This window comes from Phocoena phocoena, chromosome 9 (genome assembly GCF_963924675.1).
Source record: "Phocoena phocoena chromosome 9, mPhoPho1.1, whole genome shotgun sequence".
Lineage (NCBI taxonomy): Eukaryota > Metazoa > Chordata > Mammalia > Artiodactyla > Phocoenidae > Phocoena > Phocoena phocoena.
Genome location: NC_089227.1, coordinates 99,197,043 through 99,249,044, shown reverse-complemented (window position 1 = coordinate 99,249,044; position 52,002 = coordinate 99,197,043). Strand labels below are relative to the sequence as shown.

The 52,002-nt window shown below is 49.7% G+C and overlaps 2 protein-coding genes across 2 annotated transcripts; both read right to left on the bottom strand.

Moving 5' to 3' along the window:
• Positions 1–6,166: 6,166 nt before the first annotated feature.
• Positions 6,167–20,894, bottom strand: ZNF212 (zinc finger protein 212). The gene is made up of 5 exons (XM_065883612.1): positions 20,623–20,894; positions 9,415–9,841; positions 9,156–9,282; positions 7,840–7,929; positions 6,167–7,035 (listed from the first exon to the last, which is right to left on the bottom strand). Exons 1-5 carry the CDS (start codon positions 20,892–20,894, stop codon positions 6,167–6,169), a joined length of 1,785 nt encoding a protein of 594 aa, XP_065739684.1.
• Positions 20,895–28,760: 7,866 nt separating this feature from the next.
• On the bottom strand, positions 28,761–51,641 carry ZNF282 (zinc finger protein 282). Its single transcript, XM_065884054.1, has 8 exons — positions 51,357–51,641; positions 47,784–48,203; positions 40,663–40,789; positions 40,092–40,211; positions 38,225–38,344; positions 36,369–36,482; positions 35,172–35,285; positions 28,761–29,536 (listed from the first exon to the last, which is right to left on the bottom strand). The coding sequence occupies exons 1-8, from the start codon at positions 51,519–51,521 to the stop codon at positions 28,761–28,763; spliced, it is 1,956 nt and encodes a 651-aa protein (XP_065740126.1). The 5' UTR covers positions 51,522–51,641.
• Between the last annotated feature and the right edge of the window lie 361 nt (positions 51,642–52,002).

Below are 52,002 nucleotides of genomic sequence, written 5' to 3'. Positions count from 1 at the left end.
GCATCAGCCACCAGCTGGGGATCCTCTGCAGCAAGAGCAAATCCATCACTAATTCAGGCCCTGAGGCATCTTGAATAAACGACTCAATCTAGGACCTATTTTCCTCATCTGCAACCCACCGAGCCTTGCTCTGGAAAACCAGTTAATCACTGAATATTTAACTTTTATTTTCTATCTTTTCTGCATTTCCCAATCATCTCATTCTTTGTCCAGCAAGCCCGGAAATTCTTCCCACTAGAAATTACTCTGCAGTTTTGTTTCTTTGTGTGTATGCTTTGTTTTTGTTTCTTTTCTTAGTATTTTTCTCTTGGGAGGGAGGGAGAAAATGATTTGCCCATGTATTTGATCCAAGCAAAAGTGTGGTCAATCAATATAATAAGTAAACTGATACCTTCTCCAAGTAAGGTGCACCCGTAGAATTTGGGGCAAGGTTAGGAAGTGTTACTTTAAGGTAACGAGAAGTCAAATCAATATATGGCATTGTTTATTGTGGAAATCCTTGTTGAAGTAACCTGACCTTAAGACAGTTTGCAAGCTTGTGCTGAAGACAGGAAGCGCATCCCTTGGGTCTCAGCAGGGGTAAGACCAATATATTAAGGATTATAAATTTCTTATAAATTGATAAGTTGTGATCTCATAAAGTAAGAGTTAATGTCCAAGGCAAACAGAAAGAGTCTGGAAAATGGATTGGAGAGGAAGATGCTAGTATTAAGCTTTGTTCAGGGAAAAGTGCTCTAATTTTTGACAGCTGGTCCGAGTTTTTTAGAAGAGTTTCTGTAAGTCAGTATTCAAACTTCAGTGTGCATCATGCTCTCCTGGAGTGCTTGTTAAAATACGGACTGTTGGGCACCGGTCTCAGAGTTTCTAGGCCTGCGGCTGGAGTGGGTAGGAGTCCAGAATTTCATTTCTAACTAGTTGCCATGAAATGCTGATTCTACTGGTTGACCGATCACACTGCCCTGTGCATTAGCTCCCAGAGCTGCCTCTCATTCCCATGCTCTAACTTTATAAACATATTGAACAAAAAATACAGAAACCTGACACCATAATGTGGTTTCCACAGCAGACCAGCCTGCGTGTCAGGCCAGGTGTAGCTCTAATATAAATTAAAATTACTTGCATCCTTCGTTATTAATCTGTCTCCTGTGGATTTGCTCTTTTTTAGATCAGGCCTCCAGGGCCTGAACACCTCTGGGTGCGTTGACAACACTGGATTTCCAAAGTAGAGGCACAGACCCTGCAGGGACAGGGGTGACTCCACCCAGGAGCAGCCCACTCTGAGACAGTTGGCCATCGGCCTGTGCTGCAGAAGGTGGGCTGGTCAGGTGAGGGCCACTAAAACAACACCTTAGGGTCACGTAGGGTTGGGGGGTGGTCAAGATACTCAAGTGCTAGTGCCCTCAGCCAGGAGATGGGGCAGCTCAGAGAGAATTCCCGTGGCCCCCTCACCCTACCTTTAGATTAGAAAGTGGACCCACCCAGAATTGTAAAGCGGTAGGAGGGGAAGTATTAGCAGAGGGAGACCAGAAGTATAACCAAATCCCCCTTCCTCCACGAAGCCCTCCCTAGTTCAGACAGCACTGAGCTCCCTATCCTGTGAATTCCTGTTATACCTGTTCATTCAGTAAACGTGCGGTGACCATCTATGTGGGAAGCCCCCATGCTCAGAGCTGTGGAATCTGGATACAATTAAGACCTGGTCCCGGCCTTCAAAGAGCATCGCCTCCTGTTGACTCCACCTCGGTGATCTTGTCCATCACTCTCTTCACGCTGAAGCTGCACCCAGTCAGATCCTCACTGGCTCTTGCTGTTCTCACTCAAAAACCTTCTAACATATCCCCCACCCCGGCAACAACAAAAGCATGCTGTACCTCTTCTTAGGTTAATAGTCCCAAATCGCAACTAGATTCAGGTCACCCTTTTGCTCAAAACTCTCAGCTCCCCATTACCAACTCAATACAATCCAAACTCCTTAGTCTGACCCCAACCTCTCTTTCCAGCCACGTCCCCCTACTCCCCTCCTCCCACCCCACCCTCCAGCCAAGTCGAATGAATTGGTGTTTATTGGTACATGCCCCATAAGGTCTACTTTGGTCATGTCTCTCCTTTTTAGAATGTCCTTCATCTCATCCTTAAAGGTCCAGCTCAAATGTCATCTCTCATAAAGCCTTTCCCAATGTCCTGCAACTTGAATGTAATTGTTCTCTTACAGAATTTTAGCTTCATTTTCTATCTTCTATTAAAGTCCCTTGACAGCCTGTGAGCCCAAGAACAAAATCTGATTTAACCTTTTATCCCTCCCTCTGTAGACTCTGCACATGGAGGCTACTCAGATATTCACGAGTGAACAAAATCTAAGGCTATGCAAAGGTACAGTACAAGAAGGGAACAGATTTCCACCCCAGTGTTCACAGCAGTATTATTTACAATTGTCAAGATATGGAAGCAACCTAAGCGTCCATCAACAGATGAATGGATAAAGATGTGGTACATGTATACAATGGAATACTACTCAGTCATAAAAAAGAATGGAATTTTGTCATTTGCAACAACATGGATGGACGTGGAGAGTATTATGCAAGTGAAATAAGTCAGACAGAGAAAGACAAATACTGTATGATATCACTTATATGTGGAATCTAAAAATACAACAAACCAGTGAATATAACAAAAAAGAAACAGACTCACAGATATAGAGAACAAATTAGTGGTTACCAATGGGGACAGGGAAGGGGGCAGGGACAGCACAGGGGTAGGGGATTGAGAGGTACAAACTATTATGCATAAAATAAGCTACAAGGATATACTGTACAGCACAGGGAATATAGCCAGTACTTTATAACTATAAATGGAGTATAACCTTTAAAAACTGTGAATCACTATACTGTACACCTGTAACTTACATGTTGTACATCAACTATACTTCAATAAAAAGAAATTTTTTTTAAAGGAAATGTATTTTGATCGAATGTAAACTCAGCTAGGGCAAAGACTGTTTTTCTGTACACTGACATACCCCAAGTATTAAAAACAGTACCTAAATAACAGGTGCTCAACATATATTTGTTGAATAAAAGAAATGAACAAGGGAAGCTTTCACAAAAGGGGGCCTACGAACTGAGAAGTGAAAAATAAATAGTACTTGGTTCACAGAGAAGGGCATTCCCCGGAGAGGGAAAGCCTGAGCTGAATTCGGTCGTGGGAAAGCACGGCTTATTGACTAAGTGACGGGAATCCCACTGTGGCAGCAGCAGAGAGAATTTAGTGTGAAAAGCGAACAAACCCAGAGGAGGTTAGGTTGTCCAAGTCTTGAATCTACACTTAAAAGCTTGCTCTTCATCAGTGGCGTCAGTGCACTGCAAGGCTTTGAGGAAAGCCCATGTCCAATTTGTGTTCCGGGACAATAACCCTGGTAGCAAAAAAGACGTGATTAAGGGTAGGAGACCAGTTAGGTTACTGAGTGAAAACTAGGTGGGCGATGATTAGGCCCTTACCTGGTGGAACAGGAAGGAGAAGATTGGACAGATGAGTCTCTGATGTTTGGCGTTTCACTCTTCACTATATGCTGATTTAATCTAACGTGATCATCCCTGTCCTTCAGGCAGTTGCAGTCTGTTTCCTTCTCATCACCCAGCAGAGCAGACTTTCAATGAAGGACAGTTGAAGCCGGCCAAGCTTTTTTTGTATCACTTCAAACAGTGTATTGTGTGTGCAGAGCATGACCTGGAGATGCTGTTAAAATGCGGATCCTGATTCAGTGAGTCTCAGAGCCTGCCCTTCTACCAAGCTCCCAGGGGGTGCCAATGCTTCTGGTGCAGAGACCACACTTTGGGTAACAGGGACTTAGAATCCAACCCAGACACGAGGTCCTTAATCGTGGTCAGCCAGAAGCAACAGAGCCTGTGGTGGAGTGTGTGAGCACTGAAGCAAGATGGCCTGGTTCACAGCCACCTCTGCTTCTGCATCACCTTTCAGGTCTCTTCCCGCCTCTCACGTGGGAAATGGGGTAATAATCGTACCCACCACATAGGGTCTTGTGAGGATTAGGTTCGCTTTTATGTGAAGAACTTAGAACAGTGACTAGCACATGAGTGCTCAGTAAACATTAGCCATTATCACACTAGTCTGACGGATTAAGACAATCATTTCCCTGCCTCAAGAACCACCTAACTTTGCTGGAGAAATAGGAGCCTATCTTGTACTTTTTCTCCCCATGATGCGAGGCAAAGGCTGGTCACATTAAAGCACTCACTGGGAGGTAAGAATAGTCAAGGATGGGATAGGGGGTATCTCTAATGCAAAAACCCGCAGGCAGGAGACTGGAGAAGGGATTTAGGAGAGATGCTCCAGACGTTTTCCTCCATACAACGAGGCTGAGCACCTCTCACGGCGCTGCCCTACGACAGCTTCCCTCCACATTCCGTTTCTACACCAAGATAATCCCTTACCTTACAGCGACCAAGCTCATTTTTATCTACTTATTTAGTTTCTTCTCAACCCCATACCCCACTCACTCCTCCCATGGGCAACCATAATGCCTGTATGTAACTTTTCGCTTCTATGTGTTCTTACAAAGTGATTTGTTTTGTGTACATGTTTTTAATTTACAGAAATGGTATTGTGTTATAGATCTCATTCGACTTCTTACATTCGCCACTCAGCACCATGTTTAAGATGGACCCACACGGCCACATATGTAGCTAAGCCAATACCCCTAAGTGCTCCCCAGGACTCCTGCTGCACCCACCGTGTCTCACCTGCCCTCTCTACCTCCCAACGTTCAGATGCTCAGACTGCCTGCAGCCCTCGACCACCACAGGTGTTGGTGAGTATTCCCATACACGCCTCTTCTTATCTCCCTAGGTTTAAGGAAGGATGCAGGTCAGGCTATGCCATCAGGCCTCTGGCACTGCTCCAGGTCAGGCTCCGCCTCCATCTTGGCCCCGGGAGGGTATTCTTGACAAATGGAGAAAAACATCAAACAGGAGTTTTGTGGGTTTTTTTTTTTTTTTTTTTTGCTAGTAGTTAAGTTTTATTCTAGGCAACTGCAAACATCAAACGGGACATTCACATAGGACCCAGGAGCCCACTCTCATCTCCCCAAACAACAGTGGGGCAGGCATTCAACACTCCTGAGAGATGGGCATCTGTGTGCTTTTTTTCCACCATTTCAGGAATAGTCAATCCCAGAGCTACTGTGGAAAGCGTGTGATCTGAACAACCTCAAGCAACAGCTGGTATAAAAACCAACTCAAGTAACCACTGGCATCAGCTGAACGACCTTAAGTAAAAAGTAGTCTTCTGTGCGGGGAGGCTGCAGAACCACAGCGAGGATGGGAGGGAAGAGCGGAGAGAAACCCAAACTCAGAGAAGCAGGACCGTATCACAGCTCCTTTACAGGACCCTTCATTCCCAGCAGGGGTTCTGGGGTCTAACCCTACTACTCTCCTCCTCTCGGTCAGGTAGCCCTATTCCGGAGTGCCAAGCACCCGCACAAGAGGGAGCCCAGCACTACGGCCCTGACTAAATGCGGGCGGGCTAAAAGAGCCCCAGAAGTGATCCCCTCCCAGAGGGCAGGCCCAGTCCCCATGTTAGGAACAACTTCTACAACTCTGGAAATTTAAAAATTGTCAGACTTTTTTTTTAACCAACTAAAATCTAACTCCAAAAAAAAAGGGTCTTCAGAGCACGGTAAGCAGTTCATTTAAATTATTTCTTCTACTTGTTATTAACAAGGAGATGACAAAAGAAGAGCAGCTAGAGGGCTATGCTTCCACATGTCTGCTCGCTCCTTTGGCCTGACTCAACCCTCGGGAAGACCTGAATGCCGGGACGGGCCCTGGAACAGGCCACCAGCCCTGTGGGCTCAGAGAGCCAACCCCAGCCCACGACTATCAACTCGGATGGGAAAAGCAGAGACTTGACGGTGCCACAGAGATGGCAAACTCGGCAGCAGGGCGAAGACAGCGGGAGAGGCCTGGCCCCGACTCCTCCTCTTCCGTGGTTTTCAGGGCAGCCTTTGGGCTCGGCCTGGCGCCTGGTCAAGGGAAAGCAAATCAAAGTGACTCCCCTCAGAAAGAAGTCAGTCCCTGACGCTCCACTGTCTCTTCGGGGGGACAGTGCCAGCCCCCTCCGCCTCCCCCAGTCGGGCGAGGGGCCGGCACCCCTAAAGCAGGCCGTTGGGCCTTCCGGGCTCCAGGGCTGGCCCGCCCCGCTCCCGCTGGTGGATCTTCTGGTGCTGCAGGAGGTGCTGCTTCTGGACAAAGCTCTTCTCACACTCAGGGCAGCTGTAGGGCCGCTCGCCCGTGTGGATGCGCTGGTGCCGCACCAGGTCGGACGGGTGGCTGAAGCTCTTGCCGCAGTAACCACAGATGAGGGCGCTCCGGTTTTTCCTCCAAGGGATGTGGCCGGGCAGGGCGACCAGGCTGTTGGGTGAGAACCGCTCCTGGACCCGGCGGCCGGCACCGGGCCCCTCCTGCAGGTGGCAGCGCTGGTGGGTCAGCAGGCTCACCCTGCAGCTGAAGCTCCTTGTGCACACATCACACTGGTGCAGCTTCGCCTTCCGGGGCTGGGGCTTAAGCTGGGGCCGGGGCCGGGGCCGAAGGCTCTCCTCTGGCTCCGAGGCCGTGTAAGGCTCCCATCCTGAGTGGGTCCGCTGATGTGCGGCCAGCTGCTGCTTACAGCGGAAGATGGCCTCGCACTCGGAACATTCGTAGGGGCCAGCAGTGTCCCTTTTCAGCTTCAGGCCCTGCCCACGCTGCTGACCCAGCTTCAGCTGCCTGTTAGACTTCTGCTTCGGGGGGCAGCCCAGAGTTCTGCCACTGCTAGGGTCTCTACTGCCCTCAACGGGCTCCTCTGGATTAGTGTCCCCGGGACCTGATTCCAAGAGGACAGAACGTCCCTGACCATCCCAGAGCTCAGGCTGCTCCAGGCTCAGGAAAGCGTGCTCTTCGGCAATGCCCGAGAACTCTCCAGGAAGATCCGCGGAGCCGTCCTGCGTGTACTGTATCTCCTGCTTGATCATAACCCCTTCCACTGCCAAGACAAAGAAGAGCCACAAAAAAGATCACATTCTAGCACCTTTGGTTTTTTCAGAGCTGAACAAACATCTGTGAATTTCAGAAGGGCTCAAATCAAAGTACCCCAGGATCAAGGGAATCAGGATGATTTGGAAGAGGATGAGACAGACTGGGCTGCAAGACCTGAAAAAGTAACCTATACTCAGGTAGAGACATACTGATCAGAAATCCGAATATGTTATTCTTACAGAACAGTGTTATAAATTCTCTAAGCTTGTCCACAAATTTGTATTCAACTCTGTGGAAAATGGTAAAATATACATAGGTAACACCTAAGCTAATTTAAGTGTTACAGAGTGTTAAAATAATACATGTGAATAGTTAAAAAAAAAACCAAACAACTGAACCTATAGCTTAAAAATGCACGTATCCAGCTCTGTTCTTCCTGCATATTCTCCCCAAATTACCTAGTTTACAACGGTTTCTCCTGCCCCTTACCCAGTTAGCTTCACTCCTGAAGATCTGACCAACCCTATTCTCAATCTCCAGTGGGTTTTGACTGAGGCCTGTTAGACACTCTGCACTGTCTGCAGGGCATACAGAAGTATGGCACGGCCGTGAACCTTAGGGACTCCACACAGCAGTTAAGGAGGTAAGATACACATATCATAGGTGAGCTGATGATAATCATAAAGGACTTCAGAACAACTGAATGCCAGGTGAGGTTACTAACAATCAGCGTTTGGCAGTGTAGCAGTGGGGCAGCTCACTACAGGCTGCAGGGAGCGGGCATGGGGTGGAGTACTCTGGAGCCGCTCACCTGGGTGGACACCACGAGAGTCTTCCTCCTCCAGGTCACCCAGCATCTCTGTACCCAACTCCGCTTCTCCTTCTGGCCGGCCAAGCACCTCTGGGTTGGAAACGGCACAGTGTGAGCCCAGGAGACAGCACTGGTCATTTGCCGATGAACAAGGTGACCAATGTCAAGGAGCTGACGTTAAAACTTCAAAAGATTCAAAGTCACTTTCCCTTAGCAGTTTGGGACAATTAGAAAATTACGGCCAATTCGAGTGATCCGTTCAGCTAACTGCTGCCTTCAATGCCCCTTCTCAGCCGTCTGAGGCGCAGGTGGCCAGGCTTCAGAGCCCGCTGCTTTCCTTCCAACACCACCACTGCCACCCACAGACATGGGCTCCTCTCCGGGGATCTAACTTCATCTGGGCTACAGCACTGCAAGGTAAGGTCAGCACTGCTATCCCCCACTATGACAGACAAGGAAACAGCCACTAGCAGAACACGTGAGCCAGTCGAGGTCACACAGTCCCATCTCTGACCTATTTGCTACTTCCCTCCCCCTCCACTTCGCTCCAGGCACGCTGGCCTTCTTGACAAGCCTCCACGGACCTAGGTTCTAAAAGATTTTGTCAACCAAACAAAATGCATTTATTATGGAATAGCCTATATTTTACACATAAAGATGTACATCTAACAATCGGCACTTCTCATCAACACAAAATGAACACTGGGACCACAAGGACCATCTGTAATTCCAGGTAAACGCCAAGAAACAGTGTTTGGTGAGCCCATGCTGTCTGCCCATCCCAGGCAACAAAGGATTTCTCGTCAAGCAGTCCTAAGTATTAAATGCCGCATGAGGGACCCTAGCCATGTTAAACTCTAAGGCACATGATGACATCTTATCTATTAGTAAATATTATCAAGAACTGACTGGGGGCTTCCCTGGTGGCGCAGTGGTTGAGAGTCCGCCTGCCGCAGCAGGGGACACGGGTTCGTGCCCCGGTCCGGGAAGATCCCACATGCCGCGGAGCGGCTGGGCCCGTGAGCCATGGCCGCTGAGCCTGCGCGTCCGGAGCCTGTGCTCCGCAACGGGAGAGGCCACAGTGGTGAACCGACTACATAAGCACAGGGAAGAAATACAAAATGCAAAACACCAAGACCTTTCCGAAAGTCTTCATAAATTGAGGGCCTGGAGACTCCCATTTCTCAACCTGGCTGAGGCGAAGAGAGGATCCACAGCCCACTGGAATCACAGATGCAGCCTGGGTCACAAGCTACTTGGCCAAGAATTGTAGGATGCCTGAGAGCAAATTCTAGGGAGAAAACTCTGCTACTTACTTAGAGAGACCAGAGTCTCATAGCTGCTTTTCATCGCATTTGTGTACAGTTCCTTCTGCCAGCCCTCCAGGTTCTCCCACTCCTGCTCTGAAAAACAGACTCCATCATTTTCAAGTGACCTGGACACCTGAAATCACAAATGTCACATAGTGAGTGTCTCCTACCAAAGCCACAAAGGAAAAGCCAGCCACTGAGAATCTTCACTAACACAGGGCTGGGCCTATCCCCTCTGGTCTGACTCTCAACCCTCAAGGCTTACCTTGGGGGCCTCGCCCTTGCTGCCCGGGGGCAGCCGCAGGACCCAGAAGTTCCTGTTCCTCAGCAGGTTCTCCACGTTCTCCAGCCGCCTCTGCAGCAGCCCGTACTCCTGCAGCAGGGTCCCCAGCACCGCCCACTTGCCCTCCAGCTGGTTCCCCAACTCCACGGCCGTCTTCTCGCAGTCGGCCAGCTTCTTCTCGGCCGTCCCCGTCCGGCCCTCCAGGCTCTGCAGCCGGGCGGCCTGGGACTCCATCTTCTTCTCCACAGCTTGAATAGCGGCCACCACTGTCCAGAGTGAGATATCTGTGGTCTGCAAATAGGAGCTTTCCTCTGGTGCTTGTGGGGGCAGCGTGGAGGAAGTCAAAGGGGTGGAGCGGCGCTTCCTCCTGTGCTGAAGAACCAGATACGGCGTCAGGCAGTCAGTGTCACTTCCAAACAACAGGTGAAAAAACACAATGGGTCCAGTGGGTCCAGGAGCACTTACAGCACCTAGTTTCTACTTCTTTTCTTTCTTTTCAATTTAAAAAGCATGTGCGGGGCTTCCCTGGTGGTGCAGTGGTTAAGAATCCGCCTGCCAATGCAGGGGACACAGGTTCAAGCCCTGGCCTGGGAAGATCCCACATGCCACGGAGCAACTAAGCCCATGTGCCACAACTACTGAGCCTGCGCTCTAGAGCCCGCAAGCTACAACTACTGAGCCCGTGTGCCACAGCTACTTAAGCCTGCGTGCCTAGAGCCCGTGCTCCACAACAAGAGAAGCCACGACGATAAGAAGCCCACGCACCGCAACAAAGAGTAGCCCCGATCACTGCAACTAGAGAAAGGCCGCGCACAGCAACGAAGACCCAACGCAGCCAAAAATAATAAATAAATAAATATATTTTTTAAAAAAGATTAAGAGGCATATACCACGTAGTAAACTAATAAAAGCATGAAAAACATAAAAAAATAAAAAGCAGGTGCTTTTACATTCTGATACTGCAAACTATACATCTATACTGTAACAAGAAAAAACTGAAAAGAAGAAAGAAAGAAAAATGTATGTAAAATACCACCATCCAGAAATAAGCTTGGAATTTTGGTGTATTTCCTATACGTTTTTTTCATCTTTTAACTTATTTCTTTTTCAATAAAACTGCAATCATATTGTACATGTTTTGTTACCTGTGTTTCACTGTCAGCATATTCCGTAAGACTTTCCTGCATCAGTATTCATTTTTTAAGCCCATTTCTTTCTACTTGATATTTTGGACTATTTCTAACACTTTGCTATGATAAATGATGTAACTTACATCCACACTCAACTTCACATTCCTGCTTGACTTGTAGTTGATCGTGTCAGCCCTGCTAAAAACCTTTCAGTGGCTCCCCACAATCAAGACAAAATTCCTTAGCAGGACCTACAAGACTCACCCCATTCATCTTTGCACCCTAGCAACTAGTATAGTGAAAACACCTACTAAATCCTTCATAAACATTTACTTAAATGACTTGACTAAGTCCTCAGACATGGTCCTTAGACTTCACATTTTAATGGTCTGTCCCAGACAGTAGAAAAATCACTGTGACTGAACCTCAAAATTACTAAAACCAACACTTGGGAAGTCTTCCTGAACTGCCTCTTGCCCTCACTGTCTCACTGCATGTTCATTTCAGTCCTAAACCCCTGAAACTTCATATTCTCAAGTGTAACAGCATACACTTGATTCAAGGCTGCTTCTCTAACCATAATGAGGACACTGAGAACAAGGCACTGAAAGGAAGTATCTTTGAAAGAACTGCTAGGGCCAGAGCTTATGGTCTGGAGAAAGAAGGGACAAGATGAATCCAACCAGCACAGAACTGAACACTTAAGTTTGGCCATGACCTACTCCAGTTAACCAACTCAGTTCATTATTGAGCAAACGAGTCAAAAGCTTAAATATCCCCCTTAAAAAAGATTTAAAGAAAAGTTTAATGTAAAAGAAAAATACAAATGAAACAAAAAAATTAGATTACTGGGTAAATTCATTTCATCACATGTTCTGCTTTTAACTTTAAGTCTCTAAGTCTCTAGTTTTTTGGAATCTCCTCTTTCCTTTCTGTGGCCAGCACTGTGTTGCTTTCTAGCACTTTTTCCAAACAGGAAGGTGGGTTGGGATCTGAGCAGAGAAATAACATCTCTCCTCTTCCACATAGTCAAAGGCTAAAAAGAGCAGGCAAGCCAAGGTTCCTCTTTTTTTTTTGTTTTAAATTATCTATCATGACAGAAACAATTTGAATGTCCATCAACTGGTGAATGGATAAACAAACAAACTGTGTCCATTCGTATGTTATGGGTTGAATTGTGTCTCCCCAAAAAGGTATGTGGACGTCCTAACCCCTAGTACCTCACAATGTGATTTTACTTGGAGATAATCTTTACCGAGTAATCAAGTTAAAATGAGGTCATGACAGTGGGCTCTAATCCAATGTGACTGGTGTCCATAAAGAAGGAGGAATACGGACAGAGACAAACACACAGAGAGAGAAGAGACAATGTGAAGGCACATACAAGGAGAAGACAACCACGTGAAAGTGGAGGCAGAGGTTGGAGTTATGCGGCAACAAGCCAAGGAAACACCTGGCACCACCAGAAGCTGCGGGAGAGGCATGGAACAGATTCTCCCTCACAGTCCTCATAAGGAACCAACCCAGTGGACACCCTAACTGCAGACTTCTAGCCTCCGGAACTGTGAGACAATATATTTTTTGGTTAAGCCATCTAGTTGGTGGGATTTTTTTTACAGCAGCCCTAGGAAAGACATATCATATATCAGAATACTCCTCAGCAATGAAAAGGAACAAATTATTGAGACTTGTAACAACATGGGTAAATACCAAAATCACTAGGCTACGTGAAAGAAGCCAGACACAAAATGCTACATACTGTATTCCATTTACGTGACATTGAGGAAAAGGCAAAACTATACACACAAAACAGAGATCAGTGGTTGCCAGAGGCTGGGACTGGAGGAAGTTAATTACTTAGGGGTAATTTCTGGGATGATGACAATATTCTATAACTTGGTAATATGACGGCTACACATTTTTCAAAACTCACTTAACTACAGTTATGCCGGAGTAAATTTTACTGTATGTAAACTATATCTCAGTAAGCAACACTCAGAGTGTTAAGGAGAAAATATTAGCTATTATAAAAGATACCATAAGCAAAGTCTAAAAACAAACTGGGAGAGAATATCTGTAAACAGGATATGAAGTGCAAAGAAAAGATAAACAACCCAAAGATAAAACTGCAACTATAAATAATTTGCAGAAGTGGAAATGCAGGTGGTCAGTAAGCCAATGAAAAGACAGCCACATTAGCAGTCAGGAATGCACATACAACCAAGGGAAACCACTTTTCACCCACGAGGTTGAGAAATATGAAAGAAAGGGACAGGAACAACATTCAGAGCTGACTATGACATGGTAAAACTGGCACTTTCGTAACACTCCTGGAAGGAATGAAAAAATACTACAAACTTTGAGGAAAGAAAATATCCAGAAAGTCATTAAAAACCCTTTCACCTAGTAATACCACTATGGGAATCTTCAAAAATAAATGGCATTACTGTTTAGTGACATACATACAAAGATGATTACTGGCAACATTCTCTGGAATAGCCAAAACTTGGAAATAATCTAGATGTCTAATATTTTTTTTGGCCATACCACGTGGCTTGCGGTATCTTAGTTCCCCAACCAGGGATTAAACTCGGGCCATGGCAGTGAAAGCACCAAGTCCTAACCACTGGACCACGAGGGAACTCCCTCTAGATGTCTATTAATAAGAGGATGGTTAAATAAATTATGGCACGACCAAAGATGATGTTATACAACTGTTAAAAAGAATGAGTTAGATCTATATGTATGGTTTGGAAGACTGTTCATCATACATTGATAGGCTGTCAACTTTTAGGGAAACATATTTATTCTGACTTCATTTTCCTAAAGAAGAGAAAAGATATATGTTTCCACACACAGAAAGGTTTGGGAAGGTATTCACCAAACTATACTAACATGAGTCAGCCTCAGGATATGAGAGAGAGGAATTTTAATCTTTGATTATAAACTATTGCTTGTTTGACTTTTTCAATAAACACGTATTCCTCCATAATTTTTTCTCAAGTTCCATATATAAGAATATTCCTGAAGGTAGTGAGAAATTTTTTAAAAGTATACTTACACTAACTGTATTTCTAGATTTTCTGGGACAGTCCTGCTTGCATATTATATCATAGTGTCAGATGATGTATGATACATTGAGCCTGCAGCCATGGTCTGAAACCCATTAAGTACAAGACACAGCCCCTGTTGTTAAGACACCTACAATCTGCTTGAGTAAAACACTAAACAATTAAATAACGCTCTAAAGTGATACTTGCTTAAGCTGGACTAGATGATATTTAAGGTCACTTCTAACTCTGAGATACCATGACTTATTGAATAGTTTAAAAAAGAATATTTACATAATACATAAAATATATAAAGTAGTGACAACAAATCTCCATGTAACCACCACTCAGTTTAAAAAATTAATTAATTAAAATTAAATATATATGTATATACACACACATATACACATGCACACAGCATACCTCGGAGAATACTGTGGGTTCTTAAAGCAAGTATCACAATAAAGCAAGTCACGTGAATTTTTTGGTTTTCTAGTACATAGAAAAAGTTATGTTTACACTATTCTGTAGTCTAATGCAATGGCATTACATCTAACAAACGTGTATACCTTAATTAAAAAATTAAATTTTTTCAGCTAAATAATGCTGACCATCATCTGAGCCTTCTTTCTGTAATATTAACATCAAAGTTCACAGATCACCATAAGAAATATAAAAACAATGAAAAAGTTCAAAATATTTTGAGAATTACCAAAATGTGACACAGAGACACAAAGTGAGCAAATACGTTGGAAAAATGGTCGATGACAGACTTGCTCAACACAGAGTTGCCACAAACCTTCAGTTTGTAAGAAACACAGTATCTACCAAGTGCAATAAAGCAAAGCACAATACAATGAGGTATGCGTGTGTGCGTGTGTGTGTGTGTTTTATATATATATATCACCTTTACAGTCCTTTGTGCAACTATCTGAAGTAACTACTATCCCAAATTTGGTTTTTACTATTAACTGCCCTTTTTCATGTTTGTTTTTTTTACGTTTGTTTCCAAAAAATATATATTCTTTAAATTTTGCATGTTTTAGGATTTTATATGAACAAGTCACTCTTCTACAACTCCTGGGAATAGCCTGTTGTTGCAGGTGGCTTTAATTAATTCATTTTCATTGCTGTATAATATTCCATCGTGTGACTATACCACAGTTTATTTTTCTATTCCACTATTGATGTTTCCCCATCTCTGTCATTACAAGCAGTGCTATGATAAATAGAATTGTGTCTGGCTTCTAGTGGACATGGCAAGTTTCCCAAGGGTATAGTCCTAGGAGGGGAATTGTTGGCTCATAGGGTATATACGCATCCTGAACTTAAGCAGATAATGTCAAATGTTTTCCAAAGCAGTCATACCAATTTCATTCTTGTCAGAAGTCTGTAAGTATTCTGGCTGTTCCACAGCTTCATCAACATTTGTTACTGTCAAACTAAAACTTGCATCCCTCTAGTAGATCTGAAATGATACCTCATCATGGTTTTAACCTGCATTTTCCTTGATTTTTAACAAGGGATAAGCATCTTTTTTATGTTTATTGGCCATTCAAACTTCCTCTGACTGAAATCTTTAATCCATTTATCTTTTGGGTTATCTGACTTCTCATAGGATCTATGAGGTTGTCTCATACAATTCCTCTGTAAATTCTGTATACTAATCTTTATCAGTCATATGTGGTACAAATAACTTCCCTTATTTGTGCCTCATTTTAAAATTCTCTTTATTATCATTTGATTAAAAGTCCTTAGTTTTAATGTAGTTGAGTTTTATCAGTATTAATTCTTTTGTGGTTTGAACTTTTGTGTCAGGTGTAAAAAAAATCTATATCCCACAATACTGTCTTCTAAACACTTGATAGTTTTGACTTTCACATTTAAGCATTTATCTCAACTAGAACTGAGACAGTATTTGTGTACAGTGCAAGCTTTGATTTTCATATGGAAAGCCAATAAATAGATCTAATACTATATAATGAAAAATCCATCATTTACCCACTGATTTTTTTTTTTTTTTTTTTTTTTGCGGTACGCGGGCCTCTCACTGTTGTGGCCTCTCCCACTGCGGAGCACAGGTTCAGGACGCACAGGCTCAGCGGCCATGGCTCACGGGCCCAGCTGCTCCGTGGCATGTGGGATCTTCCCGGACCGGGGCACGAACCCGTGTCCCCTGCATCGGCAGGCGGACTCTCAACCACTGCGCCACCAGGGAAGCCCTACCCACTAATTTTTAATGCTATCTCTGTCATAAATCAAGTTTTCATACATACAGTCAGTCTGTTTCTGGCATCTCTGTTCTGTTCTATGGGTCAATTTTTCTACTGCTTTACCAAAATTACCATCTCAATGACCACAGCTTTTTGATAATTATTGATACAAGTCCCACCTCCTTATTTTACAGGAGTATCTTGACTAATTTTGGCCTGTTGATAGTTTACAAGCTCGAAAGGTTTCATAAAAATATCTTTAGAGATTTTGTTTGGCACTGCATCAAATCCATAGATAAATTTGGGAAGTGACATCTTTAGGATAAAATGTTTCAATTCACACACACAGTATATACTCCTTTTGTAAGGTATTTTTTAATACCTTTTGGTATTTAAGTATATTCCATAGGTATCTGTTCCAATCATCAATTGCTATATCATAAATAATTCCAAATTTTGTGGCTTAAGACAACAACATCTATTTTGTTCACAAATCTGCAATTAAAGGAGGGTTTGTCAGGGACAGTTTGTGTCTGCTCCACTCCATGTCAAGCAGAGCAAGTCATAGGCATGTAGGTGCTGGAATCACCTGAAGAATCCCAAGCCACATGGAGAGGGATGTTGGTGGTGGTGATGGTGATGTTCTGTTCAACAACCCTACCTAAGGTCCCCGTCTACAGTCAGCATCAGCCACCAGAACACACTTTCATTTCTAATGGGGTATTTTTGCCTTCTCTCTTTTTTCACTGATCTCTCTGAACATTGAAATTATATATTGATATGTGGATAAAAAAATTAGTATTATCCTCTATATCTGTGCTGTCCAATATAACAGCCACTAGAAACATGTGGATGCTTAAATTTAAATTAATTAAAATTAAATTAAAAATTCAGTTCCTCAGCTATTGAGCCACATTGCAAGTGCTCAAATAGCCACATGTACTTTGTAGCTACTACACTGAACAGGACAGAGAGAATATTTCCATCATCTCTTTTTCTCTGCTTGATAAAATACTAAGGTTGTGTTAAAATTTCTACTATGATAATGGATTTTCCTTGTAGTTCTATCAATTTTTGTTTTATATATTTTGAGACAGTATAATTAGGTGCACATAAGATTAGAAATGTCCTATCAGCCTGGTAAATTGAGTCTTTTACTATTATAAAAGTAGTAGTAGCCGTCTATCTCTAGCAATATCAATACAGTTAAGCCATTTTTCTTTTGATTAGTATTAGCCTGGTACATGTTTTCATATCCTGTTATATTCAACCATTTCTATAGCTTTATCTTTCAGTTGTATCTCTTATAAGCCATTTGCTGAACTTTAACCAATCCTATCAATCTTTGCCTTTTAACTAGAACATTTAGTCCATTTACATTTACTGTAATTGTTGACCTATTTTTATTTATTTTTACCTTTTTTGTGCTATTTATCCCATCTTCTTTCTTGCCTTCTTTTAGATAATTTTTTCTTATTCTATTATCTCCCCTTTTAAATTGTAAGTTATACAGCCAATTTCTAGTCTTTTAGCAACCATCCTAAAAATTACTTACAAAAACCTTTAAATATCTGAATTCTGATCATCTCTTCCTAACGTTTACATCAATGCTGCCATGTATTTTAATTCTGCCTTTGGTTTTAACCCACAAGAGATTATTACTGTTTTATTCAGTCAATAGTTGTTTAGATTTACCCATTTTAATGGATCATCATACTTTCTTACACTTTCACTTTCCACTTAAGATAATTTTCCTTGTACCTGAAATATATCCTTTAGAACTTCCTTTAATAAGAGTATATTGGTAACAAATTGTCAGTTTTAATTTGTCTGAAAATATTTTACCTTTTTTTTTGAAAGGTACTTTTGCACAGTTTTAAAATATGGGATTACATAGTTATTTTCTTTTAGCCCTTTGATGAAACCATTCTACTGTTGGCTGGCTTCCACTGTTGCTGAGAAGCTGAACCTCATCAGCCTTACAATGGTTCATTTGAAGTTAATCTTTTTTGTGTGGCTGCTTTTAAGAATTCTCTCTGCCTTGTATTCTGTACTTTCACTATTACGTGTCTAGGTAGAGAATTCTTTATGTTTATCCTGATTGGGATCTACGGGACTTCTAAGTATTAGTATTTGCATCAGTCCTACAATATCCTCAGCCACTAGATATTCATCAAATATGTCCTCCAGTGCAGATTGTGTGTGCGTGTGTGTGTGTGTGTGTGTGTGTGTGTGTGTGTTTCCTACTGGAATTCCAATATGTTTTTCTTCTGGAATTGCAATATCTGAAGTCTCTGAAGGTCTAATTTTGTTGCCCATTAATTTTACTGGCTTTTTCTCATAGTTTTTCATCACTTTTTGGATAACTTTTTATTGTGAATTCATTTTTCTTGGAATTTTATCTGAGAATTATCTGAAGTCTGAGTTAAGTGTAGACTCCTCTGGAGAAGATCTGTGTTTATTTCTTATAGACAGCTGGAGGCTCTACTTTAAATTAAATTCTTGGCTTAAGGTTTCCCAGACACCAAGGTCATGTGAATTCAGGCAATAAACCCACTTGAGAGTCAACATGAATTTTCAAGGGGCACCTTGCACCCATCTCCCAGCACCAAGGTTTGACATGATTTTCTCTGCAATCACTCCTTGGGGGTAAGAGCTTACTTCCAGTTCACACTGAACGTTGCCCTTTGAAGTCTCAGTTTTATGAGACTGGAGTAGGAGGCGTCTTAGACTCCCCACCGTAGGCTCTGAGTTTTGTCTTCTATTTTCCAGGTCCCTTGAGGTCATAAACACTACAGATGAATGTTCAGCAAATGACCTCAAAGTTGGCTTCAGAACTCTGCTTACCTCTTAAGCACTCCATTTTCCACTTCGTCTTTGGGCTTCACTTATTCTTTTTTTTTTTTAATTTATTTTATTTATTTATTTTTGGCTGTGTTGGGTCTTCGTTGCTGCGTGTAGGCTTTCTCTGGGTCTTCGTTGCTGCGTGTAGGCTTTCTCTAGTTGTGGTGAGTGGGGGCTACTCTGCATTGCGGTGCACGGGCTTCTCATTGCAGTGGCTTCTCCTGTTGCAGAGCACAGGCTCCAGGCACATGGGCCTCAGTAGTTGCGTCACTTGGGCTCAGTAGCTGTGGCATGCAGGCTCTAGAACGCAGGCTCAGTAGTTGTGGTGCATGGGCTTAGTTGCTCCTTGGCATGTGGGATCTTCCCAGACCAGGTATTGAACCCCGGGTCCCCCGCATTGGCAGGCGGATTCTTAACCACTGCGCCACCAGGGAAGCCCCTCCACGTATTCTTTACTAGCTACATTTCAAATATATTTGTTTTTCCCCCTCAGCATTTTTAGTTGTTTTCATCAGGGCACCCACTTGGCCATACTGTCAAATAAGAGGTACAGAATCTTCATCTGAAGATGAGAAAAGAAATATGCTCAAGGACAATTTAAATACGTTCTGCAATGACAGATCCATAAATTACTTAAAGGATAGTTGGGGATTTTGGAGGATCTTTAAGACGTCTTCTTTTTTTTTTTTTGCGGTACTCAGGTTTCTCACTGTTGTGGCCTCTCCCGTTGCGGAGCACAGGCTCCGGACGTGCAGGCTCAGCAGCCATGGCTCACGGGCCCAGCCGCTCTGCGGCATATGGGATCTTCCTGGACCGGGGCACGAACCCACGTCTGCTGCATTGGCAGGCGAACCCTCAACCACTGCGGCACCTGGGAAGCCCAAGACTTCTTTTTAACAAAGTCTGTTGTAGACATGTAGGTAACGGCGCTGACCAGTCAAGAAGTACTCTGGAAATTAGTAACTTGTCCTCCTGCCCGACTTTAGTACTACAATTTGATCTTGGGGAAAAGGCAAGTCTTTGACTGGATCACCTTAACTTAAAGGAATCAAAACGAGGTAAATACTGTGATATCATGAACATCTGTGTCTTGTTTCCATAATTTGTTGAAAGCAAACACTGTGTTCTTTAAGTCTTCCAATCCTTCCCCTCTTAGTTCTTACCCACTTCATACAAGAACCAAATACAGTGCACCCAGCTCATGGTCAAATTTTCACTACAGGATCTCCTTAGCCCTCTATCCTCACAAAGGTCTAACACGATTTTGAAAGTGTTTCTAGATCGAGAAATGCTGCACTAAAAACCAATTAAACTCCATCTACCCTTCCTATAACAAATCATCTTGTATCATTAAAATAACCACCACTCTGTAATAATATGAGAGTGTCAGAGCTGCCAGAAACCTTAGAGATCGTCTAGTAACTAGTTCAACACTCTCAACTTACAGCTAAGGAAAAGGAGGCTTCAAGTGAACAAAGTTGCCTAAAATCACTAAAGTGGATAGCTGAGAGCTGAGTTACGGCTGACACCTAGTTTCCCGACACCGTGCCCAAGCTCCACGTCTTGCCATTCCCTGAATGGGGACATCTGGGGAAGGGGAAGAGGGAAAGAGATCGACAGCTTCACAGACAAAAGCCAACAACTACACAGTGAGATAACACCTGTCCCAAGGAGAGGAAGCCCAGCCTGACTTCAACCTGCGGCTGCAACCCAGGGCAGAGTCTGTAGCAGGAGAGCACGGCAGAAGAAACGAGGGAAACCCATCAGCCCGAGAACGAGCTCGTCGCAGAGAGGCAGAGTCCTGGGGTCCCCGAAGCACCGGGCAAGTTCACTGGCAGTGACGGGAACCCAGAGTTTCCAATCCGCGCCCCCTCGCCAGCCTGGAAACGGGCTCTCTTAGGGCGGGACGAAAACGTGTAGGGACGGTAGCAAATCCAAGAACATGAAACAAACCTCCGAGAAGTTTCTCGGCGAAGGCGCGTGGCACTGGGGCTGTGGCCCGACGCGGAGGAAACCGATAGGGGGAAACCGATAGGGGGAAACCGATAGGGGGAGGAACTCTGAGGTTGCGCGGGGAGGTCGGCGTTGACCCACGCCAGCTGCGGACCACGGCCGCCCAGCCCCGCACCTCGAAGCCCCGCCCCGGCCGGGGCTCCGCCGTCCCGAACGCGCCCTCGGGTCCGCGCCAGGACGACTCTTACCCGAGCAGGCGCCGACTCCGCCATGGCTGCCAGTCGCCCCCCAACACCCGGGCCCCGCCTGATACGCCTCGGGGTGCGTGCGGGTCCGCAGGGCGCCCCCGGCACCTCCTCGAAGCTGCCCCCAGCGCCGTGTTGATACAAGGTGCATTATGGGAGTTCGGCCCTCCCGGGCCAATACCGGCGCCAGCCGCTCCTCCTCACCGCGCGGCATTCCCTTTGCGCCCCCATGCGGCAGGAGGGTGAACAGCACCTCGGCACTCCGAGCCCGAGAGGGACAAAAGGACTCGGTGCTTCCCAGTCAAGTGCATGTTCGGAATTTAAGGCAAACCCATGGACCTTTTTGTGTCTTCTACGTACCCAGCCCTCTGGTAGGTGCTCTGAGGGATTCAAAAAAGTATAAAAATCATACTTTGCTCTGAGGGAAGAACGTGTAATCTGGTTGGGGAAAAGAGATATGGTCCCAAATGGCAAGCAGTTTTATTCCAAAAGTACACCTGTTATTTCACTTTTTAGAAACTAGAAATGCACTTCTCATATCAGCAGTGGGTTAGGTGCCCAGGCCAACCCCCTGAAGCTTATCAATGATAGTAATCATGCCTTGGAAAATCCAAGATAGTCCTGATTTCATACCCAGCCCACACGCTACACGTTAAACCATGCATTCTGCGTTTTGGATTGAAAAGCATGGTTATCTTACCATTTGAGTACGCAACACACAACACTAATGCAACGTAATTATGTAATTTGTGCCACATTTTCTCTATAGAGACAGGCGATGAATTTCCACTTCGAATCATAGGCATGAAGCAATTCCCCTGAGAGCTAAACTCTTAAGATCAACAGGAAAGTATGTTCACGTGACTGGCTCCTTCTTAGTATGCAGGGTTCAGTTCAGACTTTACCTCCTCCGAGAAACATTCCCTGTCCACCCTGTCTACAGCCCAACACCCTCCTCCATCCCAACACTCAATCCTGTTACCCTGCTCGAAATTTTTCATAGCATTTATCACTATCTGAAATAGCCTCATTTTTTTCATTAGTTTGCATAGTAATTATGTTTCACTAAAATATCTCCACTGTTATCCTCCATTTCTTGCACACAGAAATGCTCATGAATATTTTTGGATGATTGAATGGTGAATCAGAAGGTAAGGATAGGAAAAGTCAGCCCCAAGAGAAGGCATGATGTCCAGGGCAACCAGACTGACAGGGGATTGGTTGAATCATTAATACACCTAAAGAAAAAATGGGACAGGCTGAGAAAATTAGTCAGCCTTGGAGATATGTCTCAGGCCAAATTAGTCAGCCTTGGAGATATGTCTCAGGCCAACAAAATCTTACTGTCAGATACAGAAAAAAAAAAGTATCATGATTGTGGAGGCAGACATATCAGGACAAAGGATTAAACGGTTCAGTTATAGAACTCACACTCTCTATTCTGTTTCTATGTCCACCAGGCAAACTTCTGATGATGCAGGTTCCCATGTAGCTTCTGGGAGACAACATGCAGGTCAGACGGATGCAAATGTCCAGACCACCCCTGGAAATTATTAAACTGATTCTCTGCCTTATCTGTCGGTCTCTGAGAGTCAGCATGATTTAGCATCCCTGCCTGGAACTCTGGGAAGATATTTAGATCAAATTCCCAATGTGCAAGGGAGGTAGCACCAGGTGCTGGTTTGCAGCCTCACGGGCTTGCAGAGATGGTGCAGTGATTAGAAAGTGGGATGAGGAGTGAGAGCATCTGGGTCCCTAGCCCAGCGCTGCCACTTACTAGATGTGGACCTTGGGCAAGTCATGAACTTATCAGCACCTCCATGACCTCATTATTAGTGAGGGATCATAGTAGCACTTATCTCATAGAGTTATTGTGCAGGTTACATGAGTTAGTTCAAATCAAGTGCTTAGAACAGCGCCTGTCACAGGTTAGGAGCTCAAGAAGCACTTCCGATCCCTATTACTCATTGCAAGATAACAGATGGAACGAAGGTGCTTGTGCAAGCTGAATGCCTAACACATAGCAAGCGCTTGGTAACAAGCAATTTCTCATTTTGGTTTGTTTTGGCGTTGGCAAGGTCCAAGCCTTGAACTGCAATGAATTCACCAAGATAAATGTCACCTTGTTGCATCTCTTAGATGCCACCCACTTGTCCTTTGCCAATGACACTCAGATCTTGACACGTGCCTTTAAATAAACTTAAATGCAGTTCACAGTTATTCCCATTGGTGGCAGTGGTATTAGAGGAATGAAGGAAATATGCTCTTAGTACTTGTATCCTGTCATCTCCACATCTGTACACTATGAACGTAACATGCAGAGCTGAGAGCAAGCTTAGACATCATCTTACCCGAACCCTCATTTTCAGTGACAGAAAAAAGTATTCTTTGAATCACAAATAATATAAAGTTTAATAATGCTGTAAAATATTTATCTTGTCCCTTTAATTTTCTATCATATGATTTATAGCATACATATTAACACATTTATGTACATATATGTATGCCCAAACATTTTTTTTAACTCAAGAACGTTTATAGACCACAGCTTTGAGACCCTTTCTAGTCTGTTCCCCTTACTACCCTGCAAGTCTGTAGATGTCTGGGACCATGTCTTTTGTGCTCCTCTCCCATCAATAATCCCCTGGGGAGCATATTCCACTCAGCTTCTGGGTCAGTGAGAACCCCAGAATGAACACTCCTTGGCTCAAGCTGACCCCCGAACCCCACTATACGTATGTAGTAGGTACCTGTTAACCTTGTCAGCCTAGCACTTCTCCCTTCCTCTGGGCATATATATACCTCCTTCCCTTTGGGGATGGCTCTTTCTGGGCTCTAGCCGTGTAATTCAAATGGATGCTGCCATCTTGTTCTGTGACAATTCCAGCCTGGTCACAATGACTGAAAAGCAGGCATCTGACTCAAGCCAGCCCAATCATAGCACCCCAGCCTCCTGGCCACAGTAGTTGAGCCAGTGGTGGGCATATGACTTAAGCTCTTCCCTTGGATTCTTCTACTGGAGCTGAGGGAACAGGTTAATTTTCTGTCTGGTGAAGCTGTAGATGTGAGTCAGGAATAGTCTTGTCCCCCGTTTTTTTTGGAGTAAGTTAATTTGAAAGAATGATCCCAACACACAGAAAGGAGCAGAGATGACACATTTTTGTCTCTGTCCACTATTGGTTATTCAAATGTTCCTTTGAGTCTGTGAATGACTCCAGGTTCCTTCCAGAAACTTCCCCTTTCTTCGTGGTTGGCCAGTCAGCCTCAGGTAGGGGAACTGGGTGTCTGGGTGACAAGGAGATTTTTTACTGCATATCCTTTTACCCATGTTGAATGTACCAGACTTGTGCAGATGGGAATTTCCCGGTGGTCCAGTGGTTAAGACTCGGCGCTTCCACTGCAGGGGGCGTGGGTTCGACCCCTGGTCTGCGAACTAGGATCCCACACGCCACACAGCACGGCCAAAAAAACCCAAACAAACAAACAAGAAACAGGATTTTTAAAAAAAAGAAAAAAAAACTAGTGCAGAGTTCCTTTTAGGGAGAGAAAAGTGTTTTGTTTAGCAAAAGAGTTTTATTGGCCATTTTAATCGTGGGAAAATAGGCTCCTGGGCAGGGCAGGGCTTGGAAGGCAGAAGGTGGGCAAAGATAAAACTAAATTGCTCTCCAGAGTAAATTGGGATTGGGGGGTTTCCCTGGGGAGTGAGCGACCGGAGAAGGGGAAGGGGAGCTACTCTTCAGAGGTTGGCAAGGTCCTGCGCTAGGCTGAGATGAGACCCTCTCTATGAACTTCAAACTATAAAAGTCTACTACGCGTAAGTGTCTTACCTGGGAAAGGCAAAGGAAGGGCACAGAGCTCCACCGTCTGGGTTAACGCAGAGCTCACAGGCAAGACCGGCAGTGTGAAGGAAGATATATGTGAATTGGGGAATCCAGAAAGCGCGCAGTAACTAAGGAAAACAAACCTCTCCTCACGCCCAGATCCTTGAGATGGGGGGCAGGGCTGCTGGTTTTGACACTATGTGCTGGGGACTCAAGCCCCTTTACCATTAAAGGATATCGATCCCATTGGGACGGAAGGTGTGGGGACATCTGGGTAAACAACGCTGGCTTACGCTTCTAAGACTGGATATAGGCGCTCTCCCGACTATTTAAAAAAAATTTTTTTTAAATAAATTTATTTATTTTGGCTGTGTTCGGTCTTTGTTGCTGCGCGTGGGCTTTCTCTAGTTGCGGCGAGCGGGGTCTACTCCTCGTTGCGGTGCGCGGGCTTCTCATTGCAGTGGTTTCTCTTGTTGTGGAGCACAGGCTCTAGGAGCACGCAGGCTCAGTAGTTGTGGCTCGGGGGCTCTAGAGCCGAGGCTCAGTAGTTGTGGCGCACGGGCTTAGCTGCTCCGCGGCATGTGGGATCTTTCCAGACCAGGGCTCGACCCCCTGTCCCCTGCATTGGCAGGCGGATTCTTAACCACTGCGCCACCAGGGAAGTCCCTCCCTGTACTCTTAAATGGGAGTCTTCTTTTATGATAGGACATAGTAAGCCCATAGCGATTAGAATGCTGAGGAATGATATGGGTTTAAAATATGTCTAAGGAGGTTTGAGCAGAGGTTCTCAGCCTTTAGCACACACTGCCAGCATCTCACTAGATTTATAGACCTACGGGAACCTCGCTGGACAAGGTAGGGGGATGTAAGATTCTTATATCAGGGCCCCTCTTCTCAAGAATAACCATTTTAGAGATGTCCCTCCATGATGGCTCCCTAACGAGTCAGTGTTGGATGGAATGACGGCCATGGCCTCCCCCAAACTATTAGGGTCCCAGGATGATAAAATGCTGTTACATGTTTTTCTAACAGTAACAAACCGATGGGCCAACACTGTAAAACACGGACACAGGCTGGTTCATCTTGCGCCTGGTGTGTTTACTCATTTTTCCTTTACCCTCTGCCATCACCCAATATTCCGGGACCGGAGATCAGAGAGCCAGTTATAGCGCCCAAATCCTTGATGGTGAGATAACTTTGTCCACCTGTGGCTCTTCGTTTTCAGTGGCATCTAGCTTAAACCTGCCGTCTCAAGACTTCCTCTCTGAGGAAGCTATGCACTGTTTCTAAGGAGTTCTAAGAGGGGGATGAGGGTGTCTGTGGCACAGCAGATCGCAGGCTAACTGGCAGCCCGTCTGTGGAAGAGTCTTGGCACTGAAGGCCCTCCATGGCCCGGTCACGACTCACCTTGCATCAACATCACCTCCAACTTTATACACCCCGGCTCTAGCCAGGCCAGTCTCCGGCCGTACTGCCCCAGTTCCTGCCTCCCCGACATGTTCCATCCTCATCCCACTTGCGTCTCCCTCCTTCCCCTGCTGCATTCATGCATCCTTTAAGCCCCGACTCCTCCAGGTCTAAAGGACATATAAGCTCTTAGCAGTGGATGCTTCTCAACAGGAATCTGGTAGGAAAGAGTTTTACTCTTCATTATTTTTAAAACCGATTTTTACTGCATGCATTAATCTTTTAATTAAAATACTTTTAATTAACACATTATCGGGAGGAAAATAAAAATCCACCCCCAAAGTAGGACCGCCGTCCTGCTTCGGTAAGTGGACTGCAGGGTCCACACTGAGCATCCTCGCTGCCTGGGGGAGGTCCACACTGAGTGTCACCACCTTTGCTCAGCTCCGGGGTGGGGGGGGGCATTAGAGCTCACTCTAGGACTCCCCCAGGGGCTGGTGCTGGAGGCTGGGTTGACTTGTGGCATAACCGAGGGGCACTTGGTGCGTGGGGTCCACCAGACTAGGACGCGAGAAACCAGAAACTTGGCCTTGGCTCTCTCACTCATCCGTCACTAAACCTCTTTGGGAATCAGCTCCTTAAAGGTAAAATAAAGGGACAGACTCGAGCTATGGGCTCAAATGTTTCAAACCCATGTCTCAGTAGGGATTTCTCCCCCTCCTTCATACTCTTAACAGTCCAAAGAAGCAACAAACAAACAAACAAAAAACCCTGTTGGCATTACGTCCCATGATTTAGGTTATGAAAATGTTGATTTTCTCCACGTGCTTTTGAAAAGCAGAATACTGCTGCCTCCCAACCAGTACAATGGACTAGAGGGTCCCCTTCTGCTCCAACAGAACTCCATTGAGCTTGTCTATATTTAACTTCTCATTTTCTTAAGATTTGCCTCCTTCAAAAAGCAGAATAAAGGGGGGGGGGAAAAATCCCAGTTAGCTGGATTCCAGTTCATTGAGGTTTTACTGTACGAAGCCACGCTGGAGAGCCCTCCGGCCTTGTGAACATGCAGTCTGCAATCTGGACACCTTTTATTTAATTTCAAGAATTCCCTTTGCACGGCAAAAAGGGGTCTGAGGAAAGCAGAGCGGCACAGATGAGGGGAGGGGCAGAAGCAGAGCGCTCACACACGTGCTCCCCAGCTGGGAGAGAAGTGGGATCGATGGCAGGAGCGGGAGTCATTCTTGACACAAACAAGGGTCCTGGGGCTTGCCACCCCACCCCAGTGCCTGGCCATGCAAGACGCAGATAGGGAGGCTGTGGCCCATCAGGACCACAGAGCAGATGTACTGACACGGGGAGTCCTCTGGGCGCCTCCCGAGGCGCCTGCAGGGTCTGGAGCAGAGGAGGGTCTGTGTCCATGTCCACGAGCATGGTCGGTTAGCAGACAGCACCAGTTGGGAGGCTCACGGCAGGAGAGAGACTGAGGCTCTCAGACACTAGCACCTACTGGCCCCGGCCCTCCGGGGAAGAGACTCACTTCCTCGATGGCTGCTCTTGCAGCAAGAGCCTCTCCCTCACCCCTGTGCCCTGGGAAACGAATAAATCATCAGGATGAGGTCTGAGCCAGGGTGCTAGCTGCCTCTGGAGGGCCAGGTCACTGCTGTGCAGTGGAAAGATGCTGCTGCACCAGGTAGAGGGATTGGAGGTGGGAGGGACAGGCTGGGGGCCGGGGGCCCTCCCTCCCGCCCAGCAGTGCCCACACAGGAAGAACCTTCTGGAAGCACAACCCCGGGCATTTTCTAGTCAATCTATTCCCCATTCCCAGTAACCCCATGAGTTGGCCCCTGTTGCTTCTGATTATTTTTGGTGGGTCAGGGGAAAGAGAGAGGAGAGAGACCAGGCCAGAGAGGTCTCTCACATGCCAGAGGTAGGCAGTGTGTGTGGTGGGGACACTGCGCTGGGGGCAGGGCTCTGGTCCCAGCCCTGCCACTCTCTTCTGTGTGATCTCGGGCAAACCATCTCACCTGTGTCTCACTTTCCTCAGCTATCAAGTCAGGAAAATCCTACCCCACGTACCTCAGAGGGATAGGCTAAGGGTGAAAATAGATAACGGATAGAAAACGTGTTTAAAAAAGTATAAAGCGCTATTCAAACGCGAGGCAGTGTTGTCATCACGGAGATCCATCCCTTAGCACGTCCCTCCTCTCACCAGGACACCTTCGCTTCCTTTTTTAGGGTCTCTTAACTTTAGGACCTATTTCTTTATCTCAGAAGGGTGCCGAGACTCCCTGGTGGTTTCCCCTGATCACAATCTGCGACCCCAGAGGCCCAGTGGGCACGCTAGGTGTCTGAGGGGGGGTGCCGGAAGAGGGACCTACCCGCTGTCCTTCCGGCACCTTCCCTGCGCCGGCCCCCTTGGTCCACCCTATGAGAAGAGCTGGGCTGTCCATTCAGGCCGGACAGGTCTAGGGGACCCCTGCCCCACACTCAGGGGACCCCATCTGGAGTGCAATTCCTGTTCCCGACTTCCAGCAGGTGGCGGGTAGAGGGAGGGAAGGCGCCCCGAGAACCAAGGGCAGGATCGGATGGTGGGGCCTCAGGACGCCCCCAGGCTCGCCCCCGCCCCCTGCTCCTGCCGCCGGCCCCTCCCTCCCCCGGCCCAGCCCTAGTCTCGCTCTGGCGGCGCCTGGAGGGGCCGCTGGGCGCCGAGGCCCGGTCCGCCGCCGCTGTGCACGCGCAGGTGGTCCTTGAGCGACTCCTTGTAGCGGAAGCTCTTGCCGCACTCGCCGCACGTGTAGGGCCGCTCGCCGGTGTGGATGCGCTGGTGCTTGAGCAGGTTCTGCTTGCGGATGAAGCTCTTGCCGCACAGCGCGCACTGGAAGGGCCGCTCGCCCGTGTGCAGCCGCTGGTGGTTCTGCAGGTGCTCCTTGCGGCTGTAGGTCTTCTCGCACTCGGAGCACTTGTAGGGCCGCTCGCCGCGGTGCGTCATCTGGTGGCGGATGAGGCCCGAGTGGCAGTTGAAGCTCTTCTCGCACTCGGCGCACTCGTACGGCCGCTCCTTGGTGTGGCTGCGGTGGTGGATGATGAGGCTCTTGCGTACACCGAAGCTCTTGCCGCACTCCGGGCACGAGTAGGGCTTGCTGCGCGCGCCGTGCAGGAGGAGGCTCCGGCGGAGGCCGCCCGGGCAGCAGCTGCCGCAGCCCCCGCCGCCCCCGCCCCCCGCGGCCCCGCCGCCGCCCGCCTGGCCGCCCGCCTGCGCCCCGCCCGCGCCCCGCTCCCCGGGCAGCGCGGGGAAGCCGGCGTCCAGCAGCGCGCCCCCGCCGCGGCTCGGGGGGCCGCCCGCGTCCTCGGGGGGCGCCGGCAGCGGGGGCAGGCTCTGCGGGGCGGGCGGGGGCTGCGGCGGGGCCGGGGGCGGGTTCTTCACCATCAGCAGGCTGTCACCTGGCGGGGAGACACGAAGAAGCGACATGCTGACACTGCTCGGTCCAGGACTCACGCCGTCCCTGCAAGGGGGCCCCGGGCCTTAACTAGTTCCTCTGCGGCTTCCTGCGAGTCACAGGCTAGCCGGGCCTCAGCTTCTCTAAAGGATGAGGGGATTGAACAAGGCAAATGATCAAGTTCCCTGTGCTCGAGGGTTCCCCAACCCTCGGAGCTGCACAGAGCCACCAGCTCCTGGAGAGCACCTGAAGCGGGTCAGGCAGGTGGCACGCAGTTAGGATAGGAAACACCCCCAGATGCCGGGAGCCGGTGGGCAGAGGAGCGGTGCTCTGCGGAAGTCCCCTTAGAAGGCGGAATCGCCTGGAAATAATAAGACTTAATCGTATTCTGATGTTCAGTGCTAATTTACCTACGGAGAATCTCTCGACTGGAGGGAGAGAGTCTGCCAGAACCTATCCCAGGTGAAAAGCCCGTCTGAAGGCCTACAGGAGGGGAATGCAGGGGCCCGGGCGCACAACCACCCTGCGATTTGCAGCTGTGTCTCCACTAAGCAGGCAGCCTTCGGCCTTGTACTGCGGCGGGGTCAGCTGGGTTGATATGAGTCCCACCCTGGCGCCTGACCCCACCTGGCCGCGGACCACACGTGACTGGCGCTCTCCTCATCCTCCTGTGGAAGTGGCTGCCCAGCCAGCCTCCCCAGGAAGCGCCTGTCTCGCTCCTGCGATGGCGCCCTTTCCTGCACCCCTGAGTCTCCAGGGTTCATGGTTCCACACGACCTTGGGGGCAGTGGGGCACAAAGCCCAGGCTCTGGGCATCGGAGCAGCGATCTGAGGCCCAGGACTCCGACTTCCAAGGCACTACTGCGTTTGCTGACTGTATTTAGGAGTCTTCTCTTTCCTTCACCCTCCACCACCTCCCCGATCCCCAGTTCACAGTCCTTTCTTCCTGCAGGAGCCCCCTTCCCGTGACATGTGTTCCTTATGTGACACTCCTAGACAGACTGGGCCCAGCCTGCCCCCCTCTATCCCAACCAACACTGAGCAGGCAGAGAGCCATTTCCATAGGACACTGGCCAGGGGCAGGGGCCACTGTAACTCTCCTAGCCTCAATCCAGGATGTCATGCCGTCAATCCTGCAGGTTTGGCTGTGGCCTCTGTCACAGCTGCACTGTGGGCCTTGCTCCTCCCTCTACCCGACTGGCTACTCTCCCTCCTTCGTGGGTGTTACTCCCGAGAGGACCCCCAAGGAAACCACGTGTACATAAACCTCCATCTCAGGGACTGTTTCCCAGGAAACCCAACCCCAAACAATCCTAATCCTACTCTGATCATTCTACAAACTTGGAGTGAGCACCAGACCACTTCTGGCAACTGCCTCCCTGCTCCCCCCCGCCCCCTGCCTCTGTTCTCCCTTCCTGACCCAGCTTAGCTCCTGTGGTCCCTCTGCCCCTCTCTCCTCTGTTGGGCTTGCCTGGGGGACCCCAATGCAGTGACAGCACTCAAGTAGCTGAAGGCTGCTGGAGAAGATCACACACCTCAAACCCTGGCATCCTACCCCATGACTCAGCATGCCCCAGTTTTCCACTCTCCATGAGGATTACGTCACACCTTCTCCTCCCACCTCTAACATGAGGACTTTAACTCTAGAACTCACTGGCCAGTAACTGATTCAGATACAAGCACGGGACCTTGTTCTGGCCGATGAGATGTGTTTGCTGGGAGGCTTCTGGGAAAGCATCCTCACTCCTTGGAGACAGTGCAGGCAAAAAGACGGCCTTTCCTTTCCCTCTGGGTCTGGAGGTGATACTTGGAACAGCTGTGGCCAACTTGCTCCATCCACACCAAGGATGAGCGAACAAGCAGTTGGAAAGAACCTGGGTTCTTGATAATATAGCTGCATCCTTGAACCAACCAAGGCTAAAACTGGACTACCTCTTAGTTACGTAAGAGAATAAATGCCTTTATTCTTTAAAGCAGTTTGAATATTCAATCAATTGTACGTATGTAAAGAAATCCCAGTAGAAACTCTGGACACAGAGGTTCCAGTGCGGCTCTCTGGTAGGCAGTACTGTCACTCATCGCTGTGCGGGGAGCAGACAACAGAAGCTTCATGCTTAGGACCCTCCCAGACCTGGTCCTGCGGATCTCCCCTTTCAGCTGGTTCTGATTTGAATCCATCCTCTTGCTCTAATAAAACTAATTGTAAGTGTAGCACTTTCCTGAGTCCTGTGAGTTGTTCTAGGGAATTACTGCACCTGAGGCGTTAATGGAGACCCCTGAATTTGCAGCCAGCTGGTCAGAAGTGCAGGTGGTCTGGGGACCCTCGAACTTGCAGCTGCTGTGTAAGGTGAGAGCAGTCACGTGGGGAACGAGGTGCCTCACCTGTGAAGTCTGGCCTAATTCCAGGTGGTTGGTGTCAGAAGTCCTTGCAACCTGTAACTCCCCAATCAATCTAGCCCCAGGCTCTCCCACTTCAGACTCCTATGTTCATCTGTCTACTTGACATTGCTACCTGGATGTCATCTCAAGTTGAACGGGTCCAGAGGAGAACACCTAACTTACACAGCTAACCTGCTGCTTTGCCAGGACTCACCATTTCAGCAAACAGCACCACCATTCGCCCAGTGTTTCCGGATCAAAACCTAGGAGTCACTCTTGTCTCCTCATCCACCACAGACAACCTATCAGTTATATTTCCAACCATCACCTCTTGACCTGGTCTCTACCCACTACATTAGCTCCTACGTGGTTTCCCTGCTTCTGGCTCTTTCTCCCCACCTGACTCCAGTCAATTCCCAAACGTACGTTTTAAAAATGTAAACCAGATCACGTCACCACTGTGTTTCAAACCCTCTGTTAGTCTCCTTTCATATTAGAATAAAATCCAGACGCTACCCTGGCCCACAGGTCATACGTGGTCAGACTCCTCCTTGTCTATTGCTCCAACCTCCTTCCCCAGATGGCCTTCCTTATGGCCTTCCCTTCCCCAGCAGCCCCGTGGTCAGCTCCTTCTCGTGATCTGGACACACTCAGGTGCTTCTTCCTTTCCTGCCCCGACTCCCGGCCCCCTGTTTTCCCTGAGTCGTCACCCTCAGAGCGTTTACCACCCCGAGTTTATCTTGTCTGCCTGATTACTGCTCATCACCGTCCCACAAAAGGAAAGGCCCCTGGCCCTTCTTCACCACTTATTCCAAGTGCCTGTAGTACTGCGTAGTACAGAGTAGTAGTAGTACTGCGTAGTACAGAGCAGGCACGAGGTAAATACCTGTTAAGTAACAGAGACTAAAAAAGGCTGGAATCACTGTTTTAACCAGTTTTAACCCAAGGCAGTACGTGGGAATTTCAGGAGGCTGTTTTCAAATCGTATCCTGTGACTTGCGAGTGTGTGTTTTGAGTGCTGGCGTCCAGGTAGGGTGGTCTGGCCTGAGGCTCCCCACTCTCTCCAGAAGCACCCAGTAGCCACTGAACTCCAAACCCCTATTCACACTTCCTGCTTCAGTGGAGCCCCATGCACGTTACTTCTGAGTGAACCAGACTTTTTTCCTGTCTTACACTAACTGTCAGAGAGCAGAGAGTAATACCCACTCATTAATATATAAAGCCAGGAATCCTTTTTACTAAAAGGTAATGTCCGGTTAGGCTGACGTCTGACTTTGAGTTAAGCAGGACACCAGGTCTTTCTCTCTTGTCTATGGCAGGGCCAGGCAAGGGGGTTGGCGTGAACATGTATGTATTTCTGTGTTGTACTCTCTAGCCCTGCCCCCTCTCCCCTTCCCAGCCCCCTCCAGAAGACTACCACATGACGCCATGTCTTACCAAAAGTCCACCTGGTGGTCCTTGGCAACCACAGCACTAGGTGGGTTTTAAACCTCAAAGAAATCACAGGTGAGATACTAATTTCACATCCCAACATTCATGAGCGGAAGGCAGGTTCATTTTGGGAGAAAGACAAGAGGCTCTGATACGAGGCTCTAGTGACTGGGCGGGCAGGAGAAGCGTTTCCAGATACCCCTCTCTCCCAACTCTGGGCCTTTCTTCCCAGATGCAAACTTTCTAAGGCCTCCCAGAGACAAAACAGCACGAGGCAAACTGTTCTATGGGCCGCTCGGCATCGAACTGGAGAAGGAAAGCGTCTTGGTAATTTGCAAAGCCTGGCGATTTCTGCACGAGTTTCTCACGCTGTTTTCACAACCACGCAGGTCGCAGGAAAAGCCTCCTTGAAGCCCACACGCTCTCAGCCAAGTTGGAGAAATCGGAAGGCAGCGCCGAGGGACAAAGATTTGGGCGGAGTCTCCTGGCACTATGTTTGATGATCTGGTACCCCTGCCTTCAGGGCCAGGGCTAGAAATGGTGGCCTGAGTGCTGCAGAGGATGGGGTAGCATCAACCGCTATCACTTCTTCCTGCCCTCACAGGCAGTCCCCCGGATGTCCCTGTCACATCCCACCCCACCAGCAGGTTAGAAAGAGGACAACTGAAATTCTGTTTTAGACAAGGATGTGCACTGTTCCTCTGCCATCCCCTGCCCATTACTCCGGCCCCACTCTGCTCTTCCAGACTGAACTAAGTCTGTCTCACGGAGAGTGAGATCCACTCACCTGGGTTTGAAATGTCCCTTCAGATTCAGAAATAATCCACGTCCTCAGCTCTGACATGGATTTCGAGCTCTTAGAGGGTGTCAGGAATGTGAGCAAGGAACACATGATTAACTGTCCCTTCACCACCCCAATCACCCAGAGGACATTCAGCCAGCTGTTTCAGTGGTACTGGCCCTGGCAAGGAATGTGAGCCTGATGCCACGTGTTACCTAACCCACCAACACATGCCAGGGGCCCTCAGCCAGTAAGGGGGCTTCCAGAAAGACCCAAGAGACCCAAGTCAGGGGAGGTATTTGGCCTCATAATTGTCGGCAGAAAAAAATCCCCTCTTCCTGTGTGGGCTTCAGGATCTCCCCAGGTGCTCTGGGAGGGCAGCCGCCTTGGGAGCTCTGGCGAGTGTTTCCTAGTGTGTGAGCCACCTACTGCCATCACCTACTGCTGACACCACTGCCTCAGCTCGCTCCCAGCCTGCCCGCCTTGCCCTGTTGTGATGGGGTGAATTATATCCCCCCAAAAGATCACATCAAAATCTGGACCCCCCAAGTACTTCGGAATGTGACCTTTCCAGGTGTAGTTAAGATGAGGTCATACTGGAGGAGGGCAGGCCCCTGATCCAATGTGACTCGTGACCTTATAAGACACAGAACGTGTGAAGACAGAAGATTGGGGTGACAGATCCACAGACCAAGGAACACCAAAGACCACCAACAAACACAGAAGCTAGGCAGAGGCAAGGCAGGGCTCCCCTACAGCTTTCAGAGGGAGCATGGCCGTGCCGACCCTTCGATTTCAGACTCCAGGCCTCCAGAACTATGAGAGAATACGTTTCTGCTGTTTTAGGCCACCCAGTTGGGTATTTTTGTCAAGACAGCCCTAGGAAGCTAACATACCTGCCATCCTCCAGAAGGAAAGGGGACAGTGCTTTGATACAGGCCTTCGAAAGGCCGCCATGACAGAATATCACCCTGTAAGGGGCTAGGCTGGGTGAGCAACCATCCCTGTGGACAAAACACCCAGGGGCCCCACTGGGTGCACCACTCACCGGGGCCAGAATCTAATCCGAGCTCTCCTTCCATGGAGTCGCGAGGGCCCCATGGGTACGGCTGCTCTTCCTGCTTTATCCATGACAAGATGTCGTGTGCGGAGATCAGAGACTCTGTTCGGGGAAAGAAGGCAGTCTTAGAGCCTGTTCCTTTCCACCGAGCATCCCACCGGAAGTTCGAACACCGCCACGTGCAGAGGCTGCTGCTCTGCTCAGAGGGCGTGTGGCAGTTTGGGTATCCCTGTCCCCACCCCGTCAACAGCCTCCCCAGATGGGACCTCACCGGTCCTGCTGCCGGGGAGGAGGCTGTGTGGAGGCAGAGCCAGGACCGGAACCCAGGTCTTCTGGCTCTGTCCTCGGAGCCCCAGGGCCATCTGCAGGGCCAGGCCGGAGGGGAGCCTGGCCTCTGACGGCCCACAGGACCAAGGGAGGAGAGGTCGGCCTTCCAGATCGGCAACGGCAGAAGCAGTGGACAAAGGTCATTAATAGGAACTGCGGTGGACACTGCCGCCTCTCTGTCGGGAGGGCACTGCTTTCTCTTCTGCCCTGGACCCCTTCAACTTCCCCCCTTGTGAAGCTGTAGAGTTGACAAACGACACGGAATCCTAGATTTTACAGCTGCTTCTTTTCCTGGTGTGTGGGGTTGCATGAGACTTTGGGGTCACAACCAGCAAACAAGATGACACTGGCCTCCTCCAGCTCTGCAAGCATATGTGAACACACGCGCACACGTGCACACACAGTGCACACGCACATGGGGCCTGGGCGGGCAGAGCTTCCCTATTGTTCTTTTATGCTTCCCTTTATGCCTGGACTTTCCCCAGAAGTTTCACTGGGAGACATCTAACTACTATTCACTCAAGGAAGACTCCAGGAAAAGTAAAATTACTTTCTTTCTTTCTGTCACAGAAATATATACCACTTTTAAAAGGCTTTTTAATTATATTTCAGAAATCAGTGAAGTCATGTTAGTATCAGTTCACTGACAGCACAAATTATCAGTGTGATGATTCCTTTAGAGAAATCCTCCCCACTTTTCTAACAGTTATATGCCCAAATGTGTACAAAGTCACCACCTGAGGAACACACTGTAGTTTATCCCGAGTCTTTCACTGGCCTTTGACCAAAGTGACTCGATCCGATAGATTTTCTGGCGGTTACAGAAGTCATCTCCACGTGCCCTGAAGGGGCGCTCACCTGAGTTGGGGTCCGTTGGAATGTCCCTCTCCGCCAACTCCTGCTGAGCCCACACGCATGGAGGGTCTTCCTGTTTGATCCGGGACAGGAGGTCTTGGGCAGAAGCTGGTGAGTCTGCTTGTGGGAACAGAGCAGCAAAGGTGTCAGGGGACATGGAAACGCCCGCAAGGTGGTGCTTTAAGTCTCTCCTGTCATGCAATGAGTTCTTTTCCCTAAACATCAGCAGTAATTATTCTAGTTAATTAAAGCTTCAGGTCAGCTTGGCCTCAGTTGCTGGAGCTTTTGCCACAAATAAGTGGATACTACAGGGGGGTGACATAACAGTGATGTCATCGAGAGAGCTTTCCTGTCCTTCAGGAACTTAACGCCTTCAACCAAGGTTCACGCCTGAGGCCTGAGCAACACCGTGGAAGGAGGTCTTCCTCCTGCAGGGACCGTCCAGGAAAATGACACCTTCCAGGAAGGCTTTTTTTTTTTGCGGTACGCAGGCCTCTCACTGCTGTGGCCTCTCCCATTGTGGAGCACAGGCTCCAGACGCGCAGGCCCAGCGGCCATGGCTCACGGGCCCAGCTGCTCCGCGGCATGTAGGATCCTCCCGGACAGGGGCATGAACCCGTGTCCCCTGCGTCAGCAGGAAGACTCTCAACCACTGCGCCACCGGGGAAGCCCCAGGAAGCCTTTTATCTTAACCATCTTAATGGGATTTTTCTAAGATGTATCCTACAGCCTCTTTCCTCTGCAGAGTCTATTAAACCTCATTTACCCTTTATTGCCTTCTTATCTCTTAAAGATCCTTCTGAAGCACTGTGATGCTCTCTGAGGAACTGGCCGGATGAATTGGGAAGCGACTTTCCTCTGCTTGGGGGCTGCTATCACTTACCTATGAGTGTGAGGCTTTGCCTAAGGGGGATGAGGTTTGTGGAGCTCTAACCTGTGGATAAGTAAAGAGCTACAGTGTGTTAATATATCTTGTGACGGTTAATTTTATGTGTCAACTTGCCTAGACCACAGTACCCAGATACTGGGCCAAACATTCTTCTCGATGTTTCTGTGTTGTTTTTTTTTGTTTTGAGGAGTTCAACAAGACTTTGAGTAAGGTGGACTGCCTTCCATAACGTGGGTGGGCCCCGTCCCACCACCTGACGGCCTTAATGGCAAGAGACTGACATCCCGAGGAAAAGGGAATCCTGCCGGCAGACTGCCCCGGTGCTCCAGTTGGCAGAAGCCAGCTCCTTAAATTCAATCACTCAATCAGTATCTCTACACACATGCGCACACACACATGCACGCACACACTCACCCTGTTGACTGTTTGGAGAACTCTGACTAATAAATACATATCTTCTCTAACAGAGATCTCACGTACAAAGTCCAGCCGGAATGCCGTCGAAGAGGAGCTATCCAGACCCCCTGACAGGACTGCGGCCGTGCGGGGCCTGACACAGAGGCAGCAGCCGTAAGTGCTTGGTTAAAACAACGAAAGCTCTTCCCACCAGTCGGGAGAAGGTCTCACGGACCCACAGATTCCCCCACCCACGGGACCTGTAAAACACCTCACACTCAGTACTTCTGCAGATACTGCTTTCCAAGGGAAGAAAGGAACAGTTAAAAACTGATATTACAAAGAAGAGAAAACAGAACGGCTAAGCCCAGACGTGCTGGCAACTCGTCCATGTCGTGTGCCGGGTCTGCGACTCGTGGGAAACCCTGTCTCTCCATCCATCCTGGACCCACAATCTTCCGTTTTCAGCTCAGGCCTCTGGCCTGGCACACACGTCAGACAACGCTGGGCGCCTGCAGACCACGTTGGACCTTTCCTCTGCCACTCGGCTTGGGCGGCCAGTCAGCTCACTCACCGGTAATGGACTCTGTGGGGATGGCTCTTTCCTCCAGGCCCCGCTGACCCCGGGCACACAGGGCCTCCTCCCGCTTCACCTGAGAGGACGTGTCCTGTGCAGGCACCAGGGGCTCTGCTCCTGGGGACAGAGAATCACATTGTTTGGTGCCGTTTTCATGAATGATCGTCAGCTGGACATTCTCGGGGTCAGGAGCATGGCTGACAGCACTGGCCAGGGAAGAGCACAGGGGTCTTGGGTTTCTCTGGGCAACTATGGGGAACCCCCAGGAGCAGAAGGTCCTGGGAGCAGAGAGGCGATCGACATTCAGGACAAGGGGGTAGGCCGAGCCACAAAATGAGGTGTGGTAAGGCTGGGAGAGGGTTCCAGAAACAGCCCACGCTGGGTGGGTGCTAATCAGGACAGGCCCTAGGTCTCCCTCCATGTGGGAGACATTCGTCCTTGTTCTGCACCCCAGTCAGGAAGAGTGGGCCAGACAGACACACACACACACACACACACACACACGAAGTTAGACTGGGCAAAGGGAAGCAACCCCGTCCCATTCCTGGAATGGATAATGCACAGCATCCTTTTGCATAAAAGACAATAACATATCTTCCATGCAGACCCCGTGACGTGACCACAGGGGCATGTTCCTCTTATGAGGGTCTATGGTGTGATGTATAACACTAGCCCCCGCAGGAGACAGCAGGAAAGAGACTACATGAGGAAGTGGAAGACACGGATCCTGGTTTCACCTCTGCCCCCGGCCCAGAGGATGAGTCACTTGCCCTCTCTGGCTCTCAGTCTGCTCGGTCCATCCATAAAAAGGCACAGTGGTCCCTGTTCTATTGGCACAGGGATGGATGATAACTCAGTGAAACGGCTGAGGTTACATTGCTTTACTGTGAAAGGTTACCACAGCTGCTGACCTCAAACACTGTGGCACCTAAGACAGGGAAGGAGCCATTTAGACGGAACGTCCAGAAGAGGTAAATCCATAGCAACCAGGGAACAGGAGTGACTGCTCATGGGTGTGGGCTTCCCTATGATGAAAATGTTCTGGAATTAGATAGTGATGATGGCTGCACAACTTGGTGGACTGAATGATACACGTCAAGAGTGAATTTACAGCATACGAATTATATCTCAATAAAGAGAGCAGAATGGGGGGAGGGGGCCGCCTTGAGCCACCTTCTAGGGAAGGTTCGGTGAATACACCCTCCACTGAAAAGGGAGGAAGGGCAGAGGGCCCCAACGGGTGAAGGCTCCTGGGAGAAGGCAGAGAATACAGTTCAAGGACCAGATTTCACCTGGCCCAACAGTGCTCAGGAGAGCTGAGGTCCCGAGAAGCCTCGCACCTCCCATCACCAGGTGTGACGTTCTCGGGGAACTGCATCCTCAGAACGTAAGATCTCCCTTGAATGAGGAGAAAGCTTTGGAGGGTAAGTCTGCCTGTGATGGGGCGTCTGTGAGAACGGGGTGAGGACGCGGAAGGAGACAGCCAGGCCCGAAGCAGTCGGCCACGCACCCCACGTGCGCCACGCAGAGCCTCCTCTGCCCACCTCCCTAGGCTGGAGCTGCACTCAGGTCTAGGGCGCCCATCAGGCCTGGGAGGCTGCAAGGCGCCCCCCCCTCCCGCTGCTTCCTCTTCTCTCCAGCTTACCTGGGCATCTCGAGCTACACGGTTCTGACCCAAAAGACAAACATCTGTGGTGCGCTTTCTGGCCCTGAAACTCTTCCTGTAGGTGACCGCCAAATTTCAAGGGCAGCAGAACTGGCCCCACGAACAACTCAGGAGAAGCCCGCCTGGAATTCATGCAGGGGTGGCGGTGCTTCTCTCCCACCCTGCCCTGGACCTAGGGCTGTCTTCGGCTGCCATCACCTGTGTCTGGATCCATCAGGATTTCTCTCTCTTCAGGGTCACGCTGCTCCCACACGCAAGGCTCTTCCCGGGGCTCGGCCTGGGGTGGAGCATCTGGCTTGGACACTGGACCTTCCGAGTCTGGAATGAGGTGGAAGGGAAGGAAGGGCTGAGTGAAGCTGATCAATGGGCCCCGATCAAGGGCGATGTGGAGCTCTCCCCTCCCCCACCCCAGCCCAGCAGTCCTCTAGGTGGTGGCCGTCATGTGAGTACGTCAGGTAATCTCTCACGAGGAACTATGAAAACAAGTCAATAGATTCTCCAGTTGCTGGTCCCTGAAAGCCAGCAGCAGAGCGACTGTGGCTTATCCAAGGCGCAGTGATGCCGTTTGGCTGTGATTCCAAAATGGTGGGACCACAGTGTTCAGCCCTGCAGTGCTTCTAACTTCCTAGCAGGCAAGCAAATCGTTTCTTGAGTTTCCGTGACGTATAAACATGAAACACCTTGCCTGGGGGTGGTGCACCATGGGTCGAGAAGCATCTCACTCCCCACTCCCAAGGTGCTCGCCACAGGGGAGGGAAGGCGCCCTTACCCAGGGACATCAGGGTTTTGTAGTTCTCCTTAACCAGGTTGTTGTAAAGCTCCTTCTGCCATTCATCCAGGTTCTTCCACTCGTCCTCAGAGAAGTAAACAGCAATGTCTACAAAAGTCACCGGAACCTGGGCCAACAAGAGTTTTAGTCTGGAACCCCCTGCTCGCTCCTCCCCCCACCAACTCCCCATCAGGGGCACTGGGCCCGCTGCACCCATGGCCCCCGTCCTGCCCGGCCCGTTTCAGTGGAGTCAGTCCACTCTGTTCCTGATCAGCCTGTGACTCCAGTAACCACTACCTTTTAAAAATTAAGCATTTAGGGCTTCCCTGGTGGCGCAGTAGTTGGGAGTCCGCCTGCCGATGCAGGGGACACGGGTTCGTGCCCCGGTCCGGGAAGATCCCACGTGCCGCGGAGCCGCTGGGCCCGTGAGCCATGGCCGCTGAGCCTGCGCGTCCGGAGCCTGTGCTCCGCAACAGGAGAGGCCACGGCAGTGAGAGGCCCGCGTACAGCAAAAAAATAAATAAATAAATAAATAAAAATTAAGCATTTAACCACATCCTTTGTAATTTCACTTTTAGGTAAACTGGGTACCTGAAGGTAAAGCTTTTGGCATTCAGGGTGACAGAGATGCAGTAGGTTCCTGGAGTGCGTATCAGCGAGCCAAGTCCAATAAAACCCTGTTATAGAACCTGTACTTCAGTCAGGTCACCCCTAGGTACACACTCGCGTTTTTGTCACTAAAACTTGCCCGTGCTAAGGCTCCGGAATCTTGATCTGTTTCGTGCACTGCCACATCCCAAGCAGCTAAAAGCATGTAGTTTGGAGTCAATAAATATTTGCTGAATGTGTTGAATAGCTGTTGCCAACACTAGGAAGGTCCCACTGTGGCCTGAGTCATCCAGCATCCAGTGTCAGTCACCTGGTGTTCAAGGTCATCTAATCTGCTCCATAAAGCTGTTATTTCAGTTCAACAAGGATTCTTGTCTGTACTCATTTCAGTCACTCACCATCATGGCCTCATCTCGGACAGAACTGTTCAAGATGGTTTCACTTCCAAGACTTCAATATCTGAGCTTCACTTCTCTGACCACATAGCCTTACCTCCTACCGCTTTCCCATCCCTGCTGGACCAGCCTTCCCCTCTCACTCTGAAATCCAAGCCCTCAGTTCTCCCTAAGGCCCTGACCCTAGTCCATCGGTCTTTGTACCTGACACATGGCACCTTTGTGTGAATGAAAAAAGCAGCACTCTCGGTGTCAGGCCTGCTGGTGCACTGCCTGGTAAGTGGGCAGTGCTCGTACACAAATGATAAATGCCAGCCCTGGCATCAGGTGCTCACCACCCTAAGGGTGACTGGGCAGGGGCCACGTGCAGACCTGTATGTCACCCACTGACTGAGAGCTCACTCCCATCTTTAGAAACGGAACTAGAACTCCTAATTCCCTGGACCTTCCACCAGACTTCGGCAAATCCCCAACCTGGGAAAATGGATACAGACCACTTTCTTCATTTTAATTCTCTGCTCTAGATAAAAGTCACAAAATTCTGCAGGTGACAACCACCACACACTCAGGCCTCTTGGCTCCGGGCTGCTTCGGAAGCCTCCTGGCGATCTTGCTGGCATCTCCCTGTGTTCCCCGGGGGGCTTCTTTCGCACTCTTACCTCTCCCCAGTGCTCCCCGGGCCTTCCGCCATCTCCTCCGGTCGCCCCTTGATGGCAGGTCGCTGTTGACAAACTCCCACCTCTGCCCTCCTTCTTGCCAAGCCAGCACCCCTGCCCCCCACGTGCGCCCTTCATTTCTCCTCCTCCTGCCTGTGAAACTCAACCCAAACCACCTTTTCCCTTTGGCATTTTCCGTCTCTCCGTCTCCCCCTTCAGGAGCCCCGACCCGAGAGGAGCCCCACTCAACTCCCTCACCACAAATGAGTCTACTCTTCCCCTTCACTTGACACATCCCGAGACACACGTTCTGTGCTTTCTTCCCCATCCAGGCCTCCTTAACCCCCGAAATCTGTCTATGAGCATCCCCTATTCTCTGAAACCACATCCTGAGAGGTCATCAGCCTCCTGCTGTTAGCTTTCACCCCTTCAGACCTCTCTGAAAGGTCAGACCACCTTCCTGGAATTTCCTCCTGCTTGGTTTCCATGACCACGCTGCCTCCTGCCCACCCGGTTCACGTCTTCTGTACTGCTCCCTCTTCCTCGCCCCGGGACCATGGTTCTGCCCTCACCCTGCCCTGTTTCCTCACTTTCCCCTTGGCAGCTTCATTCTTTTCACAGGTTCAGTGGTTACTTCTTTGCAGATGACACCCTTCAGCTTTCCTTCCTCCCTTCAAAGTTCACATTTCAATAGCCTTCTGAGTGGCTTCATTTATTTATCTTTTTTTTAAAGATTTTTTTTTGATATGGACCATTTTTTTAAAGTCTTCATTAAATATGTTACAATATTGCTTCTGTTTTATGTTTTGTTTTCTTGGCCACGAGGCATGTGGGATCTTAACTCCCTGACCAGGGATCGAACCTGCACCCCCTGCAATGGAAGGTGAAGTCTTAACCACTGGCCCGCCAGGGAAGTCCCTATTCATCTTTTAAGTACCTCAAACTAAATGTATCCAAAACCAAGTTTGTTATCTTTTCCAACACACCAACTCCTCTGTCCCCGCTTCGCCAGTCAAAATTCCAGAATCATGGTCCCACAACTGGAAATAGACATCACTCTGCAAAAACCTCACTCTGCTAGGATGCAGCAGAACTCTGAGACATGGGCCAAGATTGCAGGGAACCTACAGCCTAGCCAGACAGGAAAGAATATCCATGAATTATCCATGAACGATTAACCAATTTAATAGAACCCACGAGGCACAGAGAAGCTGAGAGACAGCAGCCTGAAATCTGAATCTGACAAAGAGAATGCATCTAGCAAGGCCAAGAGTCTACAATGAACTGAAACTATTGCCAGCAACATCAATTAACATTCTCATGGTGCCGTATGGTTATGGAGGTTTTAAAATATGTCTGCAAATTCTTTGACAATCCCTTCAAAAAATAAAGCCGAATTTTCCTCCTCTTGAGTGCAGGATTGAGAGGCTTGCTCCTAACAAATAAATAAAGAGGTGACGGTGTACAACTGCTAAGGCAGGGTCATAAAAGACATTGTAGCTTCCATCCTGGTCTCTCTTTCTGGATCACTCACTCTAGGGGAAGCCAGCTGCCATGGTGCGAGAATGCTCAAGCAGCCTTGCGGGGCAGGTCCAAGTGGTGAGGAACTAGCTCAGGCTTCCTGCCAAAACGGGCGCGTGAGCATACTGGAAGCCGATCCTCCAGCCTCAGTCAAGCCTTCAGATGACTGCAGCCCCGGTCATCAGCTTGACTGTAACTTCATGAGACTCTGAGCCAGAACCACTCAGCTGAGCGGCTCCTGAATTCTGAACCCACAAAAACTGTAACATGATAAATAATAATTTTTTTTAGGCTGCTAAGGGTTGGGGTCATTTGTTACACGGCGATAGAGAACTACTACAACGAGCTACATAGTGTTGTCCCGTCAACGAAATCAGTTAACCCTCACAACTCCACAGAGTAGGCGTATTATCATCTTCGCGTTACAGAGGAGAACACTGAAGCCCAGAGAGACCACCTGGGAATTTACTCACTAAATTACCTATTTACACTTCACTTCTTTCCAAAGAGGAATCGAGGCTCGGAGACAACACAAAACACAGCTGACCTGCAGTAGGAAAACGGCACGTGGCAAAGCCAAGATTCAAACCCAAGCCTTCTAATTCCGGACCCCACAACCATTCCATTGTTCCGTGAGGGTATGTGTCAGCTCAAGACCCCCAACGCCCGGCCCAACACACAGAACGCGGAACAGGGCCGGGACACAGCACCGAGTTAAAGCAGGGCGCAGACGAGGGCAAAGGGCAGCATGGGAGGAGGTGCCACCTATGCCGCACAGCAATGTTATATAAGCCAAACTCTACAAAAACGAGCCGCTGGGGGCTGCGGTGGTGGGGGTGGCTTAGGGAGGAACCGCAGCCACTGTTAGAACTCAGCTCTGTGTGGCCTCAATGGATCACCGTCCAGCACCTCCTCCGGCGAAGCCACTGGGTCGGCTACCAGATACAAAGACCAAGAAGGCCCAGTGCCTTACGTGGAAGCGTGAGCCCTCCAGCTGGAGGGTCATTCGGCAAACATGTTTCGCTATAAGCCGGGTACTGCTGTAGGCACGGAGACACTGCAGTGAACCAAGAAGAGGGAAACTAACCAAGAGACAAAAAAAAAAAAAGTAAGTATTTAAGATGCCTGATGGTGTAAGTGCTTTGGAGGAAATGAGAGCAGGGACCGAGGAAAGAGTGCGCCGGGATTGGGTGGCCAGGAAGGGACAGCGGTCCAGTGACGGCTGAGCAGAACCCCTGATGGGGGCGACGGGGCGGGGGCCCTTCAGTGGAGGAAAGTCCTTGCCATGGGACCGTGGGGAGCAACAAGTGGGCAAGAGGGGGTGAGGGGGAAAGGAGATCGGATGGGTGGGCCAGAGGGAAGGGGCCAGTGACGAAATGGGGGCTTTTATGCTCAATAAGTTGGGGAGCCATTTGGGGGGTTTTAAGCAGAGGTGTAATATGACTGATTTGTATTTTTCTTCCTCCTCATTGGGGGTACGGGGGCAGGGAAGAAAGCAACGAATATTTATTTTTTAGCCTCGCTGTGTAGCATGTGGGGTTTTAGCTCCCCGACCGGGGATTAAACCCATGGCCCCTGAAGTGGAAGTGCGGAGTCTTAACCACTGGACTGCACTGCCAGGGAAGTCATGACTGATGGATATTTTTAAAGGATCACTCTGGCTGCTCTGCTGAGAAGAGACTGTATGGGGTCGGGGCCCAGGATGGAGACAAGAGGACCAGGGCGGAGGCCATGGCAATAATCAGATGGGAGGCGATGGCGGCTTCAACAGACGAAGGCGGGAGCCGTGGAGGCGGGGAGGAGTGGCTGGGCTGTGCCTATGTTTTGAAGAAAAATCAGATGGTATTTACCAATATAGTGGAAGTTGGGTGCGAGAAAGAAAGGAGAGAAGGATGACCCTAAGGGCTGTGGCTTGAGCAGCTGGAAGGATGCTCTTGTCTTCGACGGAGAGGAGGACGACTTTGAGTAGAACAGGGTTCGGGCAGAAATCGGGGGTTCAGTTTGGTCGAGTTAAATCTAAGATACTTACTGACATCCTGATGGAGATGCTGAATTAACAGGTAGCAACGTGATTCTGCATTCAAGGAGGAAGTCTGGGCAGGAGACAGAGACAGAGCGGGAGGGAAAGAGTGCCTTTGAGAGCTGACAGCATCTAAAACGCCGAGCCTGGATGAAATCACGAGGGAGGGAGTGTAGAGACTGAGCACAAGGTCAGGACGGAGCCCTGGACCACGCCAAACACTAGAAGTCAGGAAAAGGAGGGGAAAGCAGCGAAGAAGACTGAGAAGAAGCAGGTAGTGATGCAGGAAAAGGACCAAGGGGGTGCGGGGAGCCTGGAAGGCACGTGGACAGGTGTTTCAAGGAGGGAGGGGTCTCCTGCATGAAATGCTGCTGACAGGGCAGGGAGATGAACACTGAGGCTTTAATACCACGGCTTTAACTACCATTGGCTTTAATACCATGGATGTCATCAGAGCCTTGGCAAGATCACTAGGATGGAGAAGTGGCAGCAAAAGCCTCAACCACGTGGGTTCCCGGGAGAATCATCCAGTCACCAATTTAGTGGAATACTGAGAACAGAGGAACACGTTAAATGTAGACCACAGAGGATGCAACAGCAGAATCCAGAGAGTGAGAAATTCCACAGGACAGATGGCCTAGTTTCTTCCACAGATAAACTACAGGGAAAAATGAGAGAGATGAAGGAGGAACTTACAGATTGAAAAGGCTCAAGAGACACAGGAATCACAGCGTGTGGACTTCTTTGAGTTCTGATTCAGGCAAACTAACAGAAAAAATATATATAACATTTTTGGAAGAACTGAAAATCTGAACACTGACTGGATATTGGAGTAGGTTGAGATCTTTGTTATGGTAGTGATAATCTTGAGAGTATTACGTTAAAAAAAGAGTCCTTACCTTTTAGAGCTACCTACTGAAATATTTACAATTAAAACGCCTGCTGTCTGAGATGTGCTTCAGAATAAAATGGGAGGGGGATGTGGGTAGGGAGTTAGATGAAACAAGATTGTCCAAGAGCTGATAACTGCAGAGGCTGGACGATGGATTCATGAGGGTTCATCACACAATTCGATCTACTTTTGTCTAGGTTTGAATTTTCTATAATAAAAAAGGTTAAAAAAGGGAGAGAGAGACAATGAAGAAAGAATTGGAGACAGCAAGTAAAGACCGCTCTAAAGAGGAGCAGAGAAATGAGGCACCGCTGGAGGGAGTTTTTTTTATTACAGAGACGGGCGACGCTGCAGGCGGGGATGAGCTAGTGGAGAGGGAGGAGGTGACGATGCAGGGGACAAAGGGCAGATGCTGTGTGACTTCCTGGAGCAAGTGAAGGGGTGGGATGCGAGCCCACGGTAACAGGAAGGCAGAGGACACGCAGCTGCACGTGGAGTCTCTGGAGGGTGACCCCATCTTCTCAGGGGCATGCTGACCGAGCCCGCAGGCTTGATGAGCCGGGGACAGCAGGAGAGAAAATGGAACAGGAAACGGAGCGTGAATTCTGAACTGTGAGGAGGGCCCACCGGAGGGCGGTGGCCATGACTCAAGTGACCCTGGTTGGCGTGGTCTGGGTCAGTCCCCAACCATTCAGAGGAGCAGACACAAAGACAACCAATGACAAAGGGTCATTTGCAGGTGCCAAGGGGAAAACCCAAGCATGAGGCGAGGCGCTGTCGGAATCTGCGGACGCCCAGACGCCTGGGGAGGGACACCTGCGGGCTCCGTGGGGAATGGCTGGAGGCCAGCCTCGCGGCGGTGGAACATTCCAGACGAAGTGGTTAGAGTGGAGGCAGGCTTTGGGAAGAAGACACTTTAGTCAGGCAACAGGGAGCCAGAGACGCCTGTGAGAAGGCCTGACAAAAAGAGTGCTGTCCACGTGGGCTGGTCCTCTCCGCCATCCCTGCCCCTGGGGACCGCCACTTACCTTGGGGACCTCGCCCTTGCTGCCCGGGGGCAGCCGCAGGACCCAGAAGTTCCTGTTCCTCAGCAGGTTCTCCATGTTCTCCAGCCGCCTCTGCAGCAGCCCGTACTCCTGCAGCAGGGTCCCCAGCACCGCCCACTTGCCCTCCATGTGGTTCCCGAACTCCACGGCCGTCTTCTCGCAGTCGGCCAGCTTCTTCTCGGCTGTCCCCGTCCGGCCCTCCAGGTTTAGCAGCTGGCTGGCCTGGGCATCCACCTTCCTCTCCACGGCCTGGATGGCGGCCACCACGGTCCAGAGAGAGATCTCTGCCGTGGGCAGCTGGGGCTCTCTCATCATGCGGTCGGGGAAGACGGGTGCCCTATCTGGGAAGGGTGGGAACTGAAAAGGCATTGGTCGCCGGGCGTCCATGTCCCATTCCTGAGCCTGTGCGAGGAGGGAGAAAGTGACAGTGGGGATGAGACCCTGTGTGAGGAGGCAGGGTGGCCTGAGAGCAGGGGACAACTCATCAAACGCCGCAGAGTCTCGCTCTCCTGCCAAGCCCCTGCCACTCAGGCTATGGTGTTCCTTAACGTGCCAGCAAGAGCTCGGGCAGCCACCCACCCAATCTTCCCACTTCCCACCTGCAGGAGTCAAGCTGGCCACTAGTTTACAACCCCACCTTGACCCTTGAGAGGTCAAGGCTGTGGACCCCAGGCTAAAATGTCACGAACCACTTTCCTTGGCGAGCCCATCTGTTTTCTTCATGGGCTAGACTTAATGATGAACTCTAGAGCTGCCCAGTGTTTGCTGTTTCAAAGTAAAAATTTTCATGTCGGTCATCTGCCCCTAATCTTCCCAGCGATCTCTAAGCAGGTTAGGGCAAGAATGATTATCTATCTCTGCTTTAAAGATGATGAAATAGAGCCACAGAGGAGTGGCCGGTCATTCCACAGCACCTCGCTGCACTGTCAACTGGAGTAGTTCCAGGTGCTGCAGGTGACAAAAAACACAGTTCAGCTAACTGGGCTGCCACCCTTCCCAGCAGGGCTGTGGCCAAGGGAGACACCGGGAGCCCAATCAAGAGAGCAGACGAGCAGCTCTGTCTCCTTATGTAGGGACGTATTCGTATTTTCCAAAATAAAAGTGGGTTTGCCAAAAAATGTCATTCACTGAGGAGAGGAGGAGGGGACATCTCTAAGAGGAAGAGAGGACCCCCCAGCCCCCTCTGCTTCCCAGGGGGGAGGGGTACCTGATGGGCCCAGCCCTCTGGTACTCCCCCAGTTCTGGGTCCTTACCCTGGAGGGCGAGGTCCCCTGGGTGCAAGTTAGGAGCTGAGCCCTGTAACCGAGAGTGGGGTGTGCACTGGTGACCTGGGAACTGGCCCCATACCATACCAGCTACCCAGGGCTTACTGGACAGCAGGGCTGAAATGGCATCGCCTTGCCACATGGGACAGGAGGAGGTGTCATTTTCTGTTCTCTCCGTCGCTGCTGAAGAGGCCCTCACGCTGGGCGAAGTGGAGACCTATTACTTAGAGGTGCGCTGGGCAGGTAGGGACAGGCATGCTCACTGCCCTCTCTAACTCAGAGCAGCTGTGACAGCCACAGAGGCGCATCACCCAGCTTCCAGGGAATCACTCCTGACATGGGAGAAAGGGCAGCAGGGTCTGGGCCCCAGACCCTGCTCCATAAGAGGCAGTAATATTTCCAGCAAAGCCGTGTACTGGGGCTCATTCAGGCATCATTCCAGCCTGGCCTACAGAAGGGGACAAGGGCTGATGGTGCAAGTTCAGAGAGTCACTGGGACCAGTTTACTTTTTGCAGGTGTTGGGGAAGAAAAATTTTCCTTCTACCCTTCTAGGTTCTTCGGCTGCTCTAATAGGCGAATTGACATAAGACAGATTAACATGAGAAAAACGAAGTTTAAAAACATGTATTCCGGGGCTTCCCCGGTGGCGGCGCAGTGGATAAGAATCCGCCCGCCAATGCAGGGGACACGGGTTCGAGCCCTGGTCCAGGAAGATCCCACATGCAGCGGAGCAACTAAGCCCGTGTGCCACAACTACTGAGCCTGAGCTCTAGAGCCCTCGAGCCACAATTACTGAAGCCCTTGCCCCTAGAGCCCGTGCTCCGCAACAAGAGAAGCCACCACAATGAGAAGGCTGCACACCTCAACGAAGAGTAGCCCCCGCTTGCCACAACTAGAGAAAGCCCGTGCGCAGCAATGAAGACCGAACGCAGCCAAAATAACTAAATAAAATCAAACAAACAAACAAAACACAAGTATACCTCCTGTATACCTGGGAGAGACCCAGAAAACTGAGTTACTCGCCAGAATGGCCCAGGCCACTACCTTAAATACCATCTTCAGCTAAAGACAGAAGATGATGTTGGGGGGTGGAGGAGTCAGTCACAGGAGGTGACCAGGAAAAGACCAGGACACAAGGGTGTACGGGTTTATGCAGATGTACGTCCTTGCCTTCTCCGCTGGTGAGAGTTCTTAGGGACACCGAGTCACGCTCCTCTTCCTGGTAGAGCGACGGAGATTTCTCTTTTACAGAGGGAACTCCTACTTGGTTTTCAGAGCTTCTCCTGTGCCTGCAGCTCCTCTAAAATAACCATCTTAAAATAATCCTTATGCCAAAGAGGCATATTTTGGGGCGGCAAATTCCGCTTCCCTAACACAGGTTTGGAGACCTAAAGCTGAAAAATGATCAAACAGGACACGGCAACTCCTGGCGGACTTGTCAGCACCCGGCTGGCTGAGAACCAGGCCAGGGACAGAGCAGGCTCCGCGGGGTCCAGCCCAGGGTCAGCTCCCACACTCTCCTCCGGGCAAAGCTATCCAGGCCTCTCTCAGCATCACGTCCTCGTGTTTTACACACCGCTCTAGAGCTCTGACTCCGGAACTGAGATCCTTATGGACCTTTACGAAATGACTGGTGCCTATTCTCAACCCCAGAGGCGCTGATTTAACCGGTCTGGACGAGGCTCGGGCGTCAGGAGTCTTAAGCTGCTCAGGTGCTTCTAATGTACAACCAAGTTTGCCCACCGCTGCATGGAGGGCAGAATCACCGCTCAGCGGCCCCTTCCCTCCGTCACAGCCGATGCCGGGGAAAGGTGAATCGCTCCTTATGCTCGGTGAAAGATGGCCATACAACGTTTAAAACATCTTTTCGTCAGAGTGGCCGCAGTGTGACCTGACGAGGTACGCTGCGCGCCCACGTCGCCGGCCCGGCGCGAGTGCGGCCGGCAAGCCCCTCGGCAAGCCCGGGCCGGGGTGGGTGACGCGGTTACGGCCCCGCCAGGGCCCGTGGACCGCGCGTTCCGGGCCCCCCGCCTCGCGGGGCCTCCCCGGGCGCCGGCTCTGGGCCCTGCCGGCACGCGGCTTCGGGCGCCCTCCGCTCCGGGGCGCGGGCGGGGCCTGCGAGGGCACCGGGCCGGGCCTGTCGCGCGAGCCCCCGGCGCCCCGGCCCACCCGGCCTCCGTCCCCGCCCCGCGCGGCCCGGGCCCCCAGCCGCCCGGCGCCCACTGCCCTGCGCCCCGCCCCGCCCCCACGGCAGGCGGGCGGCCATGGCGCCGGCGGGGGTGCACCCACCTGCATGGGCGGCATTCCCTCGGCCATTTCCCCGCGCAGCGCCGGCTCTTGATGGCAGACCTCCTCCGGGGGCAGAGCTTGCGCCCAGCTCCAGCTCCCGCTGTCCAGCCCCAGGCCCTGGATGCCCAGCTGCTGAGGCTGCGGCCGTGTTGACACAAACTGCATCCTGGGAGCGCTGTTCCCCGCTCGGGCCGGCCAGGGAGAAGAAGAACGTTTTCCAGGCGCCTTCCCCCTCGCCGGGGCCGGACAGCTCCATCTACAGCCCGTAGGAGCAAACAGTCCCCTTCGGCGGCGCTCCCCGCCCCTCCGCCGCCCGCGCGCCAGCCAATGGCCTCCGAGCTCCTGCCCGCCTGCGGGGACCAACGGGGCCGCTCCGGGGCCAGGGGACCACCGCCGCCCCCAAAGTGACCCTGCGCGGGTATGCCTCTCATACCTGCCTGTCCTAGAGTCCCCAGCAAGGCAGGCGGGCCCTGGGGCTGGATTTCTGTTAATTCGGCTAATATTTATTGGGGATCCCATCCCAAAGGACCTGACCCTTTTGAAAAATTGGCAATTGTCTCCAGACTCTTTGTTCTGGCCTTTCCTCTTGCCTCACTCCTTTGCAGCCTTCACCTCCCCACTCTCCCTCTTCTCAATCCAAATTTAC

Excerpts from the sequence above, each read along its gene's own strand:
- ZNF282 (XM_065884054.1), bottom strand. The coding sequence starts at position 51,521 with ATGCAGTTTGTGTCAACACGGCCGCAGCCTCAGCAGCTGGGCATCCAG. Across the intron at positions 40,212-40,662 it reads CAAAACCCTGATGTCCCTGG|ACTCGGAAGGTCCAGTGTCC; the intron begins GTAAGGGCGCCT and ends ACCTCATTCCAG. Across the intron at positions 38,345-40,091 it reads CCTGATGGATCCAGACACAG|GAGCAGAGCCCCTGGTGCCT; the intron begins GTGATGGCAGCC and ends CTCTGTCCCCAG.
- ZNF212 (XM_065883612.1), bottom strand. The coding sequence starts at position 20,894 with ATGGCGGAGTCGGCGCCTGCTCGGGTAAGAGTCGTCCTGGCGCGGACC. Across the intron at positions 7,930-9,155 it reads TGAGACTCTGGTCTCTCTAA|AGGTGCTTGGCCGGCCAGAA; the intron begins GTAAGTAGCAGA and ends TTTCCAACCCAG. Across the intron at positions 7,036-7,839 it reads CTCTCGTGGTGTCCACCCAG|TGGAAGGGGTTATGATCAAG; the intron begins GTGAGCGGCTCC and ends TTGTCTTGGCAG.